Source organism: Anopheles ziemanni, chromosome 2 (assembly GCF_943734765.1).
Source record: "Anopheles ziemanni chromosome 2, idAnoZiCoDA_A2_x.2, whole genome shotgun sequence".
Classification (NCBI taxonomy): Eukaryota; Metazoa; Arthropoda; class Insecta; order Diptera; family Culicidae; genus Anopheles; species Anopheles ziemanni.
In genome coordinates this window covers 78,683,437-78,753,056 of record NC_080705.1, presented here as the reverse complement: position 1 = coordinate 78,753,056, position 69,620 = coordinate 78,683,437, and the positions used below count along the sequence as shown (strand labels likewise).

Sequence of the window (69,620 nt, the reverse complement as noted above, 5' to 3'; positions counted from 1 at the left end):
GGAAGGGAAAGGAAGAAGAAAAGACTCCCACGCATAGCTTTGGTCGGAATTTCGTGCCGTGCATTCTTCACTTGAGACACTTTTTTGGTTTTTGTTTTCTGTGCGCCAAGAAAGCATCATAAAAGCTCTTTAAAAATCCTTCGCCGGAATGCTCGAGAAGATGGCAAGAGATTGGCTGTTCGTGGGTGAAATGTAGCACAAGAAAAGGGTCTCCATTGTAGAAATGCAAAGCAAGGGTTTTGTGGAATTGAAAACAATTTGTCCAACACAGGCTTCACAGTCCTTGTGTTGGTTGTTCATAGTCCTTGTGTTGCTTGGCAGTTGATAACAAGATCGCATCAGTTCCTTGAAATCACATTACATTTTTCCGAAAATCCCCTCTACACACCATGACATACTGGAATCCAATTAGTAAAATAAATACATCCCAGAAGGTAAAGAGGCGCGTGTTGAAAACTAGCGAAAGCCAATCCTCGTTAACATTCTCCCTCCACGCAGGTCTCTTCCAAGAGGTTATAATTAGAAGACAAAACATCAAACCAAGTGTGAAAACATGGATCCGCCCGTGATTCATGGAGCTCGATTTTTGGGTTTTGTACTCTTTTACCGACACAAAACTAATTGCTTGTTAATCAACATCTAATTAACGACGATTTCACGCGACGATACGCTCGAGAGCCCCTCCCGGTTAATGCGATTCCGTGCTACCAAACCGCCGCGGACCGGACGAACTGTATTTCTTTTCGTTTCGCAAAGGAAACACTCCGAGCGATGTACCAGAATCCGAGCGATGTACAAGACGCACGGAAGGTGTGTTTCGGGTGACTGTTTGCACAAGAGATTAAACTGTCAGGATTCAAGAGTTCCAGCGGACGGATTGGGCAAAAAAAGAAAATGCACTGACGAAAAAAAAACACACATGAAACGTGATGAAAAGCTGGATAAACGCAAACGTTTCAGATGTCACTTTCGAGCCACAAAGTCATACGAGCAGAGAGACGTACCACCGGTCGATGTAGACGATGGCTCACCGGATGGCGCACCGGTACCGGAACGTGCCGTGATCAACGTTTTATCAGACGCGAGTCTAAGAGTCGAAATTCCCCCTGTCGTCAGCTCCACTCCGTTGGCAATTGTCGTGTCACCCGCTGTTGGGGACATCGAAGGATCGAGTCCCGGGCCGCGCGGGTTGGGTGGGGTGAGCGCGCGAAAAGTACGTCGATCTAATCGTCCTAGCTACGACGGTACCGGAACGGTGGTAAAGGTTGGAAGTTAAGCGAGGGCGGGCGCTTTTCGGCCGGCAAGCCCGATTGGCGTATGATTGGATGTCATATCATCGTTTTCATCGTCGCTGAATTTAACGCTGATTTGCAAAGGCCCATGTGTGGCATATGGGCACACCATTTCGGAAACGATGTATAACGATCCGGCATTCCCGGGGAAAGGATTTGCAGGAGAATGCCGTTGCCGGAAATGCACCGACCGACGGCGAACGAACGAACGACGAAACTGCACGCAGGACTTATGTATTCATCGGTTCTCGCCCACGATTCTCTTCCGTTTCCGAGCGCTTTTTCCATCGTACGTTCCTCTGATGATGCATTTCACCTCTAATCAGCACGCCATCGAACATCAGCGGCGTGTCCTTCTGGTACGATATGCCAAGTCCCACGACGTTATCAACACGCCGTTTGCGAGCGCGTGTGTGTGAGTGATGATTTCGTGTGCCTTTTGAATAAAAATCACATCCTGCGCATCACTGCATCGAGCAGGCCCAATATGAGTAACCAGGCCCAGGGAACGATGGGCCGGCGTCAAGCCGATGGAATGGATGTCAATTTATGCTGTCGTGGGCACCGAACACAACGTAATCCACCGGGCGGTGGGGCAGGGGGGAAGGAAAACGGACGCGTGGGCAATCCAGCAAAAGATCACCAGCAGGAAGCTTTTGAAGAGTCACGTCGAAACGAAAAGGTAAACGAATGCTCTCACTGCGATCCTAGCAAAAGGTAAGAAATCGAACCGAAAACCTTAAAAACCTGTCACCATCCCTTGAAGGGTGCGTAGGCAAGATGAATCGGAATGAACGGGGAAAAAATCCAATAGGAAACGATTCTATTAGATTCCACTCAGGGAATGGAAGCTCCGGTACGGTAAAGGAAATCTAACGAACGAAGTCGACGATGACGACACGGTCTTTCTACGCCAGACTTTGGGTAATGTTTCCCTGTCGTAAGCGTGGGCGAACACGGTGATCAACGGTGATGGTGATGCTTCGATTTCACCTTCCGATGGAATATAAGGGTTTTTTCTCTTTGACGTTGGCAAACTGTTTGTCCACCCACGGACTCGTTGACACCCATTTTCGTTTGCTGTACGTCCTCCTTAGGGGTTTTTTGGACGCTGCGACTCACACTCTACGTTATGCTAATGGCACACTATTCAACAGAAATTAACCCACTTTTCATTATGGACATCCCTCCACGAGTTACGCTGAACCGGTTCACGAGTTGGGAAGCTAATGTTGGGGGAAATTTAAGATCAAAAACAGAGGAACTCGGTGAACTCGGATGTCTCAAGAACATTTCGTTTGGTTAAACAAACAGAAAAGCATTAAATTGGTACACGCCATGTTTAGTTACCCAATCTATTTCCATGACAATCTCTACGAGCGAAACCTTTCTCGTAACGTGGGTCGAAGGCAAATATTAGCAAGACCCAGATCGAGAAGAGAAAAAAAAACACGACTGCTAAAATTAAGTTTGACGACCTCTCAGTACGTGCCGCTTGTGTGACCGCTACGCAATCAATCACTCTCCGTCGAATCGCACTCGTCGTTCCATTACAAGCTTCTTCAAATAAACACCCTCATCCCTCAAGATCGCGCCCGATGAAGATAAGCGGGTTCGGAGAAAAAAAAAAGTAAGTGAAAACATGGCGAACAAAATGCAACACGGAGGATGATTATTCGTGCCGGGGCGATGATCGTTTGTCTTGTCATCGTTTCAGATTGAATCGGCCATGATCGGTCCCGCGCCAGCCAAGGGGATGAATAAATGCAACACATTCCAACGTTGATGCAACGAGAACAAGCAAAAAAAAAGGAAACTATACAAACAAAATAGCAAAACCACTCTCATGGCCGTGCATCTTACACTTGAAGGAGGCCAGATGTTATCAGCAGGATACCAAACAAATAGTTTCATTTTGCGTGCCTTTAGCGAAATGAATGGAGATATGTTTTTATTGAAACACTTTAAAACGGATCGGATTTATTAAAAAATGCTTGATTAAAATAAAAAACACGACGAAATTCACATGCTTCAACAATAGTTACGTGTACTAATTAATATAAAAATGTGCCACTGGCCAAAAATAAACCTATTTTTCGAAGAACCAAAACGAGTTTTAATTATAGCCGGAGCCCTATTCTTTAACGTAACCTGAAACCCTGGTTATTCAACGTGCTCATCCATCGACGAACACTAACCATTGGTGATTGGATCTGTCGTTACCGGGAACGTCCCACGATACACCGTAATGAACTACAACGAGATCGCCGGAGGACACCCTCGACTCCTGGCATCCACACAGCAATATCCCAGGACGACGTCCAATGGCCGCAGGGCTCACTCGTCGAGCCAGCCGAGGTGCATCATCGCGCTCGCTTCTACTTCCCCGGTGGCAAATGGTCAATTAGTGTCGGATATGTTTTTTTTTCCAGCAGCAAGAGCACAAAATCGCATTGCCTTAGGCACTACTAGAGCCAGCCACCGCCCCAAAATGCCGAGAATGAAAAGGGGCAGGAAGAGTCAGCAGGTAGGAGCTACGAAAAAAAGTACGTAGAAAGCAAACTCCTAAATAAATAGTCTTCTATCTCGGCCGGTAAATTGACCACCTTTCATGGGGCGGGGGGAAAGTTCATCACAGCGCAAGGGTGATGCTATACTTTTTCAACGCTGGATATTGAGCAGAAAAAAATAATACTGCAGCTCAGCAAACCTGTCACCGTTCCGGAGCAACTCCGACGGAACAAGTGCATCCCCCTCCCACTAGATCTACCTGCCCCGAAGGGAGATCGGTTTATTAATATTCATCACTTCCGTGAAGCGTACGGGCGGCACTCTTCTGGTAAATTAAAAAACAGAAAAAAAAAACTCCCAAGCAAGAACAAGCGAGCAACCTGCGCCGGATAGCGGGTCGGGTCCACGTGCCTGAGGTAGTTCTTTTTTATTTTATTTGAGTGAATTGTAGTAAATTAGCAGCTAAAATTGAAGCGACGGATGTCCGAAGCAGCGAAGAGGAGAGAGAACCGCAGTAAAGCAACCGGATGAAGTCCTGGAAAGGAATCATCCCGTGCTAGGAGGTTGTGACGTCGGTGCACTCTTGATATGCACCTGTCGATCCGGAGCGTGGCCGAAGGCCAACCATGAATTAACCTCTAATAGCTTCGTCGTTAACGCCGGTATAGCTTTTACATCCTTGTTCTTGGTTGAAAGATCCCCGTTGGTTGGATTTTTTGCTGAAGCACGCACGCAATTTATGCAGCTCCCTCCGTAAAAGTGTAAAATTTGTGCTCTTTAATGGTCAATTATAATGCCATTTACATCACAAACATTTCAGAACCGAATATCAAAACTGATAAAGTAACTATGTTATTCAGTTTAAAATGTTTATGTGCTTAAACAGAACTGGAAAAGGTAACTGAATTTTAAAATGAATTTGTATGAGGAAAATGTGATAAAAATTTTTTTGCGTGAACGGAAAACAAGCCATTTCAGTTCGATTAGACGAAAGGGCAGTAATGTTAATGTAAAATAGCAATTTTCCAACCAAATTTTTCTATTGATAAAAAAAATTTCCGAAGCAAAATGTAACGTAACTAAAAATTCAAGCCTTTCCAAAGGCAAAGTTAGTCTTAAATTATGCACGAAACAAAGTAAGCAACCTATATCATGCGTTCTTCAACTGATAATGATTTTTTCTAATATGCCTTCCAAACACACTCCCTTGCCCTAGAAACGTAATCGAGAGATAAGCAACGGGACGTACTGTGAAGAAGACCCTAGAGTTGTGTCATTTCGCTTGAGATTCATGAATCCGAATGGCTCTTTGCTTCGTTTAGAGTTTTATGAGTTTGTTAATTAGAAATTCATTAATCCCAAAGTTTATTGAATGTTAATTTATGAAAGACTCATGAAAATTCATTCCCATTCAAGGTTTCGAAGGATTCATCAATAGTTTAAGATTCGAATCCCGAAAGATTGATGAATAAATCTGAATGAATCTAAGGCCAAAGATTCATAAGGCACAACACTAGAAGAGGTGCGTTTGTGAAGCAATTATGGAAGAAAACAAAAACCACTCGAATAGTGCAATCAATCAAGCGCATTCGAAGTGCTTGACCCGTATTTAATTAACGCCACACTTGAGGGTGCAGCGAAGCATCAAACAGTGGGTAAGCGGACTGAAAATCAAAACCGCGCTGTGACGGAAATCGATACGGACATGGAAAAGAAACACGAAAGCAAATAAGGGCTCGATAACAATGACAAAAAAAACCCTGATCAATGAACGCATGTTGTTATTTAATCTTATCAGATCACTTCACAGTTTAAGTACGTCAACAGCTCCGAATACTCTTGCCCGCCGGTAGATAAACAAATCACTCAATGAAAACATTAAAAAACGGCCATACCACTCGGTTGTTGATAGAAAATGGAGTAGGAGGAGGTGGGAAAGCGTCCACATTCCACAACGAAATGAATTCCGAGAAGGCGCACTCCATATTCCGGTCTAGGACGTGTTCAACAATAACCGAGCGCGGATGATGATGAGTAAATCTTTTCCCTTCTGTTACTGTTGGATTGCTTTGAATCGCTGTCCGAAACGCTGTCTGTGCTTATCGCGATCGGTGGCACACCCGGCAAGCAGCGTTCGTGACCCATAAATTGTGACAAATATCTTACTTCTATTCCCGGCAGCACGCGAAGCGATTCCGATAGGAACAAGCTACCGGTAGCTAACGGCGGTCCGCTTTGTTGCCGGGAGAAAAACGACCCCAGGATGGAACGGAAAAGGGCGTGAATGTAAGGAAACGTAAGAAAATGTTTTATGTTCGCACGGTTTTTTGTTGGTTGGCGCGGAACGACAAACTCCTTCCTGACTGAATGCACCGCAGTGGAATTGTAGTACCGTATGTTAGATGCACTTTCATTTCATAATGCAGCCTTAGTATACAGGCTTTGCCAGCAAACTTGGCATCGAAAGCGGGTGATTTTGTCTCTAACGCACTTTATTTTGAAATAATTCACCAACTGTTGTCTCTAAAGCATCTACAGGGTGGCATCGTAGAAGTGATACACTTTGTTTATGTAATAAAATTGAAACCAGGTATGATATCTCTTCGTAATCGATTTAAATAACATCTATTACTATTAAACTTGCATTTCACTTAATTTTTTTCAAATCTTTCACCTTTGCACTTGATAACGGCCCATAGAACCTTATGGAAGTCGTTGCAGACCGCACGCACAACTTCATCCTGCATTTCATCCCATATCTTAAACAACCGGACTCTCCATTTTTTACCCGGTTTCTTCTCTAGAATAACCGTGCCTGTCTCCTCGTATCGCTTGATGGTCCGGTAGACAAATAATCGACTTAAATTGAGATGAGGCTTAAATTGAGGCAGACAGACAGTCTGCCTAATCTGAATGTTTTTCAAACCTTGCAAATGCTAAATATTTAATTATTCGCGAGTTGAATTCATTGTAATTTACTAGAAAACTGAACTGAACACTAAGTGTACGTTTTGTACATCAAATGTAAACATGTTAATTTATCAAAATATACCCATGTATGTGACACATAAAGTTTGTCTGAAAACACTCAAATAAGTGTATCACTTCTACGATGCCACCCTGTAGTATTGATCTGACTTTGTCTCTAACGCATCTGGGTTGTATCAAGCCGAAAACAGGGAATAAACAAAGTAATTGTGGTTATCATACGTTGTAGAACTCCAAGAACAATAAACATTATTATTTTTGTGTGGTTTAAAGCTATTCTTATGTATTTTCAAACAATTTTGCGCATGCTTATCACTCGTGCATGTATACGTATGTCAACTAAGAAGGCTGCAGTGTGGTGTTTAACCCGTTAGCATAAACGCACAATCTAAGCTGTCAAGTGACATACATTGATCCAAGCCTTCTTAGTTGATATACATATGCAGGCACGTATGAAAATTAAACGCAAAACTATTCAAAAATACATAAGAATAGCTGTTACAAATGGTTTGTAAAACCTTGTAACGGTAGCTGCTTAATGTAACGGGCTGAGTAGCAACAGATTATATTTTGCCCGTGGAATTCACGGGCAAAAGGATATAAAGGGGGGCCACAGATGTGGCACACTCAGTGTGAAAAAATAGACCAATAAAGGACTATTTTTTTAGTTTTTCCCACAAGCGAAAGTCTCAAAGAATTCCTTTATTTCGCACTCACGTTGTATTTGCAACAATAGCTTTAAGGCATACAAAAATAATAATGTTTATTGGTCTTGGAGTATTACAAACACACAATTACTTTGTTTATTCCCTAGTTATCGGCTTGAGACAAACCCAGATGGGTTAGAGACAAAGTCAGATGAGTTAGAGACAAAATGAGATGACTTAGAGACAACAGTTGATGAGCTATTTCAATCATCGGTCGGTTAGAGCTGAACATAGGTGCCAAACCCTGTAAAGCGTTTCATAAATAGTTTTGTACATGGTATCAGCTATCGCACCTCACAGAAGCTTACATCCGTACTTAAACAATAAATCCCCCGATGCTTGTAAGATTAATCCTGTTCACAAACAAAACAACAGACGTCCTGCAATCCTGGTACATTCAATCCTAGTTCAACAATCAAACGTGTTTTTCTAAAGAAACCAAATACTCATACCTCACTTCCTTGCGTTTCACCTGCTACCATAACCAACAATCAATATCCTTAGGGGGGAAGATTATTTGATGGATGAAGTGAAAATCTCTCCGCCTCTCTTCGTCGTTCAAGGAACCAACGAAAAAAAAGGTAAGGTGTGACCCAAGAAACGCGCCCGAAGGCGATAGTAAAACGGTTAGGACAAGCAATTTCCCGGCGTTCGATGGAACCAGAGGACGGCACACAGAAATCGGTGGAAAGGGCTAAACAAATCCAACCGATTTTCCGTGCGGCTCAAGTACAGCCTATTTGTTCCTATTATTAGGGACGAACAAATACAATGAATGGAAGTAAACCCCCCGTCGTTTCAGTGGACTTTGGGCTGATGTTGTTCTCGGTCCGTGGGTGGGTTTTGGTTGATGATTTCTATTTCCAATGAGAAGTGCAGTTGACGTCCCTTCGTGCCCTTTTTTCGGTGCGGGAAAATTCCTGGTTCTGGTCACGGAAAGAAACCATTTGGCAGAAACCCATTAAACCCGCCGGCCTCCCATTAGGCGATGGGCAAACAAGCAACGACGCAACATAAACTCCCGATACGGTCGAAAGCGGGTGCGTATATGGGGGTTTTATGTTGGTTGCGAACAGTTCACCGTTTTTTTTCTCTTTTTTGTTGACCGTTCCTAACAACAACTTTACTCGACAACTAACTAAACCAACAAAACAAAACTCGAGGGCGAGGAAAAAAAAAATACCAATCCACCGGTACCTTGTAATGGCAATGGCAAAACGAAAAAAAAAAACAAACAAACAGTAACGCACATCATCATCGTCAGTGGCTCGGCCATATCCGAAGGACGCAACCGCCATTTCTAGTAATCATTTCACATTAACTTTATGGCGGATGCTTGTGGGGGGAGGAGAGGGGCGCCCTAACGGAAGGTGTTTGTGTGTGCGAGTGTGATTTCGGTTCCCCGGGCTAGGGCTGGTGCTTCCTTGCCGAAAAGGAAGGTAATCACTTTTCTCCAACCATTCGGGCGGTTCGGTTTTTCCGACGGGACTCATCAGCTCTCGCGCGCGCTCCTTCAAACACGGGCAGGGAAAATACACGAAAGACACATCCCGAGAAAGGCAAAACGGATCCATTCCGTGGGACCGGTTTATAGCGTGGCGCGTTCGAGACGGAATAAGTTCCCCATCAACCGTAATGGGAGTTTGGGCGAGGTCCTCAAAGCCGTATCTAATCGACGATTCCCGTGCTTCGCAGGGTTCGGTTGGTCGGTAAAGGAAGGAATGCCAAAATCCTTTCTCACCGACAAAGTTTGAAGAATCAAAAATCAAACAAGCTTTATTTCTTTTAAATCGTTCTATTTAATCGCCAGCAGGACTGGCTAAAATTTTGTCTTAACATACAATCAAGAACAAAATTTTGGTTGAGTTGTTTTAAGTAAATGTGTTTTATAAGATTTTTACTACATTATTTTCATTTAGTTTCAATTCCACACTTTCTAATCACTATCACTTTAAATCGTAAACAAACACAAACGAAACCTCAACCAGATCCAAACATTAAGGCAAATCGAACAAATTTCCCACTTCCCTCAAAGCCGTATAGACTATGTTTACTTTTTAAACATTGCTAGTTGAGTGGTAAGACCGAATGTTAGCATAGTTTCCAACCGGCTGTTTAACCGGCTGTATGATCTGTGGAAAAAGTACCGAACCGCGAAATGCGATCACCGGCGGTGTTTGTACAGTTCTTTATCAAATCAACCGCGCATCGAAGACCCAGAATGGGGTACACTTCCAGAAAACATTTAATTAGAGAAAACTACCAATTACCATCGAGCAAACAAAAAACCCGGATAGCGATATCAAAGTGCCCAACGTGAAAGAACATCAAAAACCCAAGAAACCTCCTAATAGAACGGTGTAAAATAAGGCAAGTGGTAGCAGTTGAGTCACTCAAAACTATCGTAAACCATTTAGAAAATGGGAATGTTGGGTATTGAAAAAAGGCGGAAAGTAGAATTTTGCTTGACGGAAACAAACCAGGCTCATCGTCACACGTAAAATGTAAGGAGATTTTTAACCAATGAGCTCCCGTGCAAAATAAAAACCAAACTCACCCTTCAGGAAGCCATACAGCAAAACGAGGAAACCGAAAAAAAAACCCTCCACGACAGGGAAATAATCAAAAGTGATGAAACCAATGCCAACGGGGCGACGCAAAAAACTTGCCGCCCTAACATTTGCCCGAAAGAAAAAAAAAAGGGCAAGACCTTAAGGGAAGGTAACCGGGAAGTGTTCTTTTTTTCTGTCCCGGCAACCGGAGATAGAACAGCAAAAACGAAGAAGAGAAAAAAAAACCCCTGCATCAACCTCGAGTGGTTCTCGGGCTCCCGGCGAAAAATTAAAGAGGAAAAACGGCAAAAATTCGACCATGTGGCGCGCACACGGTGGCGCCCTTTTTCCGAGGAAGTCGAATTTATCGAATTTGTTCCTCCACATTTCGCCAAACCCTCCGCCCAGAGCGTTGTAAGGACACACGCGAGGTGTGTGGCAGGTAAATGCGTCCAGGGTTTGGAGAGTGGGGAGGTGGGGAATAAAAACACCACGACCACCGGAAAACTTCCTCTTCCCGCGTGTCACCCGGTTTTGTAAGGGGGGGGGACACAAGAAGAACCTTTGCCGACCTTCCCCGAAGGTACAAATTGAGAAGTTATGTCGACCCCTTCGACGATCGAACGGGCCAAAGGGTGCCGGTAAGGAAACGGTTTGTCCCACCCGAAGCCCTCGTTTTCCCTTTCGATGCTTTTCCTTTACTTTGCACTCTTTTTTTTTTATTCGCCTTCCATTTGTCGCCAGGTTGTCGCTCGGAAGGACGCCGTCATCCGGTCGCTGGAACAAGCGAACGCCAATGGCCAACGGGGGGTGTGGGAGAAAAATAGAACGACAACCTGGGTGAGGGGGTAAAACCAACAAGCCGACCATCAACATATCCCTCCGTTACCTGCCCCCTCCCACCGGGTGGGGGGCGAGTTCGGAAACCACTTCAAAAACCACACCGTCAGCGGGTTTTTCGGTATGAATATGCAGAGAAATCAAAAACGACTTAGAAAACACTGAAAAGCACAGGGCATAAGAAGGAGGAACGGTAGCACACGGTATCCACCGGTTAGCCGGAAATGGGAATAAATGATTCATGCTTTGACGCGACAAGGAAGAGGCGACATTCGTTCGATGCTTCTTTTTTTTCGCCCTTTCAACAACATCGGAACACTTCCGTTGGCAAAAGGGTGCCGACCTACGCTGGAAAAGGAGTGGTTGATGGAGGATTCTACCTTTCCATGGTGCTTCAAGAATGGGTTTGATGGTTTTAGCTCCGGTTTTCAATGCGAAAGGATAATAATAACGCATCAAGATATGGAAAACTTATGGCCACATCTAATGGTATCTCAAGTTTATACGAGTATGAAATTGGAACAAATGAACAAGAATTTTATTCGAAAAACATAACCACCGATTGATCACTATGTCCCATACTAAAAAGGCAAAAATCGATACCTAAGATTCAAATTTTTTTTCATACAAAATGATAAACAAAAATTATAATTTTAGTTGGGGAATTGTTTTTTAAGCCTTTGATGACTTTGACATTGCTCGAGCTGGTGGGAGGTCAAATGTAATTGAGCAAAATTCCGCGATTTTTTTCAGCCATGCTTGAGTCCTTTTTGAGGGGCGTCACGGTGCTTTGTCCTATTAGACAATTATGTGTTTTTGTGCTTCAAAGTTGGCTTTTGTTCATGTTCATATTAACCACGGTATTAAATTTTAATTCAACTTTGATAAATGGTGAAGGCATTTTCAAGCTATTGGAAGCAACTGCCCCAAAATCTATGACTCAGGCCGAATGTTTCGTTGTAAACTTATTTTTCAGGTTCTCTGGAACATCCTCAATCTTCTGAGACGGTATAAACTTGTCCGTACGTATGTTAGATATGGGAACGACGAAGAACATTTTTTCATCAGAGAATACGGTGACGGTATTCTTTTATTTTAATGTTTACACCAAACGTTTCGAGAACTTCAGCCGTAGTTGTTTGATTCGGTCTATTACAAAGTGACGCTTTGCTCCGGGCTCTGTACGCACATTTCCAGTCATGTTTGATCAACCGATGCATGGTAGTATTTGAAATATCGACTTCCTTAGCCAATATCCGGATCGATCTGATACGATTTTGCCTCACTTAATCTCTCATTGATCCAATGACACACACACACGACCACGGTAAAATTAATGTTTGTAAAGGTACCCCGCATTTTTTTATGGGACATACTGTAGAGTGGTTTAGACAAGGAGTCTAAACTTTAAACGACGAAGAAAAACCAAAGGGACCGGGAGTCCTCCAACATGACGCACGAAGCATGCAAATCAATGACATACGAAACCACTCGTTACGCACGATCCTTGTTTATTGCATCGATCGAGGAAGCGCAGCAAGTGCAGATACGACGCATGCACACAAACCGGCGTGCATCGAACGTCTCGACGCTAACGCCACACAAGATAAAGGACACCGGAACAATCTGGAACGTAGGAAATTAGTGAGTGGAAAAGCAAGGAAAAACCCATCCAGAATGGTGTCCCGATACTGTCAGTCAAACGTCGTCGTCCGGAAACACAATACAGGGCGAGTGCACTGGAAACCGCAGGGATCGACTATCGACTCGCCTCCGGTTTTCCTTAACCCCTCCCCAACCCCCACCCCCCAATCTTGATCCATCGAACTGCGTGTAGGGTTCGTTCGATCGGATGATTCATACACATGTCCGGGCCTGGCAGGGGGTGGTTTCGAAAAATGCCGCTCTAGAGGGGTTTATCCCTTCCGTAGCTTGGGGCAGGCGGTTGAATGTTGAATGTGAAAAAGTTAATTAGAAAAGAAAGCATAGGCTGTCAAACCGGAACCAACACCATCGTTTGGAGGGGGGTTCGGTTAAAAGAAAAATGCGGGAATGTGGGGTCCTGTTGACGAAAAGTGCAATAAAACCTCACATCACATAGGACGGGGGGCTTCGAGAAAATGGGAGCTTGGCACGACATCGCCCAAAAGGACCAAAGGGAACAACAAACACACACATACTGCAGTTGCTGCACAAAAACGTACCGGCTGGCTTGCCGACTATTTTCCGAACTGGGCCAGGGCCTCACCGCTGCACGGTTTATTATATTTTTTCTTTTGTTGTGTTTTTCCACTCGTCACACCCCAATCATAACGCTGCTCCCTGTTTTCCGGATCCCTGTTTTTTATCCACCCGAACGCCTTGTATATTACTCCCCCACCGCTATTTCCATTTTTCCCTCCTCCATGGAATGCAAAAGTCGAAAGATTGTCTAGCGCACGTGGCAAGGAAAATGTCCCCTCCGGGGAAGCGCTCTTTTTTCCATTTAATAACCAACCTTCGTCAGAAGCGCCTTCGCCAACCCTTCTCCTGCCGTCCGTGGAGGAGGACAGGAGGATATCGGGAGGCACAAATCTTTTCGGATCGATAAAACTATATCCATAAATTGATTGGCGAATGCCACGTAAACGAGCCGAAAACGTGTCCCCCACTTTTTCCTTGTGAGGTGAGCTCACGAACCGGACGGATGTCAAAGAGGGAGCATAAAAAAAGAAGGCGCGCTCGGTTGTGATCGAAGAAAACCGAAAAGCCCCGACCGGAAGCATCCACCCCCAAGGATTGTGAACTAGAACATGCGACAGAAGGGAGGAAAAAAGGACATAATAATAGAGACAAGGTAAGGGCACCGAAAATCTCCTCGGCCGAGCCCTTTTGGTGCGGCTTGCGACGTAAAGAACAACAACACATAAGTAGGACCCTCGCGGTCGGTACCACCTCTCCTTCCCGCGCGCGAAGAATTTTCTTATCCACCTTTCGCAATAAAATATTTAATCGATTCCCACACCAACCAGTTTCGATGTACACGTCCTAAGGGGCTTTATGTGTGTATAGTAGTGATGAGAATAACAAGTCTTTTTAAAGATTTGAATCAGAGTGAACAATCATCACGATGATTCGAATCTTTAGTGCACTCTTTTGTGATTTAAAACCTGTAAAATGATTTATTAATCGTCTAGAAGATTTGAATCCTTAACAGGAACACAGGAATCTCAAAAGAGTGAATGAGTGACTAAAGGAGTTGCTAGTCGTCATAGAGATTTGAATCCCAAATAAGGATTCGAATCCCAAGAGTGAGTCCCAATTAGGGACTCGAATCTAAAATAGGGATTCGAATCCCAAAATTGTATGTTCAATTATATACAGTTCGTATATCAAGTCCCAGTTTGAGATTCGAATCTCCATGGCGACTAGCAACTCTTTTACTCACTCTTGGGATTCGAATCCTTATTTGGGATTCAAATCTCCACTTGGGATTTGAATATTCACTTAGAATTCGAATCTCTCTGACGACAAGCTACTCTTCTACTCACTCATTCTCTCTTCAAGGATTCGAGTCCCTGTTAAGAATTCAAATAAAAAAGAGTAACAAAAACTCTCTGTTAGGATTTAAATCAATCTTTCATTAGTAAGATTCAACTCAATCATTCATTCTTACTCAGTACGCACATCACTAGTGTGTAGGTGTTTGGGTCACGAAAACCCCCTTAAGAAAGTGTGCCAGGCGACGGTCGAGGCGAAGCGAGAAAAATGGTTCCACCGCCCCGGGGCATTGGCCGCTCGGAAAATGACCTAATGGGGGAGCATCATTTCTGCTGCATGGACAAAATCTATTACCCAAGAATAGAACACCCCGTCGGCCATTTCTTGTCGCACCAAGCGCGTACTTACCGACCTTTTTTTTACTTTTTGTTTCTAGGCGATTCGCACTCCCCAAAATTCGGTTCAAGATGGTAGGGAGAGAAATTCTACATGCCTAAGGAAAAACAAGCCTGCCACCGAAGAGTAGTAAACGCTCGTTGGAGCCGAGCATTTGGGATCAATTTCGCCATCGATCGAAAAGCAGACTACCTTGGAGCGATTGCGGGGGAAGTGGGCTTTTCAAGGGAAACTGTGGCTAGGAAGGGGGAAGCTTGTCGTACACGGTGACTACGAGTTAATAAACCGTGGCCCGGTCTGTGGGCCTTCCGGAGAGAGCCAACAAACCGACACACGATGTAGCTTTCAATTTCTGCCCTGCATAAATCATGCGGGCGACCTCTTCTAGAGTGTTTTGCTTTCGGGGTGGCAAGTTTATGAGTTCACTGTCACACCGGAATCCTGGGCAATTCGATCGAACCGGCGCGGCCACAGGACGTCGTCCTCGTCGTCGTCGTCGTCGTGGATGGCAGGTGGCTTTGGTACCATCTTTGGCACCGGCCCACCTTCTGCTTCACTCGAAACACTTACTTCCACCCGATGCGAGGGGCTTGACGTTCGATAATTTGCCCCGGTCCCGGTCGTACGGGAGCGCATACAATCGGAACATGGGAACAAGGCCCGCACACGTTACGCAGCGTTATAGCGCGGGCCACAAATTGCTAGCGGCACGCACGACGGCCAAGCCAAACTGGCGTACGCTGTTGTGTTCGGAAACCTCCACCTCGTAGGCCTGGCAAATGTTCACAGGGTTCGCAGGCACGCATAAATTGCTCGCCTAACGCACCCAACCCCCCACCCCCCCTCCGAACCGAACCCAAGCCTACTCCGACAGCGACAGACCAGTTCCATGTTCGGGCCGGAGCCAAAATGTAAATCAGCTTATGGTGATTAACTTAGCAGGAAACAACGACGCTTTTCGGCGCTCGGCCGGTTTCCGCCACGGTTTGGGTCCACGTGTGCGTGTGCGTCCACACGAAAGTAGAAGTGGCATTCGATGGCCACAGCCGGAACCGGAGAAGTTTGCCTAGCCCGCAAGCAAAACCCCCGAAGCTCCGAGCAAAACCATCAAGCCCGATTGCAATCGACGGGGCGAAATGTGTGAAGTTCTCGTGCGCAGATTCCCTGATAGCGGGTGATCCGCGCGGCTCGTATCATCCAATCCGGTTCCGGGCTCCGGAGATTATAACAACGCAGGGCAAAAATCGGGAGTCATTTGTCGTTGAAAAGCAACGAGTTGTGTTTATCTTTCACATGCGAACCGGTACAGTAATACACACACCATCGATCGTGGGAGGCACACGAGGCGCACGGTTTTTGCACGACCGAAGTAAACCGATTAATTTATTGACTTTGTTCCTAGCGCTTTGATTTATAAGTATTATTAATCCAATGTTTTACCATCGCAAATGCGGTTCGATAAGAGGAAAACAAACTGCTTTCAAAAAGGGTGCTGGAGTGTGAAGACCAACCTTAGAACGTGATTCTGAAGCAGGTTAAAATACTAAAAAAGAAGAAGAAGCAAATTAAAACAAGGAAACATGATTTAGAAGTAGCTTAAAATACCAAAAGCGACCAGCATACCGAACACTTTATCAACAGCGAGACAATTCGCCGAGCGCGCGAAGGTCAAATGCACTTGACTCGCAGGCAATTCGGTCTGATTAGCAAACTCCTACGTTGAAATGTTCTAGCGAAAAAAAAAGCTCATGAATTATTAGTCTGTGGGCACATTCCATCTGAACGTCGAAATAGTAAGGAGGAGAGTGTATCAACATCAAAAGATACATAGAACGAGACATGATACAGGGTGTCGATCCATATAATGGAATGTGTCAATAAGTAGAGGGAATATGTCAAAAGCATAGGTCATATTTTCAACCGGTAGAGAGAACGTAGCAAGCATATAGGAGAAAGTGTCAGACAGCTAAGGGAAATGTGCAAACCAAACCGCGCCGGTGCGTTCACACAGGAAAAATACATTATTTACTGTGTATTTTTACTCATCTTTTAATGCAATTAAAATTAGTACCTTCGAATGTTTCACCTACTTATTTATACTCGTTCATCAAGAATATCGATAGAAACATCATTGTCTTGCAAAAAACGATGAGCTTTGCGAAGTTTATCGCTTGCTCCCCTAATTGATTGCAATGTTCCAAGATGCATTTGCACGACTCCCCTGGCTGTTTGTTATATTCCCTTGTACGATTGCACAGTTTCCAGATACGTCTGTAAACATCCCTTTTGTCGATGAAACCTTTCCTTTACCACTTGTAACACTCCATTATTTAGCTCGAAACCCTGTCAATGAAACACGATCACACGTTGCCGTTTCTCATACAAAATACACTAATTGATTTAAATTAAATGGATCGACTTAAATGCGTCAGCATGCTTAATTTAAAACAAATTAACATGACTAGCGTTATATAATGCGACTGACTTTTTTCCATACATTCTTGCAAATATCACCTCGAAAAAACCCCCACTTGAAGATCAACGCCAGGGGGTGGGGTTTGACGTGTTGCCTCATTTTTGTAAGTAAACAATTTGCCCTCCCACTGTTACGGTAATAACTGTCGGATTTGTGATAAAACAGAATTCAAAAAAACGCAACCGTGCCGATCTCATCTCCGCTGTGAAGTGGCAAAATAAAACCTCTCACCGCTTTGTGTATTGGGTCATCGCGGGTTCCGTATGCAAAAAAATCTCTCAATATCACTTCGCTGAGGCATATTTGTGGCAAACACATCTATTTTTACCCAACATAGCATCCCGGCCGCTTCGGGGAGGCCGGCAAAAGGAAGCCGACCACGCGGTGTTGTTGGTCAGTGGTGGCCAGTATCAAGGTGCGTTTCACGATCGACTTCGAAACCAAGTGGTAGAAAGTAGTAAAAGTAAGAAGAATTTGCATAAGAGGTCGACCCTGGCGAAGCGCGTGGTTTTCAGACCAACAGATTGCGCTCTACATAACTTCTCGCGCTCATCTTGAGCTAAAAATGTTTCACAAAAAGTCAAGCTAATCCACTCGCTGATGAGTTCCGCGGACCTGGTCGACGATTTATAGGCTCTACTCGTTTCCAAAAACCACACAAACGCTGCCGTGGGGTAAATATGTTTAATCGAGTTGTTCGAAGCTCTTCCCGAACCCTTAAGCCAATCGGTTCTATGAACAAAACTGACTATTTTATAAAACAACCCCGTGGGTGGAGTTTAATTAAAGGCTCTATTGCTTTCTTTTCGTAGAAAGATAGATTTAGAGACAGCGGCTTTCCAGTGAAATAGCTACGAAAATTTAATTAATCAACCGTTTTCATAAGGCAAAAGAAAAAGAAACAAGTAATTATTATTTTTATATACCTAAAATAAATTTCCTTAAACAAAAATAAGAAAATTGCGATAAAGTTCACGAACATTAAGAACATTTACCTTTTTATAAAAGGTAACTTTTCCATCATCCATTCGTAACCATTTGCTTTCCAAATCGAAATCTAGGCATAATTGACAATTCTCAAGTGGAAAGCTTACACAACATCATCCAACATTACACCAGCATGGTATACCAAAGTTACCGAAATGAAATAATGGGATTCGGTGAGATTTGGGTCTAACTTTCCCTACGACCGGCCGGTGACCTTTGCCCATGGCGCCGCCCCAAGCAAAGATGAACTTATTTCCATCTTCGAGGACATTTTCCATCGTTACCAGCCAGCCGGTAGGTCCAAACTTCTGCGCATCGCTGTCGTTGGAGGAAATCACTTTTCGCTGTAAACACTTGAGGCATACTTGGGGCATTGTTTGTTTTCCGTAAGTGTATGTGAAAGAAGTAACAGTATTTTCGAACAGGCAGCGACAAACACTGAAAATGAAATAACAACATAATCCGCTTTTGGAAGCTTTTGCACAGCAAAATCGGACAGGTTTGTTCCATTGTTTGGTCTCGGGTTTGCGCAATATTTTTACAGCACATAATAAGGTTCTTACAACCCATAGGAATGTGTTTGCCAATTGCTTCGAAGCAGAAGAGACTACACGTCAAAAATAAATAAAAGTAAAATGATAATACATTTCGTTTTCAGCTTCATTCAACCTTCAGCACGGCACAGAACCCGGCTGATAAGTGGACTCACGGAGCAGGGACACAACAAAGTCAACAAGCACAAAACCAGAACGGGTCACGTTTTGCAGAAGCTCCCAATTGAATCATCCGGAGAGAACGTAAATACACGTAAGTAACGTGCGGTGTGTTATCATTACGACGAGCACACAGAACGCTCGCGATACGCTGCAGCATAACATATTTGTTTGCCCGTTCTAAATGCTGCAAATTCGCCTCTGTTCGTCGCGTGAACCACATTCATATTCTTTCAGCGAAATGTTCACCCCACGGAAAGCGGCCTGCGCGTGGGGGTTTACGAAAACAAAACCTGCTGTGGTGTGGTGAACGGAAATGACATTAGTCCAACGTCACAACAAATTCGTGGTTCCCGCGAGTTGGAGTTTGAATTTGCTTCTGTTTTTTTTGCATACTGCTTTTTTGTTATTTATTAAACACAAGCTGCTGGGTTTCGACCAACGCGAGGAACACAGGCCAACGCCAGACACAGCGACCAACATGTGCGGAATGGTACGACTCGGATCAACCCCGCGGGGTCGTGCAATCATAAATCGTGTTTAAGCGACCGTTTCACGAAAACGCTCTGATAACACACACACATACATACAAAAGGATGCAGCGCAGCGGACCGCTGGGGCCGTTGGAAATCTTCGATGAATTATTCCATGGGGCATCTAAAATAGAAGAAACACCACCAAGACGATAACCTTGACCACATCAGCGTATTTAAACCTTGATGAAGCTTGCTTATCAGTGGTCGTTTTAAATTAAGTTACGGTGATTCAAATCGAAACACCCCAAAATCTTGTAACAATAAAACATGCTTAAGTTGAGCTATAAAAATAGAACGATATGCAAAAATCAGAAAAAAAACCAGAGATTGCAAAATCAAGCTGCTGAAACAGAACCGGCTCTCAGCGTTTCTCAATACCCCAATACTTCCAACACTGTACCCTTTTCTGAAAAAAGGCATAATTGATCGAGGCGGATCGGCGAGTATGTTAGAAAACTCGGATTAAAAACATATGTTTCTTTTGCGTTCCAACGGCAAACTACTGGCCTGGCAAGATGATGAATGTGTGGCAAATGGAAATCCGTCTTTCAAACTCAGTCGCAAAAAGGCGCTTTATTGATATTTTTTTCTTTTGTGACCGACTTCCTTCCAAAAGCGACTGAGTTTGATAAGGAAAAGGTTTATAACCTACGCACACGTGGTGATTATTTCCTCAATGTGACATAACCAGTTCTAACGATATACCAAAATAGGATAAAAATAAACTTTCAAAGTCCAGATGTCCCGTTTAAAGTATGGATCATGGGGAGCATAAATTCCACCGATCAAAAGTTGAAGCGGTATCTTGGGTAATCTGCGTGAATCCACGATAAATCCGTCTACACTCCGTCCGCAAGAGAAGGGCTCTTGAAAACGGTACCGGCTAATCGCGCTTCGAGGACACGGCCCGGTCATCGGGCAGGGACCATCATCGTGGGTTGGCCGGGTGCCGGCGCGGGAGCCAGAAATCACATAGCACACAGGGCGCCTCCCACGGAAATTTCACCCCGTTCCGATGGCCACCAGGGTGGAGGCGTGGGAGGCGGTTAATACGCCGTGCGCTGCCCGAGAAGTGGAAACCTAAGCCGGTCCCTTTCGAAAAATAAGTGGCGCAAAGGTATGCGAAGGCGGTACTCGCGGAGGCGGCGCTTTCGGTCACCTGGACCGGCCCGATGGCGGTGGAAACCTACCTACGCAAAACGGGGCGAGTTTTCTCATCCCGCTCGACTTAGAAGCCCTGTTTTCGGCACAAGTGGCCTGGGAAAAGGGCACATTTTCCTTCCATTTCCGGCGCCGGCGGAAGGACGGTGGCAGTGAAAACCGATCATTTTCAACGCCATCGACCGGCCCGCGAAAAGCGCCCCCCACTAGCGGTCCGGAAATGACCTTAAATACTTACATAAACATGCAGCCGTCGAATTTCGTGGCCGTCATACGACGACGCGCCGCCGATTGCGTTCCCCTGCACCCGCACACACGTCCGCCACCGACAAGGGGGCAATGAACGAACGGGAGAAACATAAACTGACGCGCTCTGGCACACTTACACGACCTATCACTCCGTTTCACTCACTCCACCGCTCACTCGCGCACGAAGATGCCGACTTATGCTTTTGTTTACCTTCCTTTCGTTTGCTTCTGGCGGAAAAGGGAAAAAAATAAACAAACCAGTCGATGACGACTTCGGCTGTCACTTGCGCATCGCGAAATTGCGATGGATGATTGCAGGGAAGGGCTTGCTAAAACATCACTACCTACCGTTCTACAAGGACCAATGGAATTTTCTAACAAGCACTGGATCGAAACTGGCCATTTCGGTACAACGCTGCAAGTCGGGTGACTTCGAACGGAACGATTGATAAACAACACTGTTCCACGAACGATGCGAACAACATAAACAAACCTTAGTATTTGCAAACCCAAAGTGAACAATCACGTTAGCACTGGCTCAACAACGAGTACACAGGTGCACTGAACACGATGGTACACTGCACGGTAAAATCAGTAAATCACGAATTTCGATGCCTTTCCGGCAATTATCAGAAACATTCTAGTTGAGAACGCGCACGATACTCCGCTTCGGCAAATTGACACTTGTCACGTACCATAACAATTCACATCGATTGATTCTAGATGCTGCATCGGAATGCAGGCAAATCGAACAGGACGCGCATCAACACTGGCAAATAGACCATCGAAAGACACCCGCACTCCAGGTCAGCGTTCAATAACAGACTTGCATTAAATCTACAGACCGCTTCGAAAAGCACGTTCCCGCACAGCTACTGCATGTGCGTCTCGATTGACGGTTCGAACGATACAACATCGCTTCGCGAATTTGTTGATGCTAGTGTGGGCAGAATCGGGATTTGGAAGACTTGAAGATTCGATCCCTGACGGATTCCAAAGATACGAATCCAATTTTCGTATCGAAAGTCGCCGAATTTGACGTTTCTTGTGTTCAATGTAAGCATCTTGACAGATTTTTCCACTAGCTACCTTGGTATTTGGTATTTCGCTGCATTTTTCTAAACAATATCGCTTTCCTGCTCTCACATGGAGTACTGCTATCTCGTTTGGCGGGCGAAAACTGTACCTGTCGGGCGAAAATTTAAAACAATCGTTGTGAATTAACCTTTCGATAGATAAGATATTTAATTATTCGGCAGAAAACAAACAAGATGGCCTAAATTCCTCTAAATAAAGAAAAAAAGTCCTGCACAAAAGTGTGTTTTCATATTTTCTAACAACATCAACAAATTTGATTACTTGTTCTGATGGTTGCCAAGGAAACGTGAAGTATCAACAAAAGTTCATCGTAGACAAATTTTTGATACATTCTCGTGTAAAAGATTAAAATATTGTGTTGAACTACGATATGGCTAATTTCGACGATGATATTTACGGTGGTTTTAGTGGTGTAACGAACAAACTGTTCAACTACGATCCGAAAGAGGATCAGGCATTTCAAAATGCGATTCGCACCTCCAGCTACGGCAAAAAGGCGACGACACCAAAGTTCTTTTGGAATGGCGATAAAATCGGCTCCGCGGAACCGGCCACAGCAATGGCGAGGCCATCGACCGCTATCCGACCGGTCGGCTATTCGTCGCACAATTCCAAACTCTTCGATCCGTTGAATCAGGCCTCGAAGAAGATTGTCGTGATGGAAAGCAAGAAGGAAGAGACCCCCGAGCAGCGTTACAAGAATCTAGAGACCAAGATATTCTCGTTGCTGGAGGAATCGATCATTGCTAGCACCGGTGCGAAGCCGGACATGGCCACCGGATTGGCGAAGGCAAAGGAAGCCTCATCGTTGGACCGGACACTACTTCGGATGCGCGATCAGGACGGCGGCACGTACACGCACAATTTTGACCTAACGTTCTTCGTGCTGTTCAATCTGGCCAACGTGTACGCCAAGAATGAAATGTACATCGAGGCGCTCAACACCTACACGCTGATGACGAAAAATAAAATGTTCCCAAACGTGAACAGGCTGAAGATCAATATGGGCAACATTTACTTTCAGCTTGGCCTCTACACGAAGGCCATCAAGATGTACCGGATGGCGCTGGATCAAGTGCCGGGTAATCAGAAGGAACTGCGGCTCAAGATAACGCACAACATTGGGATACTTTTCATAAAAATGGGCCAATATTCCGATGCAGCGACGAGCTTTGAGTTCATCATGTCGGAGAAAGGTGACCTGAAGACGGGACTGCACTTGATTCTGTGCTACTACGCGCTGGGTGACGTGGAGAAGATTAAACATGCATTCCAGCTGCTGTTGGACATCCAAATTGATTACAATGAAGACGAAAAGGTTTACCAGACGAATGTAAGTAATGAAATAATGTAATTGTATCAAATCTTTCCTTACTTTACCTCCGCTCCATTTGTGAAAATATTCTAGTCCAATCCATCGTATGAATACATCTACGAGCTTATCAAAACGGACGAGTTGCACAACTACGAACGAAAGCTTCGCCATTTGGCGGAGAAAAATATCCTCATTTCGGCCAACTTGATTTCGACCATAATCGACGATTACTTCAACGATGGCTACAGTTGGTGTGTGGAAACGATTAAAAATTCCTACTTTTCATCGCTCGCTACCGATTTGGAGTTGAAGAAGGCCGTGATCTATCTGAAACAGGATGATTTCCAACAAGCGATCGACACGTTGAAGTACTTCGAGAAGAAGGAATCGAACGTTGCCATTAATGCGGCAATTAATTTGAGTTTCATTTACATTTTGGTAAGGACGTGTCGAATGACCTTCGTATGGTCTGGCTAATTATTTTTCTCTTGTAGAAAAGGGATGTGGCTGCGGCGGAAAACTATACCGAAGTGGCCAAGAAGATCGACAGCTATTGTCCAGCCGCATTCATAAATAGTGGAGTTTGCTACTATATGAAGAATGACTACGAAACGGCAAAGTTGATGTTCACCAGTGCGCTCGACATCGATTCTACCTCATTTGAGGCCCTCTACAACATGGGGCTGATATTTAAGAAGCTCGGGGACTACAACAACGCCCTGCTGTACTTTCGCAAGATCATTTCGAGCCTCGGCCACGAGCAACATCCGGAGGTGCTGTACCAGATCGCCAATCTATACGATCTGCTCGGAGACGTTAGTACGGCGCTGGAATACTACCTCCAGCTGTTGAGCTTGGTCCAGCAGGACAACAGAATCATACAGAAGATCGGCGAGCTGTACGAGGCGGACAACGAGCGACAGCAGGCGTACCACTATCACCATGAATCGTACCGCATCTATCCGATCGAATCGACCGTCGTCAACTGGCTCTGCTCGCACTACATCGAGCTGCAGGTGGTCGAGAAAGCGATCGGGTTCTACGAGAAAGCGGTCTTGCGCAACCCGCAAGACCCGTACTATTTGTTGCGCATTGCAGGCTGCTACCGGCGTATCGGTAATCAGCAGAAGTCGATGAACCTGTTCAAGATGATACATGAAATCTACCCGGAGAACACGGACTGCTTGCGGGCACTGATGCATCTCAGTCAGTCGCAAGGGAACGGTGAGCTGTACGAAAAGTATAGTGCCGAGTTGCAGAAGCTAGAAAAACAGAAAGAAGTACGACAACGCATTGGTACGAGTCGTCCGCCAACTTCGGGGAGTAAGTGTCCGATAGCGATTCGAAGGGGAAACAAATTTTGCAATTAAACTTACACAAACTTCCAGATTCACGGATTTCCAGTGGCGACTACAGTGTGCGCTCGGGCAGTGGAGGACTTGCACACGAGGGATATCATCCTTCCGGCAGCGGTTCGGCACATTCCTCCTCCGGTCTGGGAGGAACGAAAAGTGCCGATGTGTCACCGGACTACAGCAACAACTTTACCCACACGGGAGGATATGGCTATGCGGATCCGCTAGGACCACCACAGGAACGTCCCCGAACGGGTGTGCGAAAAAACCTTACATTCGAGGATGATTCGGATGAAGAAATTAATACCATCGATCTACTACCGGCATAATGATGATTAAATACTTTTTTGAATTGACATTAAAGACATTTACAGTGCATACGATGCAGCTTAAAATAACAACTTTTGTGTATAAAATCACGCTGTTCAGTTAATGTTTATCTTTAACGACGGATCAACTTCCGAGAGGAACGTGATCCACTTTCGGAATAGTCCCATCTCTTCGGGAGATTTCAGTTTTTTTAGCTGCTGTTCGATCAGCATCAGGTACTTGATGTCTTCGCGGTACTCCAGAACTAGCTCTCCGTTGACGGCGACCCCTTGGAAAATCATCCGCTCATCGGTTACATCTTCTGACACAATACGCGTACTACCGGGAAACCTGGACACATGTTTGCGGAGGTGCTTTTCCAATCCTTTCGGCGTCGTTGGTAAGTTGGCCGGAAGTAAATCGGATGCCAAATTTTCACCTGATGCTACCTGATTGTCATTCGGAGACTGTACCATGATCGCCCGGAAATACGCTGGAATCTGATACACATCACAGTAGGCACGCAGTCCAACAAAAAGCAAATCAACGTATTCCTGTTGCGTTATTTCGCTAGTTTTTGTCCGGATTTTCTGACGATTTAATACCGGATAAGGATTGTTGGACTGATCTCCAGCGACGGTTTTCGTGGCCCGTTTTCCCAACCCACATTCAAGCCAGTTGCTCGAGAGAAGGTGTTGAAAGAAGCCGCGAACGTTCGTCGGATGATTGTGGCGGTGGAGCTTCCGGATTAATTCTTCCGATAGGGACAGCAGCACATAAGGTGTTCGCGTATGGTGGATTGTTTCAAGGCAAACGTTCACACTGTAGTACGGTGAGGTTTCCACCGTTTTCCACAGTTGCTTCGCAAAGTACTCGCTATTGGTCTTCAAGCAAGGATACTGAAGCATACCATCGTTGTGTTGAAACTCGCTCAAATTTACGCAAACCGCAACGAGATTTAACAAACGCTGAAAAGAAACATACGCACAGGTAAGTTTTAGTATTTTCAAAATGATCAGTTGATCTCTCACTGACTCACCGAAAGGATAGCGATATTCTCCTCAGGATACTGTAGAGCAATGACGTGGATAAACATCTGGAATAGTTTTTTGACGAACAGGTTAACACTACCGTAGTCTCCGTCCCACACGAGTTGGGCCACCAGTGGACATCGTGAGGAAAGGCAGAGGTTTTGTCTGGTTTTGGTCGGGTTTCTAAAAATGAAACAATTCAAATAATTAGTAGCTTATCAGCAGGACACTCCCTATTAGTCCATCTTTACCTAAAAATCCACATCGCAAGATCCATTTCGAGCATCGTTACTATAATTCGTAAAGATGTAAATAGCCTCTCGAATCGCTCTGCTCTGGACAACTTGTCAAAATCATAGATTTGGCTGTTCTGAGTCATCCATGAGTTGTAGTTCGAGAAGAAAATATCCTCCTCGTGGTCAGCTTTTTTCGTCCCTTTACGATGCTTGGACCGACTGCTTGATTGCTCCGGATCACCGCTTTCGATGCAAAACTCGAGAAGGTGAATAATGTTCCGAAAGAGACCCTCCTTTCGGTCGCACTTTTTAAAACAATCCGCGTCCAGGTGAGCGAATAAAATGTCCTGATACGCAGCACGCAAATCCCAACGACAAGGAGGAAACCGCTCCAGGCACTTCAACAGCGCATCGGTGGTTCCACTCACGATGTTCAGCACATCGTAATCGACCTGGAGCTCCGTCGACGGTCGATTGATGGTAAGAATCAGCTGCAACCCGGCCCCGAACAGCTCACTGTCGATGAATTCGTTTCGCATCAGCGCTTGGTAGAGGAATTCAACAAACTGGTCCGGTCGTTGTTCCGGAATTTGCTCGAGCGTGTGGTTCTGCCGCATCAAACCGACGCGTTTCGTCCGGGGGCTACGTTTGTTGGCATGGAGCTGCGCACATTCCGTCACCTTCTTAACGCACCGCGGCACGTAATCCAGCACAAGCCGCTGGCAAACATCGAAATAGTGACGGCCCAGCACCACTCGAAGCTTTTCGAATGCTACCAATTCCGGTTGGCTGGTGCTCTGTCCTGCGATCGAGTTTGGTCTTTTCTTTTTGCGAGGCGGTTCACTCGGGTGTTTACTGGTTGGTTCGTCCGCCTGTTCGGTTGACATCCTTACCGTGTTGGTAATGTTCTTCAATTTTCCGGAAGCTTTGACCGCTTTGTTTTGCGTCACAGGGCTCGGCTGTTGATCTTTGGTAGAGGATCGAGTGCGACGTAACATTTTGAATCAATTCAATCTGTATGTTTTATTACTTCAACAGACTAACAAACTTACACGAATGTTTGAACATGTTTGCTACGATTAAAACTGGATTTCACTTTCCGAGAACTGCACTTTGTTCCGTTTGTTTATAAAATGACCGCGCTGTCAAACAAGCTGTCACTTGAATGACAGTTGGAAGTTGAATTTGAATTTCTTAGGTTTTGAGCAAACGGTTACATGATTGTTAAAAAAATTATTTTTTATTTGAATTCCTCACCGTATATTATGAATAATTTGGCTTACAATTAAATCCCAAATTATATTAAACAGCCTTCAGGTTTTGGTGGCATGTGCGTTGTACTGAAAAGTGCGAATTCGTAGGCAAGCAATCAAGATTTTTTCCAATCGTGTCAGTGTACCGGAAATAGGACAAACCACATAAATTACTTCATGGAGTGCCATTGAAGATTTGCTGCTCCCCTTCGAATCCTCAACTGGTGGCGTAACGCGGGCGTGTTGACACCTGACCGATGTTAATTTACCGAAACTGTTTCGATTTACCGTACGCAGCATAACTTTTGCAACTCCGTTCGTCATACGCCAATTTTACTTACCGCGTGGCAACGACCATGGTTAGTTGTAGTTTGTTTATTATAATTAATAATGCAACCATTCGGAGCAACGGACCATTTGCACTCGTGGCGCCATTGCATATTGCGCTTGAATGCTGTCCATTTTGCGTCTCAGTGCGCAACAACAATTGCACCTCGGTGCTACTAGTGCCGGGTCGGCCGGTTGTACCGGGGCGAATGGAAAACCGGTGGTACTGTTGCCTAGCGGGAAACAAGAAAAACAAAGTAAGAAATAAACAAGGAAAATAGGCTGAACCGCGAACGCATTTATTACGCAAGCGTCGATCAAATGTCGAGATCAAGATTCGTACGAATGATCATCAAAGTAGCATGATGAAGCTTGTGCAAAACACTCCCAAACATTCTCTCCAGCGGGCGTCCCGTCCCGAACGTCGTCGTATGAGGTGGCGTGATTTGCAGTTTTATTCGAGGCTTTTTTTTCTCTTTTTGAAATTGCAACGGGCGGCTGTCGCCTCTCGGGACGTGAAATGGGGGAAAATTGAGTTGAGAAACTGGCAGCATCATGTGGTCGGGTTCGTTGGATGTGCTCCAGATTGACAGAAATCAATTTCCCCAGTATCGTGGACACGGGTGATTGGCTGCAACCCACCACCATCGTACGAACACTTCACGAGGTTGATTGGATCATCGTTCGAATCTTTCCGGGAATGAAGTATAATTTTCAAATTTGACAAATCTTCAAAGTGTTTGTTTTTATAAATATTTAAACAACAAAACTGCTTGCATACATCCAAAACATATTACCACAGAAAATGAAAACACAAATCTTAGATTGATTAACAGCCCTTGCGCATCGTTCATGCTCATCCGGGAAAATTGTCTTAATTATATCAGGATGTACTTTACTTGGTAACTTCACGGTCAACGATTTGAAAGGAAATTCAAAAGAGCATAGAGAAAAATTAATTAGCAAAGTTAGCGTTTCCTCCGCAAAACAGATTCCAAATTTCTTTTTCGATCAATTTCCCGATACACTACGGTACTCTTTCCAGCGGTAACGACCCCATCGAACGATCTCGTAGCGAGCGGTGATTAATGCACGTTGTCTGGAAAATGTGTCTGGAAAATTGCAACCTACAAAATGGCACAGGCTGCCGCAAACCTCATTGCACAATCCCACACAATTCGCTGCGATTCATTATCGCAAAAAATGGTAGCAATAAGATTTCCGCTTCACGCACCTACACGCTACATAGAAAAATATCGACCCAATGTACGACCATAGACGCCGAACCGCATACCGCACGGCGATGCAATGACCAAAAGGCTGATTATGTTCATGATCGATTGGCTACCCGATTGTCCCAAAGGCAACCGTCGTTTCCCTTGAGTGGTTCTGCGTAATGGTCCGTGCTTCACAGCTTTACGGCCCTGTTCGCGCTGAAACAATAACATATTTTCAATTAACTTTGTTGCTAATGCAGAGTTATGTTTTGAAATGGGGCTTTACCAGAGACATACGGATGATTTTTTATTTTGAGTCTAGTCTAAAGCATTTGCTTCCTTGCGGAGGATTATACACCTTCCCGGTTAGATTATTTTAATGAGTTCATATATCGATGGAAAAAATAATATGAATACGGATAACAGTCTGCTCACAAGTGCATCCATCGCGGCTAACGGTAAAGTCATAAAGAAAAATCATAAACCATAGACGCTCCTGAACTACCGATCAACGATGATCGTGTAACAACCGACAACGATTACTGCCATCTTATGTACATACATTAACCGCGTGGCGCCAAAAGAAGGAGTACATCGTCCCCGTTGATGAATGATAATTAATTTTAGTCAAGTTTATGCTACTGCTAATGATGTGCATTGTTGCGCTGTGCTGCTGATGAATCTTTATACTCACAAGGAAGTCTGTACGTTACTTCCGAAGCGTGTTCGGGGCGAATGGGTTTGCGGTAAAGCGGGAACACTGTTTACTGCTTTTACTTTCAAAAATAGGCGATTTTCGAGTTATTACAGCCATCTTTCTGCGATGGTATGATTTATGGTGTCTTCTTCTTCAAAATTAGGAACGCATAATCAGAGCTTCGCCAGTTCAAATATACACCTTTACGTGGGGCAATTATTTGGCCCGACGCACATTACGTGTCGCAGGGCATTAGCTGGACGTGCCCCAAACAAGCAAGAAAAAAATGGCACATGCGTTAATGGTTTGTAATCGTTTAAATCAAGGCCTTAACGTCTACACCTACTTTGTTGGAAAATTGTAATTTTTTGTCCAAACTGGAAAATGAACTCACATTTTGTTCAAAGCTTGCTGCCAGTGTTAGAGATTTTAATGTTTTGCAAAATCAAATATTTATTTTCTTTCTATCTTATTTACAGGAATTGGAATGCTTACTAGAGGTGCTATTTACTTTTTTTTCTTTTCCCCAAAATTACCCTTTCTAGCCGCTAGGCCTAATTTATAGTATCGTCAGTTTGATCGACCAACGCTCAATGAACAGTCCCCGATCATTTTGGGCAATTTTTCTTTCTCCTCCTTGAAGAAACGCCAACCCGCCGGTGGTAAACTTTGTATTGTGTGTTTGCTTCATGCTCACATGCCCCAACCTCCCCGTTTGGCTCCCTGTCTTATCCACCGATGGGCCATCATTTCACCGATTCACACCGCTCGTCACAACGTCACACCGGTTCGATTTTCCTTATGCTTTTCCACATTAAATAACCAAAACTCGACATCGATATGCACCGGCCCTTTGTGTGCCCTTCCCCAACTGTCCCTCCGCCCTGGCCACCCGAATCCGATGCCTAAATGTTTCACGGGTAATTCGCGGCTTTTCTTAAATAACTTTTTTTCCCCTCTTTTTTGATATTATTATTTCACGCCCGTAACAACGCGACTGCGTCCCCGGGGTTCGTCGTCTGGCCGTCGATCGGCTTTTCGTGCGAGCGCGAAATCACCGCCCGATGTTCTTCGCGCGGTGTGGAGAAATTTCGTGCCGGTGGTTCGGCGGCGTGGGGCCGGAGGGAAGGGTTGTTTTTCTTTTCGCTACCATTTTCAGGAGGTAGAAGCGCCACATTTTCGGCACACGGTTCGTTCCCCGCCGATTGGCCGTGGCCCTTTCCCTTTCCCGGTGTGGCGCGGGAAGCGCTGGAGGGTATAAATATTGTTGTTCGCCAACGGCAAAGGCACAGTCGAGCAGCGTTTTCCATCGAGTGAGAAGCAATAGTCAGCCAGTCGAGCCTGTCGTTGCATTGTGTGTGCGAGTGTGTGTCCGCAGTTCAAACCAAGTTTCAAAGTTGCAGCCGTTGGGAGAGTTTTGAATCGAGAAGAAAAGACAAACAAACTACATCGAACAAAATGGCTTTCCTTTTCAAGGTGGGTTTTGTTTTTCTATTGTTCAGTGCTAAGAAGGGGCGAGGGACTGTTCGACGCAGAGTGGCTGATTATGGGAGTGAAAGTGGGAGGATATGTGTACGGGACTGATTATGAAGTGTACAGTGTTAAAGAAGCCACCATTGTTGGGCCATACAAGTCCATTCTGTTATGCATTACCGTGTTACGTAAATGTTACGGCGATCGACTCGTTCGACGCCTGATTCAGGATGAAATAGGACGCGTCATGCCGTTGTTGATGGCATGCATGAGCAGTGGAATGTGCCCTTATCGTGGTTGTTTTCTCTATCTTCACCCCTTGCAGACCTTCGCCTGCCTGGCAATGGTGTCCCTGGCGGTGTGCGAGTACGGTGGTGAGGACGATCACCATCACGGCGTCGGCTACTCGTACGCCAAGTTCAGCGGCCCGGTCAGCGGTCCGGCGCACGAGGTGCACGTCGAGGACAAGCACGGCCACGGGCACAAGATCGACTACGTCGCGAAGCCCGACTACCTGTTCGAGTACGGCGTCGAGGACCCGAAGAGCAAGGTCTCGCAGAGCCGCAAGGAGCACCGGCACGAGGACGAACTGCACGGCGAGTACAGCCTGCACCAGCCCGACGGCAAGCTGCGCACGGTCAAGTACAGCTCGAGCAAGCACAGCGGCTTCCAGGCTGAAGTGTTGATCGATGGAAAACCACTGCACGAGGAGGAGCTGGCGAAACTGGCGCACGAGGCGGCCACCCAGAGCGCCCACGGTGCCCAGCAGCAGCACCAGCACCAGCATCAGTTCCACCACCATCACCCGCAGGACGAGCACAAGGCGTACGGTGGCGCCGAGCAGCAGACCTACGGCGGTGAATCGTCCTACGGTGGCGGAGAGGGTGCCGAGGAAGGACAGGAAGAGTACTACCACTAGGATCCTCTCAGTGTCCGCCCGCTGGCAAGCTGCCAGCAGTTATACGATAGGAGCCCCAGGAGGACATAAATCACCTACGAACTATACAGCATAACCATGCTACCCCGCACTGGAAAAACGGAAAACTCATTCCGAGATGAAGAGAGCGAGAGAGAACTTCTCCGATGCGGGCTCGAAATAGAACTGATCACATATCTTTTCCTACACGTGACACTCTCGGATCAGGGCATACTTTATCCTCGAGGCGTCAGTTAATGTTCCTATCTTACTTTTATAATTTCTTTTAATTAGTAGGAAAACCTCAAATCCTTCCTTGCCTGAACGATATGTTTCGAAGCGAAAACTATCTGATTATTGCTAGCAAGCTTTCCTTTAGTTTACTACTTTTCCGCCTTTTGATTTTGAAATGATCGATTTCTGCAAATCACAAACACTGCGTAAAGTCGGATGCGAATCCCGACGCGCCTGTTATGTGCACCTCAATGCACACTTAGCTGAAACAAAATGTTAACTAGTGTAGTAAAACCGTGTCAAACCAAAAGCAGAACAATCTTCCTCGAAGGGAGAGGTCGATGCAAAAAATGAAGTCAATAAAAACATCAAATGTACTGAAACTACCACAGAGTTCTATTGATTCTGTCGTGTATTTCATTGTGAAAGCTACTCACAAACACTTACAGTTTCCGTAGTGTACACGAAGAAAGTCCCCGGTTCGAACCCGAGGGGAAACAGAGAGACACAATTTACATCCAAGAGATTTTTTAGAACGACCCTCATGACGATCACCCCAAATAAGATCGATGTTGCATAACAATAGAAAAAGAAGGACAACAAGCACACAAGTTCAATGGGCTTCAAAGTAAATGTGTAGGTTTAGGAATTTCCAAAAACCAACAGGTTTAATTTTGGGGATCGATGTGACATGTGAGAGGACACAGTGGTGATTACTAACCAAAACAATAGAAGTTTCCGTGGTGTAGCGGTTATCACATCCGCCTAACACGCGGAAGGCCCCCGGTTCGATCCCGGGCGGAAACAATTGTTTTGATCTACGTTTTTGGAACTGAGCTGGTTTGAAGCTTTGGCAAAAGGCTGGAACGAGCCAAAACAATAGACGTTTCCGTAGTGTAGCGGTTATCACGTCTGCTTCACACGCAGAAGGTCCCCGGTTCGAGCCCGGGCGGAAACAGATAGACACAATTTACATCCAAGAGATTTTTTAGAACGATCCTCATGATGATCACCCCAAACAAGATCGTTGTTGTATAACAAAAGAAAAAGAAGGACAACAAGCACACCAGTTCAATGGGCTTCAAAGTAAACGTGTAGGTTTTGGAATTTCTAAAAACCAACAGGTTTAATTTTGGGGATCAATATTACATTTGAAAGGACACAGTGATGATTACAAACCGAAACAATAGAAGTTTCCGTGGTGTAGTGGTTATCATATCCGCCTAACACGCGGAAGGCCCCCGGTTCGATCCCGGGCGGAAACAATTGTTTTGATCTATGTTTTTGGAACTGAGCTGGTTTGAAGCTTTGCAAAAGGCTGGAACGAGGCAAGTAAACGAGGCGGTTATCACGTCTGCTTCACACGCAGAAGGTCCCCGGTTCGAGCCCGGGCGGAAACAGATAGACACAATTTACATCCAAGAGATTTTTTAGAACGATCCTCGTGATGATCACCCCAAAGAAGATCGTTGTTGCTTAACAATAGAAAAAGAAGGACAACAAGCACACAAGTTCAATGGGCTTCAAAGTAAACGTGTAGGTTTTGGAATTTCCAAAAACCAACAGGTTTAATTTTGGGGATCGATGTGACATTTCAGGGGACACATTGATGATTACAAACCAAAACAATAGAAGTTTCCGTGGTGTAGTGGTTATCACATCCGCCTAACACGCGGAAGGCCCCCGGTTCGATCCCGGGCGGAAACAAATATTTCAATGGGCTTCAAAGTAAACGTGTAGGTTTTGGAAATTCCAAAAACCAACAGGTTTAATTTTGAGGATCGATATGACATTTGAGAGGACACATTGATGATTACAAACCGAAACAATAGAAGTTTCCGTGGTGTAGTGGTTATCACATCCGCCTAACACGCGGAAGGCCCCCGGTTCGATCCCGGGCGGAAACAATTGTTTTGATCTACGTTTTTGGAACTGACCTGGTTTGAAGCTTTGGCATAAGGCTGGAACGAGCCAAAACAATAGACGTTTCCGTGGTGTAGCGGTTATCACGTCTGCTTCACACGCAGAAGGTCCCCGGTTCGAGCCCGGGCGGAAACAGATAGACACAATTTACATCCAAGAGATTTTTTAGGACCCCAAAGAAGATCGTGGTTGCTTAACAATAGAAAAAGAAGGACAACAAGCACACAAGTTCAATGGGCTTCAAAGTAAACGTGTAGGTTTTGGAATTTCCAAAAACCAACAGGTTTAATTTTGGGGATCGATGTGACATTTCAGGGGACACATTGATGATTACAAACCAAAACAATAGAAGTTTCCGTGGTGTAGTGGTTATCACATCCGCCTAACACGCGGAAGGCCCCCGGTTCGACCCCGGGCGGAAACAAATATTTCAATGGGCTTCAAAGTAAACGTGTAGGTTTTGGAAATTCCAAAAACCAACAGGTTTAATTTTGAGGATCGATATGACATTTGAGAGGACACATTGATGATTACAAACCGAAACAATAGAAGTTTCCGTGGTGTAGTGGTTATCACATCCGCCTAACACGCGGAAGGCCCCCGGTTCGATCCCGGGCGGAAACAAATATTTCAATGGGCTTCAAAGTAAACGTGTAGGTTTTGGAAATTCCAAAAACCAACAGGTTTAATTTTGGGGTTCGATATGACATTTGAGAGGACACATTGATGATTACAAACCGAAACAATAGAAGTTTCCGTGGTGTAGTGGTTATCACATCCGCCTAACACGCGGAAGGCCCCCGGTTCGATCCCGGGCGGAAACAATTGTTTTGATCTACGTGTTTGGAACTGACCTGGTTTGAAGCTTTGGCATAAGGCTGGAACGAGCCAAAACAATAGACGTTTCCGTAGTGTAGCGGTTATCACGTCTGCTTCACACGCAGAAGGTCCCCGGTTCGAGCCCGGGCGGAAACAGATAGACACAATTTACATCCAAGAGATTTTTTAGGACCCCAAAGAAGATCGTTGTTGCTTAACAATAGAAAAAGAAGGACAACAAGCACACAAGTTCAATGGGCTTCAAAGTAAACGTGTAGGTTTTGGAATTTCCAAAAACCAACAGGTTTAATTTTGGGGATCGATGTGACATTTCAGGGGACACAGTGATGATTACTAACCAAAACAATAGAAGTTTCCGTGGTGTAGCGGTTATCACATCCGCCTAACACGCGGAAGGCCCCCGGTTCGATCCCGGGCGGAAACAAATGTTTTGATCTACGTGTTTGGAACTGAGCTGGTTTGAAGCTTTGGTAAAATGACTGAAACGAGGCAAAACAATAGACGTTTCCGTAGTGTAGCGGTTATCACGTCTGCTTCACACGCAGAAGGTCCCCGGTTCGAGCCCGGGCGGAAACAGATAGACACAATTTACATCCTAGAGCGTTTTTGAAATGATCCTTATTTCGATTATCCGAAAGATAATCTAGTTTAATTTCTGGGATCAATATGACATTTGAAAGGACTCATTGATGATTACAAACCAAAACAATAGAAGTTTCCGTGGTGTAGTGGTTATCACATCCGCCTAACACGCGGAAGGCCCCCGGTTCGATCCCGGGCGGAAACAAATGTTTTGATCTACGTGTTTGGAACTGAGCTGGTTTGAAGCTTTGGTAAAATGACTGAAACGAGGCAAAACAATAGACGTTTCCGTAGTGTAGCGGTTATCACGTCTGCTTCACACGCAGAAGGCCCCCGGTTCGATCCCGGGCGGAAACAAATGTTTTGATCTACGTTTGTGGAACTGATCTGGTTTGAAGCTTTGGTAAAATGACTGAAACGAGGCAAAACAATAGACGTTTCCGTAGTGTAGCGGTTATCACGTCTGCTTCACACGCAGAAGGTCCCCGGTTCGAGCCCGGGCGGAAACAGATAGACACAATTTACATCCAAGAGATTTTTTAGAACGATCCTCGTGATGATTACCCCAAAGAAGATCGTGGTTGCTTAACAATAGAAAAAGAAGGGCAACAAGCACACAACTTCAATGGGCTTCAAAGTAAACGTATGGGTTTTGGAATTTCCAAAAACCAACAGGTTTAATTTTGGGGATCAATATGACATTTGAAAGGACACAGTGATGATTACAAACCAAAACAATAGAAGTTTCCGTGGTGTAGTGGTTATCACATCCGCCTAACACGCGGAAGGCCCCCGGTTCGATCCCGGGCGGAAACAATTGTTTTGATCTACGTTTTTAGAACTGACCTGGTTTGAAGCTTTGGCAAAAGGCTGGAACGAGCCAAAACAATAGACGTTTCCGTAGTGTAGCGGTTATCACGTCTGCTTCACACGCAGAAGGTCCCCGGTTCGAGCCCGGGCGGAAACAGATAGACACAATTTACATCCAAGAAATTTTTTACAATGATCCTCATGATGATCACCCTAAAGAAGATCGTTGTTGCTAAACAATAGAAAAAGAAGGACAACAAGCACACAAGTTCAATGGGCTTGAAAGTAAACGTATGGGTTTAGGAATTTCCAAAAACCAACAGGTTTAATTTTGGGGATCGATGTGACACTTGAAAGGACACATAGATGATTACAAACCAAAACAATAGAAGTTTCCGTGGTGTAGCGGTTATCACATCCGCCTAACACGCGGAAGGCCCCCGGTTCGATCCCGGGCGGAAACAGGTGTTTTTTTTCATGAAGCAAAGTATTTCGCTGGTGTAATCTTTTGTGGTGGTTGTAAACGTTTTGTTCAGGTACGGCCTAAACATGAATGCAAACGGATAGAGTACATTCATGGTTTGGTTGGTCGCCTAAATGTATGCTCACGAAGCTTTTGCAGTTTCCAGCTTTTTAGCGTACAACTTGCATTCGGTTTATGTGGTAGCGCCAGCATAAAACATCGCTTGCATAAAAGCAACATATTGGGTATGCAAAAAGTACGATGGGGATTTTTATTTATGAGTGATTCAAGCAACTCGCTAAGGTTTTTTGAGGTTTTTGTTTGTGTAAACGAATTTTTTTACTCGATCGGTCATTTAAATAAGAAAGGTTAGTCATCAGCGGTTTGTTTTCGTTTGGTATACTCACTTAAAAAAAGGGTTCAGTTCCAAATTCTTCCAAAAAGCACCCATCACGGTGTCCCGCTTCAACCCGCATCTAATTGCCGGTTGTTGTATGCCATCTCATTGGGGAAAACGGTTAGGTAAATAGCATTGCTTGTCAAACTAATTAAGTGAACGATAATCAGACGATTGCGACGAAAGGTAGACCTGCCACCCAACAGATAAGGGCAGATCCTTAGGAAAGTAATGCCGAGCAGTAAACGATTTGAGCAGGAGTTATGCAGCTGATTTGAAATTCAGGCGATAATTAACGGTCCCAACGGTAGCAAAATTGACAGCCGGCTCTGAGCAGGAATGTTAATCGATATTTCCATCTGCATGTGATCTCACCATGTTTGTTAATTAATTTAAATGATCGAATGCATCCAAGCACATACGAATCAGATTAAGTAGAACTCAAATAGGAAAACACGTCGGCAAAAGATTACCGTACATAACATAAGCTACAGTTTTAAGCAAGCTGTAAAAGACCCTCAGAACCGAACGGTAGAAGATTGCCACCGGTTTGCTCGAGAATTAGCTGGCCGACCATTTTGGCACGTTACAATTTAGTGATCTATAGCCGAGAGCATCGCGACGTTTGAAGCATTCTCACCAACACCGGTGGAGGCATTCGCAAATCAAGCTGATCGCGTATCGACCGACGAATAAGGTAGTAATTAGTGTTTGACTGGTCGCTTATTATTATTTCGCAACTGCCGCTACCATTCAATAGCTGTTCGGCTTCGATCTTTGTAGTATCGGAGTGGTTTTTGCCTTCCTTTTCCCTGTCCAGCTTGCCGAAGGCATCACAAGATGGACGCAATACCATTGCTTACAACACGCTTCCAAATAAGTTTGCTGAGTAGATCAACGACTGTTTGTGATATATCCAAAGGGTTTGTTTAATAAAATATGTGCTAAAAATATAAAACTACAGAAAAGAAATGCGAACCATACTAAATGTGTTCTAAGGAAATCCGTGATGGTTGAATAATTTTATTTGGTACGATATTTACATGTAAACTGTCGGACAAATACCTCCACTTGGATGCGTTGGCATGCAGACTCACGCACTGCTGGCTGATTTATTATGACTTAATTAGAGCAAAATCTGCAACCCGCTCTCGATGCGTGGCGTGCGGTAAAGTTTTGGTACCGCTCGGCGGACAATTTCTTTCCATTACTATAATTAGTAAAAGCTGTCACTCGCGCGGTCAGTGTGCTCATGCAAGGCGACACATTCCGGGCGCAATCGAGCGTAGGGCCGTCGAAGAAAAGCTGTCCACAACTGTGCGTTGCCATCACCTTCTCCGCTGGACTGAAAAACTTCTCCAACGAAACCGAACGATTCGTTAAACTAAACCACTAACCTGGTTGCTGAACTAGCTAACTAAACCAAGCCGGTTTTTGTGCGCGGGGAAAAATGTGAAAAAAGAATTGAAAAGAAAATTAAACGGGACCAAACCCAGACCCCATTGCTTGGCGACCGACCCGATCCGGCCCACGAAGAACTAAAGCCGCTGGTGGGCTCGGGCGCAAGGAGCAAATCTCAGAATGCAATGGGTGCCGGGTTGTTATTTGTTCACGTTTTTCGCGTCGCGCTCGTGTGATGGGGTGGTTATGTAATTTCACTACAGCACATGGGTCACCGTTTTGGCCGGTGCTGTGGTGGGCCGATCGGTTGTTTAGAGTCACCATCGACACCGTGTGGAATCTTAGCAATGAGCTTCGGCATGTTTCTGTCGGCAGAGGGCAACGGGACGGCGAGCGTCAGATTCTTCTGTCGATGGTGAGATAATTCATTGGACATGAGACATTTTGCCTATCGGTTCGATGCTGCGATCGTTGTTATCTTTCGGTTAATAAATGCATGTAAATGACTTCGTTTGAAAATTTTCCGTCTATCTGATACCAGGTCGGAATTTAAGAAAATCACTCTTTAATAATTGGTTGTAAGGCTTGAGAATCAAAAAAAGTTTTTAAATTTAAGAATAAAATAAGATTTAAAAAATAAATAAATAAAACAACACATATTATCATCAATATAAATCGCGGGGGGTCCGCGACAGCCGAGCGGTAGCGCCGGTTAGAAAATCGGCCCATGAGCGCCGAGGCTCACCACCTCGACGGCGTGGGTTCGAATCCCAACCGAGACCGGACCCTCCCCTGTACGAGAGGACTGACTATCCACGTACGTACAACAGGGAAACAAGTCTCGTAAGCCCTTAACGGGCAGGCATGACCAAGAGGTCGTTTACGCCAAGAAGAAGAAGAAGAAGATATTATCATTAATTAACATAACATTAAAACATTATTATCTTGGAAACAAAGTGTAATTACAACAATTGAAAAATTTACTCAAAATAAAATGCTTGAAAAATTTACTCAAATTTGAAAATTAAGGTATGGTAATTGAGGATTTCGTTTTTTATAATGTAAATTAATGTGATGATTAATTCATGTTAGTAAAAAAATCTCTAAAATCCAAAGAAGCTCAATTAGAAGAACTAGAAGATCGCCAAATGGGCACCACGGGAAATGGGCGATGTCGGAAGAGAAACAATTGAATAGAAATCGCTATTGCTGCTTCTGTCTTTTTCTATACTGGGAGTCGTCAGAATAACATTTTATGGAATAGGAATTCAAAGTTTTCCGGAAATATAGTTGTTAAGAATTAAACAGACACCAATTTGAACAAACATATTTTGAAGTTTTCTTCGTTGGAAAAAAACGAACTGATTTAATTGCCACACCAGGTCCTATTCAACAAAAACGTGATGATCTTCACAGCACTATCACACTAGGGCTGATTAATGATACACACTGTCAGCACGATAAATACCTAAGCCACAACAACGCGATGAAAAATTATGTCCCATCCCACTATCTTATTCTTCGCCTCGGCGTGGGTTGCAATTTTGTAGCAGATTTCGATGCAGACCCAGTGGCTCGCGGTTCGCCAACAGAAGGCCATCGGAATCTCGCAGGGCGGTACGTTTTTGATGATGATTATGATGAACGTTGGAGCGGACAGAGGTGGTAGCGTTTGGGTAGATGCAACCCCGGCCCCCGATCGCGCTCCGATTGCTCTCGTTTCCATCTCGCCTAATGGTCATTAGTCGATACCTTTTAAGTGTCTTGGCTCGGAAGCCGCCCGGGTGATGCTTTTCCGCTGGCAAAAAGGCTGAATGTGCGGAGCGAAAGAAATGCTGCGTCGCTTAAAGACGCACGAGGATCGGTGTGCATCGTGTGAGTGCACAGTGCGAAGTAAGAAAAAATGGATTCCGACAGTGCAATGTTCCATTTAAGTACTGCTGTTCCGAGACGATTCGTTGCTCTCTCGCTCCAATCGTTCGCTGGCTGCCTCGGATCATATGATTTCCATTTACCGATTCATTAACCTGATTTTTCCCAATCGCATGATGTCAGTGGTGCACTTTCGTTGCAACCGAAACCGGGTAGACGGTTGACCGACCGCAACGAGATGGCTTCACCGGACGGGCTGTCTGGCGAACCCGCGTGAGACAGGCCAAGCCGTTTGACGGCTGTCTAGAAGCAGATCACCACCGCTACCCCCAGTCCTCGCCGTTGCGATTGTGATCGTTGGGTGAGTTTTTCATTTGCTTTCTGCCTCGGATCGGATCGGACCGATAGCGGGAGAGAACGCGACTTTGTGACACTCCACTGCTGCTCCACTGACCGACTCCGGCACGGACAAGCACACGCGGTGGGAAACCTGACCCATTTTCCCCGCAGTTTCGTTCGTTAAAGTTCGACCCCGCCGCGTGCGTTCACCGGCTCTCGCACGACGTATACGATGTAGTATATTTATACGACGGCACCCAACGCCGTTCGCTGGTTCCCCTTCAATCGATCGCTCATCGCGTGCGCTCGGATGCGGATTATGCAATGTCCGCCCGCGTGACACTGTCACACGCGGCCTCATACTGCGGGCCCTTTTTCCCTCCCCCCCCCCCGCCATCCCCTGCTCTGGTGCCCTCCGGCACGCTTGCCACGCTGGACCGTCTGGAGCCACCGAAGCGGGGACCTTTGCGGAACGTAAAATCAAACACGGCAGTCGATTCGCATTGTTTTCCTTCTAGACTCCAGGCTCGTTCTTTTGCGTTCATGGAATGGAAAGTGCTTTTACAACGAGGAAACATTTCGAGAAATTTCCTGATTCGATACAAAAGTAAATTAAAAAGGATCATTATTGTGTAAAAATATAAAACATTCTTATTGATCAGTAATGTATTTTTTAAAAACTTGTTAATTTATGAAACGCCATGATGGCAATCGATCAAAATTAAAGAATAATAAAAAGGTAACAGTAACAAAAAACCTCCAACTTTTTTACAAATGATTTCGATTTGCAAATAATAGGAATCGATAAAAACAACCAAACTTTCTGCCAACAGTAGATTGACTTCGTCCCATAGTGAACTGTCCGGAGGCAAATGGACGATTTCATGAATTTATTTTTAACGTTCATCTGTTCTCGCACAGGCTTGGTAATAGTAAACAGAATGGACTAGGAATTCACGCCCACCCGGTGAGTGTTCGAATTGTCATAAACTGGAAAATTATAGATCATCCTGCCCGAGGGACTCTTGCGCATACGGTCTCTTGGTCATTCGAAGTCCGCCCGCCCGTCGGTGGTCGAGGTCGTGCATCGCTCGACCAAAAAGACATCCCAACATCCAGCCTAGCATTCCGTTTGACGCATGCTGGCGCGTTTGGAGTGCGCGTCTCTTGCCGGCGACATTGCGACATCTCGCGTCTGTCTGACGGTGTCTATCATTGATTGGATGGCGTGTTTCGTACCGTGAGTTATTATTTTCCGATCATTTGCAATAATTAGAATCAAGATCTGACGCTGCTGCTCTTGTGGTGCTGCTTGGGTTCGCTACGACGAGAAAAATCAAAGCAGGGGGTGGAATCGGAACGCCTAACGTCGCCGCATCAATTATCAAATGTTCAGAGGCATGGTTGAGTAATTTGCTGAACACCGCTGCACCCAGCTCGCTTTTCGCGGACAGATTCCGTTGCCGGAATGTTTATGAAACGTTGTGTATGACTGTTTCTCAAGATATTTTATAATAAATATCTTGTTTAAATTATTTAGAACTAGCATGTTGGATCTTTTCGACAAGTTGCGTTCGTGAAAACTTGTAGGATTAAATGCTATTTAGTAAAACCATCCTTATAATACTCAATTCATTCTAAATATGATGGCATAACTAAGCATTCCATGTAACCTTAGAAAATAAATAACTAGCTGACAAGCCTTTTGGTAAGGTCAGGTAATAAACGCAATGCCGATGTTTATGAACTGCATTGACCGATTGCATAACTCACGGGAACATGTTCAGTGGTTCTCGTGTTGCAAAACGGTGCAGCGGAGGTTCGCATGGTTTTGCCCCGACGATCATCGGCTCGAAATGGCCGGAGGTGCACGATCAAGCATCATCTCTGGTGCAGGTGAATATGAGTCACGATTTTCACCAGGCAAAGGCAGTTCCAACGCCAACCCCTTTGTCGGGGAAGAACCACGCAGAGGGGGAGGGTTACAAAGAGAGCCTCGGTTCTGGGTGCGAGTTTCCCACAACCTTTTTGTACACAGGAGACCCACGCTAATGGTTCGATGTCTCGTGGGGGTCTTAGTCGCGTTTCGCGTAGGAAAGAGTCGATAGACGAGAATAAGATGCATTGAAATGAAGTAATTAGACACTTTATACGGACAATTATTGAGTTAAAAACACATCAAGCCCTAGGGTAGCGGATCCGTTTTATGATGTGTTAATGCAAAAAATTTCCTTGTTAGTTTGAATACTTCCAATGAATGTCTTCGGTTGCCCAAAGAAAACCAACATTTGTTCGACATACCGCTCGGGTGGCCACGGTGTCAGTTTCAGTGACACATCGCCACACATCGTTTCGTATGACACTAGAACGGACGATAAAAAAATCTAATCATGCTCGACAACGGTTCAAGAGCGCCTGCCTGCCCCATGCCCCCTGCCATAAAAGACGCCACCTGGCCAAGGTTAGTCGTTCACGGGCATGGGAACCGACGTGCGGCGTGCCCAAACCGATCGTGGACCCTTATTCCGTGGCTCGGATTCCTCGGATCTCTCCGCCGGGCGTCCTCCGTTTGTCGGGGTAGTGGTGGTGATTATACCAGCAAATGCGTGTTTATGTATTTCCTCCCCCTTCGCGCCTTCTTCAGCCCGTTTTCAGATGGTTTTCAACTCCCCTCGAAGCCGTTTGCGCACGGACCTTGTTAGCCGTTGCGCGTGTCCGTTGCGTAATGAGGCATCCCTTTGGGCCGAACGAAAACCCCAGGGCTCCGTCGTTCGATGATGCTGGTCGATGGCAAACGGGACGTGACCATCGAACTCGAACGGTGGGCAGATAAAAAATCTTATAATAAACATCAATCAGCGCGTGTCGGTTCTAGTCGTTAGATGTTGCGCGTTGAAGTGTCGCTGGTCCCCGAGAGCGAAATGATGCAAAAGGCAAGCTTCTCCGAAACTATTTAAAAATATATTAGAGGTATTAAATTGGTACAGTTTATTTTAAATTACCTTATCGATTTTGTAAAATTATGCTTGATGATTTCACGTTCAATAGAAGTAAAAATATCGTTAAAATAGGAAGCCTAAGACATCAAAAATGATATAGTATTCAAACGTGTAAACCTGGATCATTGAGTCCTTCACATTCCGAGTGCAGCAGTTCAAATTTAATGCTTAAGCCATGAAGAAAAAACATTGTTCTACCCCATGCCATCCGCAGAGACGACTACCGTACTCCTTTATGCTAATTCATGTTTCGATCTGCTTTGTCCCGTATTTCACTTTGATTGCTTACTTACTACCCTAAGCTCTTTAAGCTGGTTGTGGGAAAATAATGTTTCCATGCGCGTTGCAAAGAGATTTTTGCTCCCTTGCCAATTTCGAATGTTATGTATCGATTGTTTCTGCACCTGAGCAGCATCGTTAGTGAAACCAGGGGATCGTATACCATGTCGTTGCATTCGATGAGATGCAAATGATGTTGCGGTGCATCGAGTCGGTTTGTCGGTCGGTATGAATAAATCGATAAATTTTGCTACCCTGTCGGTTTGTTGATGTGTAGTTTTTCCTTGTATGCGCCTCCGTTTGCTTTTCGTTTGGTCTCTCGATTTTATTTCTACAAACAAGCCACCAAATGACTTCATTCTAGGAGCTAGCTTATAGTTGGGTAGTTTGAATTACTCAAAATACTGCGGGAGGAAAGCAGAACATACCGAAGCCGTTACGAACGCTCTGCTGTCGAGAATTGATGACAACTGATCGAACTCAAGAGCCGTCACGACTGTCAAACTGTTTGCTCGATCACGCTCGTAGATTGATCGGTGGAATGATCGGTGGTTTCCCAATACGCGAGAGAAACCTTTCAAACGGCGCAGTGAAAACTAAGATGTTCGAAGCTATTAAGTACTATTTTTCTGCGTTCGATGATTTGTTTTTCGATATATCATATTAGTTCTTAGGCAATGTGGAAAATAATAATCAAAATGCTAGTAAAATTAAAGGCATACAAAGAAGTTGCACCATGCAACAGATTATTATTACTGATCTAGATTTGCCACAAGAAATCGTTCACTCGGTTCAAGGATACAAATGAGCGAACCACAGTTTGCTTGCCATTTGAGGTGGTTAGCGATACTGGTTCTATCTAATTACACCATTTCCTTCGTTTCCGGCGTCCGCTGGGGGTTGAAAAACTGATCCAACCGCCACGGAAAGGGTAGCATAGAACATACGAACTTCGGAAGGAAAAATACTGTTGTATCTGTGATGGAAATGTTTTCAGGCTTGTCATCATGTGGTTGTTTTCTTTTCTTTTTCTCCACTCTAATACATAAATGCCACACTGTGAATCGCACGTTGCGGTGTTGGTAATGGTGCCGATGATGGTCTTTTGGTACCGGGTCACAAAGATCCTACCCGAATCTCACGTAGCCTTGTTTTCAGCGGTTGATGATTAATAATCAAAATCGTAATGCAGTCACGATTATGATTATTGCGAGCGCGCTTACTGGCGACCCAGCGGGGAACGCTGTGCTGAACGTCGCTCAGTCCACTCCGAGGAGACGCTCCTCCGAGCCCGAACCGTTGCGATGGGGTTGCGGGAGGGCAGCCATTTTCCGCTAGTACTTGTAGCTTTAAATTACGGCAGATCTTACGGTCCCCGAAAGGTACAAGTCATTCGATGAAGCGATTTGCTCGTACCGGCAAAGTAATTATGTCAACGCGAACCTTGAACCGGTGAACGACTAACGGGGAGGCGCGGCAAATGCCGGGGTGGAACATTTACCCGATGGGGTTATTGTTTCGTGTCGGGGAGATTTATTATCGTGTACTCCCATTCGGAGGCTACCATTTTGCCGCGGGCAAGTTTTGGTTGGTTTTAGCGGGGTTTGGTTCGAGTTTGTTTTGTTAGATAGTTCAAACAATAGATAAAAAATGTGTTGACATAGTATTTTTAGATATCGGGGACGCATTAATTCCTATTTTGCTTGATTAAAAATAAATATTTCTAAATGTCGAGGAATTTGAAATTCAAAGCAAGAATAATGACATTTGCTTGTATTTATAAACAGGGTTCGTCGCTTAGAAATAGAACCTAAAACCAAACGGTAGAGTCTTTTGTTTTACAGCCTCCTCCAGCAGAGTGTAAACCGTTCCCAACTTGTAAACCGCTGTAAGAATCGAAATACCGTAATCATTGATATTATGTTTTTAGATATCAACGACTCATTAAAAATTAAAGAATTTTTCGTGTGTTAAACGAAAATCAAATATTACTAAACGTCGAAGAATTTGAGATGCAAAGCATAATTTTGACATTTGCTTGTTTTTGTAGGCAGGGTTCGTCGCTTGGAAATAGAAGTGAAAAACAAACGGTAGAGTCTTTTGTTTTACAGCCTCCTCCAGGGCAGCAGGGTCTAAACCGTTCCCCACTCGTACACCGTTTTAGGAGCGAAATAAAACTAGATGCCAACCCTCGCGGAGCCCGAAATATTTCGCCAAAAGAGTGGGATGGGCAACCAGTTAGTTGGCAGCGTGGCTACAAACGGTTTGACTTGAGTTGCTCACTTGCTTTACATGTTTGCATCCTTGTTGATGCACAAGCTTTAAACCGGGTGCAGCAAAAGAGAGCAATGCCAGTGCCAACCGAAGTGCGGTTCCGTGCACGATCATGCGGCCGTACATGCAAATCGGCTCGCATGCACGATTCGCCGAAACCGTTTTGCCAGTTGCAGTACGAAAGCGCAGTTTCGAAATGCCATAAATCTTCTCATTCCTCCCCGGGTGTCGGCGCGAATGGAAGAGGCCGAGGGGAAGCCTCTCGGTACACCAAATCGTCGGGTTAGATGCAGCCTATGCGCTGAGGCTGCACTCGGGAAAGAGGCGGGAAAGTGCACGCAGCGACGAGTTGGCGGCGGCGCGGGATGAAAGCTGCCTAGCCGAAGTAGCACACTTTTGATGAATGCGCGAAGGCTGACCGCAGTAAGTCATTCTGCCAGTCCACAAATCTTCAGCGCTTGAAGTTGACAAATTCTGCCCACGGACAAGATAAACATACCCACGCCGGCCGTCCGGAGGAGGGCAAAAATCTGCGAAACCTTCGAAAGATGTGTTCGCCGTTTTGGAGTGATTAAAGGTTGGAGGAGCGTTTAAATAAATTAGTCGAAGTAATATGCTAAAATCGTGGCAATTACTGCCACGGTGGATTGCTTTCCTAGTCGTCCGAGGGTCGCTGGGTGCAAAACGGGTCCAGTTACCTGAAGTTGTTTGCGGAATTCATGCTGGCTATCGGCTCCGCAAGGCGCGTGGATGTTTTCAGCCGGTCTCTGGCCGGGGTTTTGGGTTAAATACCATTAAATGCGAATCTTTCCTAGCGTATGCGGGTCGAAAAAATGTAATTAAAATTAAGCAAGGTGTCACTTGTATCACGCTCGTCGTGAGGGATGATCGCCCCGGGGTAAACTCTTCACTCGAAGTACTGATGCAAGTTGTACCCCTCAACATAAACGTCGGTAATTGATTCCTTCTGTTCGGTATGGCATTTCAGTGCAATAAAACAGGACTAACATAAGAGTCGACCGGTGACTGCACGGCATGGCACACGAAATGCCGGCCAAACCGACCAGAGGGGTCAATGAGACGACGGTTGCTCGTCGGTGATCGAGGCAATTTGTACGGAATTGTTCGTGTAATGGCGTGCGCATAATTCACGAGAGTGCAGCGCTGCCTTAGACCGCACTCGGTGTACCGTAATGGACACCGTAATGTTCGTTTGGTTTTTGGGCACGGGCAACTCGGGGATCAATCGGGTCGGTTGTTCACGGTTCAATCTACATCGGAGCAGGTTGGTGGTGTGGATTCGCGGAAGGACACATTCGCTGGCGTATGGACCGTGTCGAGCAACCGTGCTGCTGCACCTGAGAAAACCCGCTGTAGGTTTGGACAAACTAATTGTTGCTTCCCTCGGTGAGGAAAAATGTCCCTCGCATAGGCCAATTTACATTGTTTCGAATGTTAATGTGCTCGTTGGTGTACAAAGTCATTTGGAGAGGTTGGTGTCACGAATTCGTTTTGACATTTATTTGAATGCTGTATGTAATTGTGCCCAAATTGAGGTAATGTCCTATATACTATATAGAGTATTTGTTTGTGATTGCATTTAATACAAAAATATCGCACTGAAGATAAATAAAACACACATAGTAATGCTTTTGCTGGAACATTTAAATGAAAAGACGACAATTCTTAACATTTTATTTGGAGCCTAACTGAACAAGGAATTTGCCTTTTAATGGACCTCTTCCTATTATGTAAAGCACGACTGGAAAACAATTTTATTTTTAAATCCTTTTACCTTATGCTCTGGTTACAAAACGATCAGCGTGCTAGGATGAATATAAAACAATGGCAAACAATAATGATCGGTCGCATATGAACCCACAACCATATGGCAGAGATTCGCGTCACTTGACTAATGTCAGCGCTCATGAATGCAACTCAGCAACAATGTTGTTGGCGATGCACTTCCATAAGTTACGCCGACCGGCGACAGCGTCTGGCCGGCGCGACTCAACTCCGGGTGATGAAGTGAAGCGATGACAACTCGGTGATTCGCGCCACACTCGCGACGATGCGCGCGTCAAGTGAAATGTCAACGTTAGGAAGCGTAGAAACGGAGGCGGAGCAGAAGAAAACGAAATAAAGTCATGCGAAATGCGATGGTGAAGAGGGAAAAAGCATTTGAAGTGCCAGCGTTCATTGGCATCGGAGGTGGTTCAAGAGTGATTAAGAGACACTGCAGCTCTTCCAGCGGGTTGATATCTGTATTTTATGCCACATGCACAATCCTGATGAGCTGTGTGTCAACTTCGGAAGCTCAGCCATGTGATTCGCGCGACGTGATAAGATGTCGGTCCGATGGAGAGAAAAGACAGATTGATTGGATTTGACAACCTGTATGGAATATATAGGCACCAGGGGTGGGTGTAGGCACAGTGGGTGGCGGGTAAATATGGCACAAGTTTTGATTGATTGATTGAGGAGATGAATGGTGCGATTCTGCGATGGCGATTGGAGTTGCGATGAAAATGAATACTATCTATTACATCATTTTTCTTCACTAGAAGTTGATTCGAAATGTCGTGTGGTTGCATATTGTTGCGTAAATGTGTTCAATTTATCAATTGTAGGTGAAAATTATTCTTCTTCTATTGTAAAATGTACTAAAACACAAACTGAACTATCTTACACCTTGCCTAAATGTAAAAAAATACATCCACTTTTCAGATCCAATTATGTATCCAATTATAAACTCACAACACTTGGTTCAAAGGCATAAGATGCGTCTACAATCCTTTGCCCGAGCTGCAAAAGTTCTCCATATTCTCCCTACCCAAGCCTGTTGTCAGCAGCTTACCTATTAGGAGTGGCTAAAATCACCTTACTAATTGACAGGAGCGATACATTTATGATTACATAAAAATATGGCATTACCCGTTTGATAATTACAACGAAAATCACCCACCCGAGCTTCACGAAGCAACGCTGCAACTGGAGGATTATTAAACTGTGCTGCGCAGACCCAGTCCGAGCGGCTCCCAGCGGTGGCTGGATGCCGTACTAAACCGGTGCAAAGTGCAGCAATCTACTATTTTCGTTCGTACCACGCGAATGTTCGGATAACAGGTTTACCTGCCCCGATTAAGCGTGTCTAGGAAGAGAATGAGTAGAGTGTGTATATATACAAGGTGTGTATATGTATTTTCCGAAGGGGGTGGGATGCTGGAACCATCGTGTAGGCCTTCGGGGTTTCGGTTTTATGGAGCAGAGTGTTGCAATCGTGGAACGTACCGTGGTCGCGCCGTTGGATTTGGCGACCCCGGTGTACAAAAACTTGTATGCAATCACTGAACGCCATACATTAGAATTACTGAACGCCATATGCTTGAATTACTGAACGCCAAGCAATAGGAGTCTTTTTGATATATGGCGTTCAGTAATTCGAAAAATGAGAGGAAAGAACTCACTCTCCTTCTTTTATGGGTTACCCCTCCTCGTTTCTCCCTTCCCACATTTTTCCCCATACCCTCCGGGACTCTCAATGCCCACGAGGGAAATGTCATCCGAAAATGTAAACAACAACTATTTTGGAATTTACCTTTAGGTTATGCTACCGTTTTATTAATTTAATTTCTCTTTTTACACTTCACTGGCACTACTCCTAGGTCTACTTCTGGCAAAACCTGCAAAAGAAGAAAGACTATATCACTTATTATGTACAATTATGCACAATATAAAGATGGAATACTTATCTTCTTTCCATTGCCAGCATCAAGTGGAAGAGCGTTGACAATACTGAAGCACGATCGATTTTCATCTGCTTTACATGTTTAAATGAAAGCAAACACTTTATTAACCAATCTTATCTATTAACGAGCTTGGTTAGATTGAAAACACAACTATTTTTCACACTTATATTTTTACTGCACACGACGCACGCCAAGTGCTGCTGGCAGCTATCAACACTGAACTAGAGTTGGAACGTTGGAGCTGGATCGTATGTATTCATTTGCTCCATATAAGAAATTTTTCATTCCAACCGTAAATTAAGTTTTATTGGCTCCTCATATTGCATTATGAAGATTCATTGTGCTTAAAGATTGACCCACTCGTTGGTAAGTGGCAAATGACTGGCATGCAGACAATTTGACGAAAGCTGTTCGCTCCGGAGCAATCATTTACCGGTAACAAATTGTTTGAAAGCTTGTAATTACATAAGCTGTGAAATCATATAGCCACCTGAATACCAGCTCCTTGCTCACACGGAACAGGTAGACTAGCATTAACCACTTGCCAATTTCAGGCTTTACTGCGTACTTGCCTGAGCAATCAAGTTATCTTTTCGACGCACGAGTCAACTATAAAAAGCAGTATTTGATCGAGCAGCGAATATAATTCTAATATTCGTTTTGTCCGTGACTTAATCAGTAGCATAAAATAATGAATAAATGAATAAAGATTATGGTGTGATAATACCATATTTTTTTATCTACGAAAGGACTCGCTCCTTTGCTGGATCGGATGCGAAGATGTCGTTCTTTTCTGGAGCTGTCCCATCACTACACTGATTTGTCTTTAGACAGCAGGAATGCTGACGGCTACTATGGAAAAATACGATGGTCAAAAATAAATCTAATTGGTGAGCAAAAAACGTGTTTGCGAAGAAATAAACCATAAAAAAATATGTTTGATTGGATACTATTTATTTGTAAGTGCGTCCGGTTGTATATATTAATCAATCGCACTAAAAATCGGCAGTAACATTGTAGAAAAATATCCGGAATAAAACTTTGACCAGATGTAAATCAAACCTTCCTACTGTGGCAAATGTAGTTAGGTTTCGAGGAGAGTGAGAGATATTTGAACCATGGACCCCATAGGGGGTGAAGCAGGAAGGCGGTGGGTGAAGAGTAGCTAGCGGTTGTGTGCAAGCAGCAGTTTGTAGGGTAGGGTGGGTAAAACAGTCAGTGAAACGGGTGGAAATTGTGTGCAAGCACTCATTTTGTACCGCGGGGGACAAAGTTTACGAGTCCCATTTCTCCACTCGATGGTGTGTGGATTTTCTGTCTCGAGTGAGAGGTCGGTGGCGCTCGTCAATCGATCTGGACAAGATGCTATTTTAATAAGCCACAAAGTCGGAGCCAGAGCTCCACCGGTGACCCACTGACATCCCCGGTTGAAATCCAGTGCACTTAGTGGAGAGCGTGTCAGGGCCAGACGCGCGTTGGTTCGCGTTCGCATGGTTGACATGTTGTCTATACCATTGCTGAATATTTGCCGGCATGGATAGGATGGTTTTTCTGTTTCACTTTTGAGTGTTGTATATTTTAATAAGAAGTTTAGCTTAAAGGCTCCTAACGTAAGCTTAGAGGCGGATGAAGCGTTCTAGGGGCACTAAGGAGCTATATGTTAAAGGCCCCAAAAACATGTAAAACATTTTCCATGCAGTTTTTTATTTCAAAATTTATAAAATTTCAATTTAGGTTATATTTGTGCGATATATTTGAGTGATGTTATAGTATATTTTTTAGTTTTGCCTGATTTGCAAAGCCTTATTTCTTGAGGAATCATCTATAGCGTTCCAAGTTTAATTTTTCACGAATATCATTTTCTATGAGCAAAACTCACAAATAGTTTATGTTGTAATTTTTTAATTTAATATATTTTTAGCTGATTTTAAATTTACAATTTACAATTACAATACAATTGTTTTAAAAAGAAAAAAGTAAGAGTACTATTTAAAAAAATGGCTATATTTGGAAATGGGTAGGACATTTTTTTTGCTTATCCAATTTTATCTCTTTATACTAATCTATTAATTTACGTTAGTGCATCAATCTCATATTTATTTTCATCCAAAAACCACTCCACCTTTTATGCATCAGAACACAATTCAGATAAGATCGATCATTCGCGCATTTTCATATTCGTCATTTACTTTCTTGCAAAAGTAAATTCACAGACTGAGATAAAATAAGTAACGTTGTTGTAAAATAATAAAAATTATTTCAACATACCAATTTTAATAAATATGGACCAAAAGGACGGTTCCTTTAAAAATTTGAGTCCCTAAGCAGCTGGTTAGTTTGTTTACTCTACGATGCGCCTTTGCAAAAGCTTGAAAAAATGTTTTATTTAAATCGCAAAAATTGTATTGGAGTTTTATGGGATTGCTTTGATGCAATATAATTCTAGGTCTTTAAAAATTCTTTATATTTTATCTTACATCTCTTGCTTGAATCGCTTTTTATATGACTTGGTTACCTTCAGCCAGCTAAGCTTAAGTTTGTCGACAAGTAAAGCATGCCGACTGCATCTAAAAATGTTACATGTTTCAGGTTGGCAAGTGCTCAACCGACCCCATCAAAGAGATGCAAAGTCTCACGGGGAATCGCGCGCGCCGGCATAACACTGGCGAGACCTGAATCCTGGGGTCAACCGGTGTCGGGACCGGCGCGATTAATGCGAACACCAACAGCCGTCTGGGAAGGTTGCAATGTTAATAGTGGCCGATACATTAACTATCATCCAAAGCGATCATTCATTCTGTGCCCTAAGCTTCGGGGTCGGCTGCGGGGACGAGGGACCCATCGGAAGGGTCGAGAGGCCGAGTACCCATCCGTGTCCTGTCCCGGTGGGTGATGATCTGGGACTCTCGTACCGTCGGCTCGAGTGTCGACAAGCAAACCACGCGGATGATCGGTATCGGTTCGTTCGGTCTCAGTCCTTTTCGACGCCGGTGTGTTGGTAGGCAGTCACGGTGTTAACCTTTTGCCGGTTCCTCGCACACCTCCAACACGTTGCTCCGGGGGAAGGTTTATTGATTTGAGTGCCGACCGGCGAGTATCTTCATTACGGGCAGGGAAAAGCATCGGCGCACGGGGGGGGGGGGAGGAAGAAGTTGGCACTACGCTACGGGTGGCCCTCCGGGCGTACTTTAGGCTGCAGAACTGCAAGCCTCCTAACGCTTGTCAAGGGACGGCCGTCGTCGCCTTTGTAGCAACCCATTGAAGCGAGAGTAGTTGAGAAAATTCGCGGAAAAGCTCACCTGGAACCGGGTCGTTGATTCATGCCGTAAGTTAGTTCAAGCTATGGTGGCCCTTTTTGCAAGGAATTCGCATGTAGCAAGAGCACCTAGACACACACACAATAACAAACACACGTATGCACCTGGTGAGAGTGGCCGGGCCGCGGTTCGGTTTGGAGTTATGTAATCCCATTTAATTGTGCACGGAGTTCAAATGGTTCAGAATTTGCATACACCCGGCAAAACACCGATCGATCCGGTGGCGTTCGATCGACGGTCGGTAAGCCTTTACCCCCTTCATCCCTTCCTTGCCCACTCTATTGAAACGCCTGAACAGCGAGTACAATAAGGCGGGTCGAAATGAAACCTTTATTTTCTTCACCAACCTCCCAGCCGAACGCTTTTCAGAGGCCCGTCAAACGGGTGGGCAATTTAGCGTGACACTTTCGGTAAGGGCGTAATTGAGTGGCCTATATAAAGAGGCAACCGCAGCGCAGTTTGACCCGACGCCGTAAATGCAGGGCCTTACGCCAAAAAAAAAATCACCCGTGGTCCTTTGTGCAGGACAAATGGAACCTTTTTGTAATGGGAAATTGTGCCACTGAAATTGCTTCCTTCGGTTGGCCTTTCAATGATCGACAAGAAATGGTTTAGTAGAGTTCTTAAGGTTTGCAGACAGAAGCAGAGAAAACAGTGACTTAAGAGAAAGGATGAGATATTTTTTTTTCGAAAATGTTTATTATTAGCAGTATTGTTTTCTCTCTATTTTATTAATCTCAAAAGTATCAGCAAATCAAACAACTACCAAGTCAGGCCTTGGCAGATCCCACGCCTTTGGGGTATCTAAAACTATCTGTCAACCGCGACGGTCAGTGCAAAAATCACGCGAAATTTTTTCCCGCATTTCTTATGCCTCACTTTGCCGATTCCGACACGCAATGGTTGTTTTTGGGGGTTGGGTCTCCCGAGCTGGAGTTGCGCCATACACTCCGCAGTTGCGTGTCGATCCCATGAGATCGCGAGGGACGCGAAAGATATTATTAATTTGTATAAATCGTCGAGCCGCAACCGTAAATCGGTGTGCAGTGACGTGTACTGGGCTTGGCTTTGGCTTTAATTTGGACGCGACTGTAGTGAAGGTGAGTAACGATTAGTAGAAGGTATTTCAAATATTTGGGGGAAGTATTTATGGTATCGAAAAACTTGCGGTATTTAGAAAAATTTCTAAAAATCTTGAATTTGTTAATACTAATATTTGACAACTTATGGATCAATTCAATTCTTCCGAAATTCATTCCAAATCGGAGCTCTACCAACTTGGCTGGTAACGCACTTCGGTACCTTCGACTCGACCTTTCCAGCTGTCAACCGGATGGAGGCGTTCTTCGCAAAACTAACCCCAAACAAACGGCTAAGATTTCGCAAAGATTTGATGGACGAACGCTCCGAACCGACGCTCAGACAGATAAGCTACTGGAAACACCTTGCGTCTAGCACGGTTTTCGTGCGCGGCTTGCTTTCCTTGGGTTTTTTTGGTGTTCAACTCAGCCGTCTCCCTCCCATTAGTCAGCGCTAGCGTACAAAATTATGTCTCTAGCGTCAAATTTTAATGATACGCAGGATGGTGATGACGGGGTGGAGAAAAAAAAAAGAAATTTGATTTTTTCCTCCTCCTGCCTACTCGCTTCGCTTGACAATCGACAAGGAAACCGGAGAAGAAAAAACAACTCGATTCCAGTAGCACCGGCGCACCATTGTACGCAGCGGCGCAGGAAGTGAACCTCCTCAATAAATCATTGGAAAAAGATATTGCCAAATAAAGGCAATGCCACGCTCGGTTAGATGCAGCGATTATGATCGACTTCTGGAGGGCAACCGTTCTGCTCGGTGGTTGGAATTAGTTTTCAAGGCCGCACGAAGATTGATCACGCTGCATTATTCTTTCACGTAAGCATTGGAGATGTAGGATTGATGGATTGGATTTAGGAAATAGCGCGCTTCCTGTTGAAAAAAAAACCCTCCGATGAGGTACAGCAAAGATTTGGTTACGGAAGTGTATACCTCTTTACAACTGCATGTTGAATATTTTAATATATTTTTTCAATGTTGAATTTTGTTCGATGATTTTTGTTGAATGTCATTCAATTCTGCAACCTTTGACAAATTTCTTCACACTTTTTCAAGGATCGTACGTGAACAAAATCTCGGTTTTATTTTTAACTAAATCGAGGACACGCGTGTTTGAACCTTCACAGCGCCGTTCGGAAAGCGAGCAAAAAAATAAAAAAAATAACCCGAACTAGGTTTATGTCTCGCACCGTCGAGCTAGGCTAATGCAGTGCAATATCTTATGGCGCATTAAGATATCAAACGGTAACGAAAACCGCGCTGATGGCAACCTGTCACCTCGTTGTGGATTTTATATACCCTCCGATGTCGTGCTTTGGGAGTTTGGCACGGTACGGAACTCACGCACCTAACGGCGGCGGGGGGTGGGAATGTATTTTACAAGATTGAAATGACATCCATGTGTGGTTTGGCGAGAATTTGCTATTTTTCTTTTTTGGTTTTGAAAACACACCACTTTCGCAAAAAAAACCCCCTCGTTAGGTGCAAAATCGGCGTCGCCCGGGAATGTGCAAACGAGACGCAATAACCATCTCGGCGGCTTTACGCAAATTGACCTCCCATTGACCCTGAGTGCGGTCGGCCGATTTTCATTGCTTTCGTCCGCGTGCGGGGCAAGATCGATTTTTCTTGCGCCAATGGTAAGATGTGATCTTTTTTTCCCTTTTATTTTTGACTTTGTGCGTCCTCGCGCGATCGTAAGCCACGGTTGCGCACGGAATGGGATCAGTACTGGAGTGGCGTTTTTGGTTTTGTGGCAATCGAAACGAAACACATCAGCCTCACCAAGAGAAGAAAAAATCTCTTAAACCGTGTGTGGATGTGCCGCGAATGGCCGGGGGTGGAGCGAAAATAAAACAACGAAAACATAAAAAAAACTACACACCCGAATCCGACGAGAAACAAGAGAACCAGAGGATGGATTGATTACGAAATTAATTTTTTCCTTCTTCCATTTCAATAATAGTGCACGGTAAGAGCAAAGCCCGGGCCGGCCGTGCGTTGTTTGGCGGGGACCTCGCGAGCTCGGCGGCTAGACGGCGTCGTGCACGTCGGACTGCAGCGCAGTTGGAGTGGCGCAGTTTCACATGGATTGGGAAATTTCGCTGCAAGCACTGCACACCGGCGGTGGCGATTGCCCCGACCACCGGAGATTGGGCACCACCGGAGATGACGGTGGCGGCGGCGGCCAACGGAACCCACGTCCCGGCAGCCTCTGGGGACATAAATAAATCTCTGTTCGGGCCGCCTCACGTACTGCGATTGTTGTGGACCCAGCGGCCCACCAAGTGCCGCTCCGTCGCATTGCATCCGTCGAAAAGCACACGCACGCAAAGGGAGTAGTGCTTGGTGAGGTTGAGGGTCGTAGTGCGTTTTGCATCATGCTTCCTTGTTGCGCCCTTACGGTTCGTTTCATTTTGTTTATTTTCCCCTGTTTTTTTTTTGCCTCTCTCCAAAGCCCTTGACCCAAATTCGATCAATCTTTCGAACGAATCAAACGGGCACAACCGAAAGGAGGTTCGTCGCTTGCCCTAACGCACAAATCTTTCGTCCGTTCTTTCCGTCGGACGACAATGGCGTTTGGCTTTGCGAGCGGAGGGTGTTCGTTTTCCGTAACTCCCGTGCCATAAATGGAGATGGAACGTTAATCGATGGGTTTTTGAGGTGCATGTTTTCTCCACACCCCCACCTCCTCCCATCATCCAGCTCTAGCGCCCGCTTCAAGTTCTCCGCCTCCATTTTAAGCACACCTTTTTTAATGACACCCTGATTCGGGAAAAACGAGAGAGAAAGAGAACTGAACTAAAATAAAAGGGCAGCAAACATGAAAGCCACCGTGAGGTGAACTTGGTCGGCGACGGTATTGCGTCGATTTGGAACGATTAATTATCGAAAAATAACCAGATTTTCGACACCGATACAGTAGCGACCGGGCACCAGCAGCCGACGCATTGTAAAGGCGTGATCAATTACAGCACAAATAATTGGAATATGGGGATTCGTTTTACACAAACATAAACAAACTATTTATTAATTTTGGAGGCGAGATTGTTTCTTCCTTTTACGGGCACATAAGGGTCGATTGAAGGAAAGAAATTAACAAATATTTCAACAAAGATTAACAAATTCATCTACAAAGTGTACAGTACCAGTATAAACACATAATTTGACATCAGTAATCATTAGAACAACAAATAGAGCCCCTCGGAACATTACCCGAAGATAAAATAGCATTGAGCGACACTTACAAACGACGATAAACCTCCCTGCAGCAGATGACTGTGCCGGCAAAAGAAAGACGTTTCGCTGGAAAACGTGACTGAAATTATGCTCGATTCTAGAGAGCCCGTGCAGCCTTCCTCCACGCTCGGCCAATTTACATGCTTGCCCTTGCGCGTTCGACGGTGCCATTTCCTCGGGCCATTTACCGAGCGTTGTTCGTTCAGCCATCAAGATCAAGATCAATCGTGTGGCGGTGGCTTCAATCTGCTCGGGACATCCTTCCGTCCCTTCCGTCCACTTTAGGGTGGCTCGATCCTCCCAAAATCACCGCCAGGCGCTAGCAATCCGACACGTCATTGCGCGCTCCTAATCAACCGTACACTCCTATTAAGTTCCGCTTCAATGTCACCTCGCCGACGAGATGCGTCCCTGGGCGCTCGGTGTGTGACACGTCGGACTGAGGCGACTGCGAGGCGTGCAGAACGCTGCGACCGCCCGGACGTAATTGCCGCACCGGACGCGACGCGCTCGGAATGACGCATCCATTTTGGCCCGGGGAGGGCGCAAAAAAGCGTTTTTTGCTCGAGCTACACACTCATAAACCGTTTATGAGGCTGCGAGGTGATCACAAAAGATCGATCTACGGGAGCATAACTGCTAAAGGTGAAGAAAAAAGAGCAAGCTATTTGAAATCGATACAATGCGCACGAGTGGACCGGGGAAGTCACAACGTCTTGAGTCGTTTATGACACCGATTGCACCGCATTGCATTGGTCCCCCCCTCTGCAAAACCCGCGATGAAGTTCTCACAGTGATGTGTGGCCGTGATGTGTGCGCCAGCGCTTACGGGGAAGTGGTTCACAGCTTCATCTGGTTCGTCGTGCGGAGCTCTTTTTCGGTCGCCTCCGGGGCGCTTGGGCAATCATGCTGCGCGAACGCTCGGACTCGGTAGTTTTGGGCACAATTATGAGCGTTCTAGTGTGCGGGAAGGGAAGCGCGCCGGGTGTTTCGGGCTCGTAATTGAAACCTTGTAGAGTGTGTCTGTGTGGTAAACGCTACACTGGCCAGGCTGGAAGCCGGTACGATGGCATTTGTTATGGGAACTTTTTACGATCGGTCGTGTTTGCGGTGACCAATCGAACGACTTCTAGCCTGGGATGCTGCTTTTTTTACCGATCAAACGACCATCATTAATTATGTTGTTGGTAGATTGAACAAACAGTAGAACGGTTTTTTGTTTGTGGATTCTTCAAAATTCGCTTTTATTATTATCTTTTTGTACTTTAATAGACCAGTATCATTTTTTAATGATTGGAGTATTTATGAAAAAAAAAAACTTAATACATGTATGAATTAATGAAAATGTACCAATTTTTTTGTTTTTTTTTTTGTTTTTTTTTTAGAGCTTTCATTCAGGAACAAACACTATAAATAACAGTTTATATTTGAACAGAGAATTTGAACAAAATGAAAAAGTATGTCTTGAAGAAGTTGAAGAATTATCTTTTAAAATAAATGCGGTTTCCTGATACTTTTATCATTTTTAATCGTTATTAACTACAATCAAGGGGTCCGCGACAGCCGAGCGGTAGCGCCGGTTAGAAAAATCGGCCCATGAGCGCCGGGGCTCACCACCTCGACGGCGTGAGTTCGAATCCCAACCGAGACCGGACCCTCCCCTGTACGAGAGGACTGACTATCCACGTACAACAGGGAAACAAGTCTCGTAAGCCCTTAACGGGGCAGGCATGACCAAGAGGTCGTTACGCCAAGAAGAAGAAGAAGAAGTAACTACAATCAAATACTTAATTACATTAAATTATATAAAACTTGGAATTAGCTAAGTGTGGATATATTTCCATCATCGAAGCTGATTTTGTATTGATGGTTTATATTTTAGCAACCGCTATTTAACACGTTTTTCATGAGGTTTGTAAGGTCAGAGGGTCAATTAAATCAGAAAGGTCAATTAAATCAGAACTTTGTATGATCATTGTTTATGTTTGTAATATTGCTACTTCACAAAATAATAAATTTTCAGAGTATGACATAAAATAGATTATTTGTTAGTATCGCTGCTGATAGATCAAACTATGATTGTAGAATAATTCTCGAGAGACGAATCGTTAAACTAATTTGTCCATCCAAATCTACTTGTTTAAAATAAACTTGTTATGAAATGTGGCCAAACTAATATAACTGTAAAGTTATTGTAAACTATGTATTTGAATTAAGCTCCCTAACAGAGCTTGCAAGAATTCGATTTTAAAACTAAACCATAACACTAAAAAGGTAAACTTAATTTGTCAACCAATACTAACATTTTAGGTACAATTTTGTTTTACCCAAATGCGCACCATTTAAAATGTTTCACTTCAAACGGATAATTCTGATGCAAAAACTTTGGTGCACTTTATTTGGTGTAGTTGGTATTTTTCAAGAGAGAAAACTTTAATAAAACCAATCTAATGAGGCACATAAACCTTTGTTAAAAAATATGTAGAGTTCACTACGCACTTAGCAAATTGCTTCAAACGACGATTGTCTGCTAAACTGCATGGTTTGAGGTAAAGAAATTAAGCCATTCTTTATTGCACACTTCAAACTAACGACCGTGTCCCATTTATCAGCCTAACGATCGAGTAAACGAGGGTCTGATCGTTCCTTCCATTCGGCACCGAAACCTTCCAAACGACCGCCGACGGTGGAGTGTGGACTCCAGCGCGCGACCAAGTGGTCCAGAACGGTCCGCTGGCGGATCGGCTAGAAGATCGTCGCGCTGGAAACCCGCGATCGCATCGTGAAGCGAAGCAGCTCGTGAATCGAAGCTGTTGATGGTGGGGTGACTGTAACACGAACCGCGTCGCCGATCGTTTGGCTGTTCTACGCCTCCCGGCGGGCTTCTCGTCCGCGGACACGCTGCACTACCAGCTGCAGCATCGGGTGTTCGGCGTCTCGGACTCTTCTTTTTCTGCTGCCCCGTGCGCCATTACTCTCACTTTTAATCGCGTTAAGTGCTGTGTGCATGTATGAGCGCGTGTGTGTCTCCGTGGCCCAGCGAGCCTTCTGTGCGCCCCGCGAACTCTAGCTTCGCCGATGGAGGTGCGTGTTTGATTTGCGATTCCCTTCCGCGCGCGGCATGGCAACCGTCTTGAGACGCTCTCACTTTCGCTCTCTATGTCGGCATCTTCCCTTTCTCGCACACGTTTGCGTAGTTGACCGTCTGGTGCCTACCACTCGCTGACTCGCGGTTCTGGTATGGAAAATCTCTGGGGGGGTTTTAAGGAGATTTTCATTGAAAACTCCTGTTTTCACGAAGCTTCGTGCTTGCAGAAAAGAAGAAAACCCCGGCCCACTCCACACACCCTGGCATGTGCGGATTGCGTTGTGGGAGTGTTTGGGTTTTGCGTTTGTTCAATGGGTCCCCACGTTCACACAATCCCCCCCCCCCCCCTCTCTTCTCCCCTTCTCCGCCTGCCTTCTCCACAGACCAGCAACCATCTCCACAGACGCAGTTCGTGTCAGTGACGGAGTAGGAGCGTTTGCAGGCGCAGTTAACCCCGCCGGCACAGGTTCGAATCAAGGTGGCCGAAGATCACCACCACCCGGGGTCCCCCTCTCCACCCTCATCTCTCACCTTCTCTTTCTGGCCTGCACTGAAAAAACCCCCCTCTGGGGACCGTCCTTTTCGGGTTCCGGTGGCATTCTAGTCCCCGGTCTAGGATCGGTTTTCTGCCGCAGGTTAGCGTTTTTCGGTATAAAAGACGTTTTGGCCATTGCAGTAGACATCAGTTTCAGTTGTTGGTTCTCACCTGAAGTGTCACAGCACAGCACACAGCCGAAACAGCGTTAAAAGCGTGTTTGCACGGTTCGAAACAACAGACAAATCCACACACCAAAATGAAGGTACGAAGCGTGAAATGGCGTTCTGAGTTGGAAGTTTAAACAAGTAGAAAATAATAGAACAGTGAACTAGAAGTTTCAAAGTAGTTAAAGTAATGTTTCAAAACGTTCTAGTGCTTGAAACATAGGTGATACTAAGTGACTTAATGGTTGATCATGTGGTTGATGTGTGGATAAAACCTATGGTTCCCTTGAATTGTGCTTCAGAAGATGCCACTATGGCCCCACAAATATTCAGTGAACCAGGAGTCAAACGCTAAATCGTTCGTTTTACCATCTTTCCGCCTCTTGCAGTGCTTCGTTGCCATTGCTCTGCTCGCCGTCGCCGTCAGTGCGTCGCCGGTCGAATACGGCCACTATGGTGCCCCCGCTCTGGTTCACGCCGCCCCGCTGGTGCATGCCGCCCCCGTCCTGAAGCACGTCGTTGCCGAGCCGGTGGTAAGAACAATGCTCTCCCTCGCTGAACCTGGCGTCCAAACTAGTTCATGGTGACTTATGCGTGCTTCTTTGCTTTCGTGTTCCGTGCTGCAGGCCTACCCGAAGTACTCGTTCAACTACGGCATCAAGGACCCGCATACCGGAGACATCAAGTCGCAGGCCGAGGAGCGCGACGGTGATGTCGTCAAGGGTCAGTACTCGCTGGTCGAGCCCGATGGTTCGGTGCGCACCGTCGACTACACCGCCGATGACCACAACGGATTCAACGCCGTCGTCCACAAGTCGGCCCCGGCCGTCCAGAAGGTCGTCGCCGCCCCGGTCGCCCACTACGCCCACGCCCCGGTCCTGAGCCACTACGTGCACTAAGGAGACCGAGCAGCCGACACCATTCGCCCAACTACACAAGCTCACAAAGCCAATTTATCCACTCTTCAAAACTTAGAATCGTAGTCACATCTCTCACTGTCTCCGCGTAGAACGACGAAGTCCGCGAAACGCCCGCGGAAAGGAAGGATCTTGCTAGACGACGACGACGACGCCACGTGGGAAACAAACACACAAACACGTGTGTAGCGCAAGGAACAAACAAACAAACGTACCACGTTACCGAAGGTAGAATCCCAGCTAAGCAATAAGGGCAACGAGTGGAACTGGATATAAATGAACGCTTTGTGGCTTCTCTTCTCGGCCCTTCCCGTCCCGTTCCGTTTCCGCCTGTAACCTTTCCTTGCTTTCTGCCCATCGCCCCTCGCGCCCTTCGATCGCACCGGCTAACAGCGGTAACGCCATGTAACGCCATCAGACGGCGTGTGCTGTGTATACGCCTGAATCGCTACTATCATCCATCCACCTTTGGTGCGCGGCGGTCCTCCTCTCCTCGGGCGATGGACGATCGCCCAACACTCGATCTTTCCGTTCCGTTTTATGTGCGGGTGTCATTTTCCAATGATCTTTAAAAAAAACCCGGCTCCGGGTCCTTGTTACCTCCTTGCGTACGTCGGCGCTCTATGTACACGGCGCGTGAAAAACACACCATCACACAAACACACACTCTATCGCTCTGTGATCACTATCTATTACTACCTACTACTGTTAATGCTACTTCTACTACTACCATTACTATTGCCTTTTGGTTGTTCGTCCCGGTCGGCGCGCTGAGGCCGTGTTGCTCTCTCATATGCGGCCCAGCCGTCCAGGGATGGCAGCCAGTCTGCAAATGTAAATGAAAAACCGTGCTCCCTTGGCTCACGAGCGGAGGCAATCGTGGCGAGTGAGGCAACGGGAGTGCAGAGCCAAAAAAACAAAACACATTACGAAGCAATCATTTACATCCATGTGAAACCAGATGCAAGTATCAGAACTGTAAATAATGAATAAAAACCATGAATTTTTATATAAAACTTATATGACGGCCGATTGTTCGATTGGATTAATGAGAAAGAAAATAAGTTTGCAACAGCATGGTAGAATGGTTTCTTGCGATTCAAATTCAGCCTGAATTCAAAAAGCCTGCCCGATTTGGGGCAAACTGAAAGAGAAAATAAATGGAAAAGACTAAAAGTAATGAATGCGCTGGCATTCAATTAATCAAAAAACAGATAAAGCTGTTCTTGGTTGACAACCTTGAAACAAGATCATGATCCCAGAGAAAGCTTAAGTCACCAGTGGAAGCAAAAGAGTAGATTAAGAAAAAAACCAGTGAAAGTGAAATACCTTTATATTTGAATTGGGCAGGGCTTAGGAATGTTTGGAAAAACCAAACATGTTTTTTTTTATAAATTTTTGGAAACGGTCCATTTCTTCAAAGCACGCTGCACCGCACCTTCTTCACATGAAAAAAGAAAGATAAGTGTAAATTGAACATGAATCATGGTAAGGCATGAAAGTTTCTAGTCCCAAGGTGTAGCAAAGTGTAATGGTTAGCCACAAGAGAAACTCATGCCAGACGAGATTATTGTTTGTCCTCAATTTACAGAGATCTTGTTGAACGTAGTGGAGAGTTTAAGGAAGTAGCCAACGGTTAATTATTCCCTCAATAATAAGCATTGTTTTCCACTCTGTACCTGGCGGGACAGGTAAAATTTATGAATATTTTTTCCGTTGCGAACCACGTGACTCACGACCTCAACGGTAGATATGACTGTTACAAAACGCTTCAAAAGTTTAATCCCGGTTCCGGCGATGGTAATTCGCTCTTTCATTCTGCCGCACTAAATCTCTCGACCGTTTAACGCATCATCAGTTAGCATTGTTCTGGTGGTCGCAGAAAAAGGCACACGCATCGTTTACATTTGTCAAGCTGTCGCCTAAATCTTTGTGCCGTACGCGCAAAAAGCACCGCTTAAAACGGAACCGCCACCGCAGCGTAACGTGGTTTTTCGCCGATCCGTTCTGGGATGATGCAAGCAACGGTAGGAAGATGCAATGTCCGGTTGGGTTATGGCCATAGTACGCCCACCCACCCCCCTTCTGCGAGGTGCCATTGATCGTGATCAGTTACCAGTATTGGTGGAATTATTTTTTTATGAGAGAGATTTATAACAGTCAGGTTATTTGCAAGAGGCGCCACCATCGTGGGAATAAGCAATAATTTAACAAGCTTTAATATGTGTCACCGAAAAAGGAATAATCTAACTTATCCTATGGATTCTATAAATGTCTAACTTTATGGAAAATTCATAAATTACATGACACCAACTTTCTCATGCGTCTGATCCTTCGTAACAAATTTAATGCTTTGCCGCGAGAGCAACATAAACTTGGTCTAGCGTTCAAAGTTCAAAACTGTTGAGTGGTTTATTGTACCGGGAAGAACATTTTCAAAATGCCATCACTCATCCAGATACACGTGCTACTTTTGAATTCTCACACATAGCTTCGGTGCGGTCTGGGCCATTTCACGCCATAAAAATAAAATTAAAAAAAAATATGACAGCAGAAAGTTTGGCAATTTGTCTTCGGCGCAATTTCTTTTTCCATTTGGAGCCCTCCCGCTGCCCAGCTTAGCGGAAGATGCGAACGGAGAAGAATGCTTTCTTTTAATCACACCCTTTTTTGCGGGGTGCGTGAGCGAGCAAATAGTAGAAAGAGATCGCGGCCCGCGAGAAATAAAGAACGTGCGCTTTCGTTTCCGGGAGTTACCGTCCAGAGGGGGCGGATTGGTGAAGCTGGGACGGGTGGTTGACGGACTGCCAAAAACTTTTATAAATACACACGCGAAATGCTGGCCACCGATCAGTCCGACAGTGGGTGAATATCCGAGAGGAACTTGGAAAAACATCGAAGCGCCATCGCGAGGGTGTGTTTTATGTGTGCGTTCCCGGGAATATGCCGGTGTGATTGTCCGAGCACTGTTGGTGTGAAAAAAGTGACCTAGAGGTGACGCGGTTTTTACTCTTGTGCACGATAGATGGATAGTGGAAAAGTTTAGGAGGAAAAAAAAGAAGCGGTGTCCAAACAAGCCGGAAAACAAGCGTAATTTTCTACTAAATTGACCATAGCAGCGCTAAGCAAATAAATAAACAAGAGAACAAGCTTCAGCAACTATGAGGAGTTGGAAATATCAGGTGAGTCACGTTAAAACCACAAACGGAATATTTAAAAAATTATAAACTTTTCTGACATAACTTTGGGGTTCGTAAGTGCATGGAACATGCACAAAACCAGTAAAATTAAGCAGATCATTTACAACTTACTTTAAATGATTAAAATTTAAAACACATTTAGAAAACATTTTTAAACATTGATTATCAATATCAATAACCATAAAAACTATCTAAAAAACATTAATGACTAGATCGCTACAAAAGGGATTCAAGTGTATGGTAACTCAATGTGTGTCTGTGACAAAACCTATGAAGACATTAAATGATGAATTTTTAAATAAAACAACACAAACTTAATCTTATCGTAAACATTCAGCAGATACTACGTGATTGAGCTGCCCACAGAAGGCAAATCGAAACGAACTAACATCTCGTAAAATTTCGACTGCGTTTGGGACAGATTTCCTCCCCCGGGGAAGGTGTGTCAGGCAATAAAATCAGTGATCTTTGTGGCCCCGGATTATGACTTATTTTCAACACGAAAAGAGTTCAATAACACGGGAAATGCGAGAATAAGGAAGGAGAATTATTTTCGGGGCTTGAAGAATGAATGAAAAATTCCATTAGAGAACGGGTGAACGATGTGATCGGCTACTAAGTCGAAAATAATTGCGGATTAGATCGACCTAATGATCGTAGGAAAAGACATTTGTGCGGATTTGTCTAATTCCGATGTGTCGAAAGCGTGGATGTTTTTTCTTTCACGATGGACCCCATCGTTCTGGGTTTGAAGATGTTTGCACACATAAACCCCGCGACCACACCCGCGCTCCCCCGCCGTTCTAAAGTGGTAAGGCCCATTTTGGGGAAGCTGGCCTATATTGAGCTCATAGAACAGGTTTGCCTTACGACGATCTACCTACTACCGAACCGGCAGCTAAGTCAACGAACAACAGCGCCGTTCGCGATTTAGTTCTCGTTTTTTTTTCGTGTGTGCTGCCTTTCGGATTCAGTAACCCACATCACTCGGGGCGGAAGTCTAACGTCTTCCTCTGGAGCTGTGCGGTTCATCGACCCTCGCTTGAGTCAGCGAAGCAGTATGTCGCCGCTTTGGACGAGCGACAAAATTTAATTAAGAATTGAGCGATCAAGAAGCCCCGAATCGTGGAGGTGTAGCGATCTCGCACCGGCTACCAATTAACGGGCATGCAGCTTCACCTTTCGCATTCGGGGCCCCATCGGGTGCAGTTTGATCCTGCTGTGAAAGTGCGCCGTTACGGGGGCCCCGAAACGGAAACAGAGGTGTGTACAAGTTCTATCAAATGGATGCGAATTTCTCGCAATGGCTTCTCGCTGCATCAGCTTTCACGGGTTTGATGGTTTCAAAAGCGGTTTGGTGTTCCCACTCTGAAGCACAACGGTTCACGGGGTTGTTTTTCGGTGGGAAACAAACGAAACCGAGCAGGACCTGTGGGAGGACTCTCCCGATGGATGCGACGTGACAACCTACACGCGACCGCGATCACTTGAGGGGCTGAGGATGAGATGTCGGTAAATTGACTCTCGAGTGTTCAAGTGTTACTTTTTACTGTTCCTGAGCCGGTGGTTGAGTGCACTTTCGAGTCGCATTCGGCGATGATGATTGCCACAGGGGAGGGGGTGAGATCGAATGATACTATAATTGCAATGCGAAGCCGATGTCATCAATCGCAGAGGAATTATAGTGTTATAAAACATTTCTCGATAATTGACGGGTGTTCCATTAGTCAAATCTTCAATTGCTGTTGTTGCTCTTCTTGGAGGGAAGATCATTAATTCAAAAGACTAATGATTGAACAATGAGTTTAAACAATTTGTGCAAACATCAATAAATATATTGAGAATTTTTTAATGCGAAGAATGAGATTTTTAATGTTTCATATGTTAAAAAAACGCTCGATTGGGATTTGAGTATTGTGCACAACATGAAATTTCAAAGTAACAGTTTTCTTTCTCGCCAGTTGATTTAATCGAACGATTTATTTACTTAGCATTCATTATCGTTACTTAAGCAGCATGATGTCTGTTATGTGTGCTTCGATAGTTAATGTTTCTCCACCGGCGATGGGAGTACCATTGATCATGTAGTTTTGATTTATTTTTATTTATTTTTCCTCCCCCAGTTACTGTTGCTAGCAACATTGGCTTGCGCCTTTGTTTATGCAACCGACGAAACATCGCCCGGACGGCATCGGACGGCGAAACTTGTTCGCAACTTTCCACAGTTTCCGCAAGCCGAACAACGGATACAATCGCTTGAAAATCCAATGTACAACTTTGTCGATCCTTACGGTAAGTTAACGTTCGATTCGGGATGAAAACATCGGTAGCTATACGCTCGTTTCGTTTGATCTCTTTGAAGGTCCTGGTACGTACGCTTTTGGGTACGAAATTGAGGATCCGCAGAGTGGAAACCTGCAGTTCCGGGACGAAGAGAAGCTGAAGAACGGGACGGTCCGCGGTTCGTACGGGTACATGCAGCCGGACGGTTCGGTGATCATCACCAACTTCGTCGCCGACGACGGAGGCTACCGGGCAAAGACGGAGATACGCCGTGCGAACGGTCAAACGGTGGCCTCCTTCCCGACGCAGATGCCCTCCAGATCGCCGCAGGATCGCTACTTCCCCGCGTACGATCAGCAGGCGAGTACGAACAACCCGGCGATAGTGGCAGCCCTGCAGCAGCAGCACCACATCAACCTCAACCCCACGTACAATCCCATCCTCGATGCGGGAGTCATCGATCCGCAGTATGCAGCCGCCATCATGGGGCACATCCGCGACCAGCAGTACAGCCCCGCCCAAGGTCTGGTACAGTATCCCTACGGTATTCCACCACAGCATGCACCGTTTGCACCGCAACAGCACCTCAACGCACCCCTTCCACCTCCGGGACACCCTAACTCAGCACCTCTGTACGACGCACCCGGTGCGGGCGGAAACCCGTTCGTCAACTTCGCCAACCAGTTCCCGGCCAGTTTGAGCCCGAACAATCTCTACCAGAACCTGCAGTCCAGCTTCCCGCAGCTGCTGCCTCAGCAGAACCCACTCGATCAGCTGGCCAACGGCGTGCGGCCCCAGAACGGCCTGCCGTTCGGAAACATTCTCAATAACGTGCAAAGTTCTTTCCAGCAGCTCCTGCCAGCGCAGAACACGGGCAATCCCTTCGCTAGCTGGTTCGGGCAGAACCGATACCCACCGGGGGTGCAGATACCGGTGCCGTTCAACGCCAACTACGGTCTTCCGCAACAGGACTATCCGCATCAGCAGATTCTCTCCTCCAATCGACCGACGAATGTGCTCGGGGACATGCCGATCGGTGGGATGATGATGGGACAGCAGCAGCACCAGCAGCAGTACCACGTACCAACAACGAGACGCCACAAGCTGACGCGACCCACCAAAAAGCGCAACAAGCTGAAGACGGGCGACGGACTCGAGTGGTTTGACGATTTCCTCGAAAACCGCAAGCGCCAGGTCATGTACAACGCGGCGAGCGCTACCACACCGGAAACGATGACCGAAACGACGCTCAAGGATGGGCAGGATGTGGAGTAATAGCGTCACGGGCTCGAAGTATTTATTATTAATTTATTGTCAAAGTATTTATTTACGCCTAATATATAGTTACCTACTCAAACAGGAAGGAAGAAGTTTAAAAAAGACAGATCGAATAACAAGATCCAAAGCTTACAATAAAAGAAATATCAGGTACATAATAAGCAAAAGCATGAGAGAAGCAATTCGGTTTCCACTAATCGATTAGTAAAGCCAAACACCGTTTCTAATT

At 45.2% G+C, this 69,620-nt stretch overlaps 5 protein-coding genes and 15 non-coding genes across 20 annotated transcripts; 19 read left to right on the top strand and 1 right to left on the bottom strand.

Annotated features, from left to right (window-relative positions):
* The first annotated feature begins 22,356 nt into the window (after nt 1-22,356).
* On the top strand, nt 22,357-24,985 carry LOC131294452 (intraflagellar transport protein 88 homolog). Its single transcript, XM_058322499.1, has 4 exons — nt 22,357-23,319; nt 23,395-23,739; nt 23,796-24,624; nt 24,690-24,985. Exons 1-4 carry the CDS (start codon nt 22,357-22,359, stop codon nt 24,983-24,985), a joined length of 2,433 nt encoding a protein of 810 aa, XP_058178482.1.
* A 90-nt stretch (nt 24,986-25,075) lies between these two features.
* Nucleotides 25,076-27,230, bottom strand: LOC131294451 (uncharacterized). The gene is made up of 4 exons (XM_058322498.1): nt 26,248-27,230; nt 26,005-26,179; nt 25,405-25,933; nt 25,076-25,350 (listed from the first exon to the last, which is right to left on the bottom strand). Exons 1-4 carry the CDS (start codon nt 27,228-27,230, stop codon nt 25,082-25,084), a joined length of 1,956 nt encoding a protein of 651 aa, XP_058178481.1. The 3' UTR covers nt 25,076-25,081.
* A 3,954-nt stretch (nt 27,231-31,184) lies between these two features.
* LOC131281592 (adult-specific cuticular protein ACP-20) lies at nt 31,185-32,118 on the top strand. The gene is made up of 2 exons (XM_058310935.1): nt 31,185-31,202; nt 31,525-32,118. The coding sequence occupies exons 1-2, from the start codon at nt 31,185-31,187 to the stop codon at nt 32,116-32,118; spliced, it is 612 nt and encodes a 203-aa protein (XP_058166918.1).
* A 1,116-nt stretch (nt 32,119-33,234) lies between these two features.
* Nucleotides 33,235-33,307, top strand: Trnav-cac (transfer RNA valine (anticodon CAC)). Its single transcript has one exon. It is a non-coding gene; the product is annotated as a tRNA-Val (tRNA).
* A 676-nt stretch (nt 33,308-33,983) lies between these two features.
* On the top strand, nt 33,984-34,056 carry Trnav-aac (transfer RNA valine (anticodon AAC)). Its single transcript has one exon. It is a non-coding gene; the product is annotated as a tRNA-Val (tRNA).
* Nucleotides 34,057-34,183: 127 nt separating this feature from the next.
* Nucleotides 34,184-34,256, top strand: Trnav-aac (transfer RNA valine (anticodon AAC)). The gene has a single exon. It is a non-coding gene; the product is annotated as a tRNA-Val (tRNA).
* A 78-nt stretch (nt 34,257-34,334) lies between these two features.
* On the top strand, nt 34,335-34,407 carry Trnav-cac (transfer RNA valine (anticodon CAC)). The gene has a single exon. It is a non-coding gene; the product is annotated as a tRNA-Val (tRNA).
* A 416-nt stretch (nt 34,408-34,823) lies between these two features.
* Trnav-aac (transfer RNA valine (anticodon AAC)) lies at nt 34,824-34,896 on the top strand. The gene has a single exon. It is a non-coding gene; the product is annotated as a tRNA-Val (tRNA).
* A 127-nt stretch (nt 34,897-35,023) lies between these two features.
* On the top strand, nt 35,024-35,096 carry Trnav-aac (transfer RNA valine (anticodon AAC)). The gene has a single exon. It is a non-coding gene; the product is annotated as a tRNA-Val (tRNA).
* Nucleotides 35,097-35,174: 78 nt separating this feature from the next.
* On the top strand, nt 35,175-35,247 carry Trnav-cac (transfer RNA valine (anticodon CAC)). The gene has a single exon. It is a non-coding gene; the product is annotated as a tRNA-Val (tRNA).
* Nucleotides 35,248-35,463: 216 nt separating this feature from the next.
* On the top strand, nt 35,464-35,536 carry Trnav-aac (transfer RNA valine (anticodon AAC)). Its single transcript has one exon. It is a non-coding gene; the product is annotated as a tRNA-Val (tRNA).
* A 79-nt stretch (nt 35,537-35,615) lies between these two features.
* Nucleotides 35,616-35,688, top strand: Trnav-cac (transfer RNA valine (anticodon CAC)). Its single transcript has one exon. It is a non-coding gene; the product is annotated as a tRNA-Val (tRNA).
* A 138-nt stretch (nt 35,689-35,826) lies between these two features.
* Trnav-aac (transfer RNA valine (anticodon AAC)) lies at nt 35,827-35,899 on the top strand. Its single transcript has one exon. It is a non-coding gene; the product is annotated as a tRNA-Val (tRNA).
* Nucleotides 35,900-35,978: 79 nt separating this feature from the next.
* On the top strand, nt 35,979-36,051 carry Trnav-cac (transfer RNA valine (anticodon CAC)). Its single transcript has one exon. It is a non-coding gene; the product is annotated as a tRNA-Val (tRNA).
* Nucleotides 36,052-36,130: 79 nt separating this feature from the next.
* Nucleotides 36,131-36,203, top strand: Trnav-cac (transfer RNA valine (anticodon CAC)). Its single transcript has one exon. It is a non-coding gene; the product is annotated as a tRNA-Val (tRNA).
* A 234-nt stretch (nt 36,204-36,437) lies between these two features.
* Trnav-aac (transfer RNA valine (anticodon AAC)) lies at nt 36,438-36,510 on the top strand. Its single transcript has one exon. It is a non-coding gene; the product is annotated as a tRNA-Val (tRNA).
* A 78-nt stretch (nt 36,511-36,588) lies between these two features.
* Nucleotides 36,589-36,661, top strand: Trnav-cac (transfer RNA valine (anticodon CAC)). The gene has a single exon. It is a non-coding gene; the product is annotated as a tRNA-Val (tRNA).
* Nucleotides 36,662-36,895: 234 nt separating this feature from the next.
* Nucleotides 36,896-36,968, top strand: Trnav-aac (transfer RNA valine (anticodon AAC)). The gene has a single exon. It is a non-coding gene; the product is annotated as a tRNA-Val (tRNA).
* Nucleotides 36,969-61,805: 24,837 nt separating this feature from the next.
* LOC131294450 (cuticle protein 8) lies at nt 61,806-62,612 on the top strand. Its single transcript, XM_058322496.1, has 3 exons — nt 61,806-61,811; nt 62,103-62,246; nt 62,340-62,612. Exons 1-3 carry the CDS (start codon nt 61,806-61,808, stop codon nt 62,610-62,612), a joined length of 423 nt encoding a protein of 140 aa, XP_058178479.1.
* Nucleotides 62,613-65,791: 3,179 nt separating this feature from the next.
* Nucleotides 65,792-69,388, top strand: LOC131294449 (uncharacterized). The gene is made up of 3 exons (XM_058322495.1): nt 65,792-65,812; nt 67,954-68,122; nt 68,193-69,388. Exons 1-3 carry the CDS (start codon nt 65,792-65,794, stop codon nt 69,386-69,388), a joined length of 1,386 nt encoding a protein of 461 aa, XP_058178478.1.
* The last annotated feature ends 232 nt before the right edge of the window (nt 69,389-69,620 follow it).

Coding starts and splice junctions, on each gene's coding strand:
- LOC131294452 (XM_058322499.1), top strand. CDS start 22,357: ATGGCTAATTTCGACGATGATATTTACGGTGGTTTTAGTGGTGTAACG. Junction 23,740..23,795: donor TGAGTTTCATTTACATTTTG/GTAAGGACGTGT, acceptor TTTCTCTTGTAG/AAAAGGGATGTGGCTGCGGC. Junction 24,625..24,689: donor TCGTCCGCCAACTTCGGGGA/GTAAGTGTCCGA, acceptor ACAAACTTCCAG/ATTCACGGATTTCCAGTGGC.
- LOC131294451 (XM_058322498.1), bottom strand. CDS start 27,230: ATGTTACGTCGCACTCGATCCTCTACCAAAGATCAACAGCCGAGCCCT. Junction 26,180..26,247: donor CTTGCGATGTGGATTTTTAG/GTAAAGATGGAC, acceptor TTTCATTTTTAG/AAACCCGACCAAAACCAGAC. Junction 25,934..26,004: donor AGAATATCGCTATCCTTTCG/GTGAGTCAGTGA, acceptor GTTTCTTTTCAG/CGTTTGTTAAATCTCGTTGC.
- LOC131294450 (XM_058322496.1), top strand. Junction 62,247..62,339: donor ACGTCGTTGCCGAGCCGGTG/GTAAGAACAATG, acceptor TCCGTGCTGCAG/GCCTACCCGAAGTACTCGTT.
- LOC131294449 (XM_058322495.1), top strand. CDS start 65,792: ATGAGGAGTTGGAAATATCAG. Junction 65,813..67,953: donor TGAGGAGTTGGAAATATCAG/GTGAGTCACGTT, acceptor TTCCTCCCCCAG/TTACTGTTGCTAGCAACATT. Junction 68,123..68,192: donor CAACTTTGTCGATCCTTACG/GTAAGTTAACGT, acceptor ATCTCTTTGAAG/GTCCTGGTACGTACGCTTTT.